The sequence below is a fragment of the Apium graveolens genome, chromosome 6 (assembly GCF_009905375.1).
Source record: "Apium graveolens cultivar Ventura chromosome 6, ASM990537v1, whole genome shotgun sequence".
NCBI lineage: Eukaryota > Viridiplantae > Streptophyta > Magnoliopsida > Apiales > Apiaceae > Apium > Apium graveolens.
In genome coordinates this window covers 196,976,825-197,048,913 of record NC_133652.1, presented here as the reverse complement: position 1 = coordinate 197,048,913, position 72,089 = coordinate 196,976,825, and the positions used below count along the sequence as shown (strand labels likewise).

Genomic DNA, 72,089 nt, shown 5'->3' with positions numbered 1-72,089 from the left:
GAATGCCTCTTACCAGTTCTTTCTTTACTAGTTCATTCATGGTCTTGAAGTTTAGATGGGATAGCTTCTTATGCCATAACCAACTTTCATCATGACTTGCTTTGCTGAGAAAACAAGTAACAAATTCTGCATTTGATGAGTTGAAGTTATCTAGGTACACATTTCCTTTTCTCACACCAATGAGAACCACTTTGTTGCTCCTCTTGTTAGTCATAACACAGGCTTCTGAGTTGAAGGTTACTGAATTGCCTTTATCACAAAGTTGGCTGATACTCAACAAATTGTGCTTGAGACCATCCACCAAGGTAACCTCTTCACTGATGCTCCAAAAGTAATACTTGGGCCAGCTCTCTCCTTGAACTCTGTGAGCAGGGTAGAATCACCAGTCATGTGTCTTGAACAGCCACTATCCAAGTACCATAGATTTTTTCTGTTTCCCTGCACACATCAAAATCAAATCAAGTTAATTTTGGTACCCAAGTTTCCTTGGGTCCTTCCTTAGCTTTCTTTTTCTGTTTCTTAGGTTTTATCTCATTTGACTTGGGGATATCAGATTCATCCTTAGTCATTTGATTTGGACCTTTGAAACCATTCATTATAGCAGAATTATCATGCATATTTTGACTAGCAGGGAATGGCATGCTATTAGTAAACATGTTATTCCAGTAAGACATGCTAAATGGCATTTATGGCATACTAAATAAAGCATAATAAGGATTAGGTGCAAATGACATATTATCAAACTGTGCATTCATATTCTGTGTAGACATAGCATTCATAGGCATAGAAGGCACGACATTTATGTTGGGAAAATGAGGTGGCACAGATATGGAGGTAGGCATGGCAGTTTTGCAATTAACAGACAAATGATTTACACTACCACACTTGACACGGATTTTTCTAGGAGCATATTTATCAGGTGTGTAGTTGTTATGCTTGTTAATTCCTACTTTACCATTTCTATTATTTTTCTTTTTAACCTCTGTTTTAACCTCAATTTTTTCCAGTCTGTCACTCAATTGCTTGACAATCATATGACCAACATTAGCCTTTTTCTCTTTCTTCACTTGACTGGATTCTCCTAGAACAAAATTCTTGGAAACTGATCCATATTTCTCATTTAACTTGACAATTTTGGCTTTACTCACAGGCTTGCTCACAGTCGACGGATGAGGATTTACATCACTCGACGGATAACCCTTTTTGTTATCCGACGGATAACCCTCATCATCCGTTGAGTATACATCTGTTAGCAATCCTTCAACCAAATTGGATTCCAGCTTCTCCTTATCTTTCTTCCAGGATGCATCACAAAAGGACTCAATCCCTTGAACTTTGGTGATTTGAGCATGAACATCTCTAGATGTTTTCCATGCCTTAATCACCTCCTATTCTCGTTCAAGCTGCTTCTTCAGGATCTCTTCTTTCTTCAAGGACTCAGTTAATTCATCCTTAGCAATTTTACACTCAATTCTCAATTTTTCAAATTCAATGAACTGGGACTCTAGCACATTATTCCTCTCACTTAAAAACAAATTATTTTCTTTGATTTTAGCATTTTCCTTAGTAAGAGACTTAAGTGTAACACGCAAATGATATAACTCTGTAGACATGTCATTTATTGCATCATTACACTCAGCTTTAGATAAATATGCAAGGTTGGTGGTGATTACCTGATTACTTGAAGAACTTGTCTCTGTTTCATCAGACTTGGCCATTAGGGCTAGATTGACATAGCTGACATCCTCATCCTCATCCAGACCATCTGCTGCCCAGTCATTTTCTTGTGTAATGAAAGCCCTTTCCTTTTGTTTGAGCAACTCAAAGTATTTCTGTTTATAGTCCACAGGCTCAAACTTCTTTTTGCTCGAATCTTACTTTCTACACTCACTGGCAAAGTGCCCTGCCAAGCCACATTTGAAACACTTGAATTTTGATTTATCCACCATGTTTCTATTTGGCTTAGCTGCTCCAAGGTTCTTCTTGAACTTGAGCTTGGAAAATCTTCTAGAAAGAAATGCTAGATGTCCATCAATATCTTCCATGTCATCTTGGCTCAAAGAATCTTCATTTTCTGCTACCAGCCCCTTGCCCTTATTTTCACAGACCTTTGAAGTTGATTCAACAGCTTCCATCTTCATCTCCTTCTCTTTCTCTAACTCAGAAACTAGTGCAATGGATCCTTCTTTCTTTTTTCCTCTCTTCATCCTCTCATCTTGCTCTATTTCAAGCTCATAAGTTTTCAGGATGCCATACAGTCTCTCCAAAGTAAACTCCTTGTAATCTTGAGAGTTTCTCAATGAGACTGTCATAGGTTTCCATTCCTTTGGAAGAGATCTAAGGAATTTAAGATTGGAGTCTTTTATCTGATAGACCCTTCCATGCAACTTCAGAGCATTTAGTAGTATTTGAAATCTACTAAAAATGTCAGAGAGAGACTCACTATCTTTACTATAAAAGTGCTCATATTGCTGAATTAGCAGCTGCATCTTATTTTCCCTGACTTGTTCAGTGCCATCATAAATAATATGTATTATATCCCAAACTTCCTTGGCAGTTTTGCAATTGATGATGTTGTCAAACATGTCACCATCAACTCCATTGAACAGAATATTCATGGCCTTCTTATCCGTCCTGACTTGTTTAATATCAGGATCTGACCATTCATACCTTGGCTTGGGAACTGATGGCTCATTCCCAGTTGCAGCTCTCATTGGCACATGAGGGCATCTCTCTATGCAATCTACATAGGCCTCATCTTGATAATGTAGGTGAAGATGCATTTTTACCTTCCAGTGATGGTAAATATCTTTATCCACAAAAGGAATCTTGAATCCAATATCTTTCTTGTTCATCTTGTTATTTTGTTTTGATCTTTAAACTCTTTGTTTATCAAGAGCTTTCTCTGATACCAATTGTTAGTCCCTAACAATACAACAAGAATTATAGAAGGGGGGTTGAATGGAATTTTTTAAACTTTTTCTTTATTTAAAAGTGTTCTAACTTAAAATATATATTTGTGTGAATTGATTTGTAAAGTTCGGAATAATAACTTGGAATGAATTAAAACACAAGTAATTAAAAACACAAGTCTTTAAAAAAAATTGGTGGATTTGAATGTATCCACCAGAGATATATATATTATATCAAGAGAACTCTGTGTAGCAAGATTTGCTCACAGCTGCTTACAAATATGAACAACTAAGTTTAAAGAGAAATACTAAGAATACAGCTTACAAATGTTTCTCTGAGAATTTTCTTGCTTAGTGTTCTTGTAGTTCTATTTGCTACTTCTTGGTTTATATATCACCAAGATTACAAAGTAATAAGAGGAGATAATAAAACAAAACCTATCAAGTCTAAAACTATGCTGCTTCATTACTCTATTCCAGCATCTTTGAATATCTTCATAATAGCATGGAAATGGCAATGCTTCTTTGTTCTCTAAAACCCAGTTGAATAGGCTTCCACATTCCTTTTGCATACACTCGATGCTTGTGACTGTGTTGTCACTGTCAACTGATGTTTGAATTGATTATCCGTCGGGTACATGATCATCCGTCGGGTTACCTAGTTGATCATCCGTCGAGTGGCATTGTTGTTTATCCGTCGGGTAGCAATCTGGCACTTGACTTCATTTCATTTATACAGAATTTCAAGACATCATTTATGTAAAATTAATCAACCTATTCTGCATACCTAATTAAAGTCAACATGACTTGAGTGCTACTATAGAATCTAAACAAGGTGTATGCAGAAATGTGCTACAGTCTCATTATTACATAAGCTACTCATTCAATGGATAATTAGTTATCATCCGTCGGGACTATATTCCTTATCCGTCAAGTGCTACATTTTTCACTAAGTAAAATCTACTAATGTGTTTTGTTAATGAAATCATCAAGTTCACAACATATCCACAACAAAACTCTACCCATGTGTACCTTGAGTAGTCATCCACCATCACAAGTGCATATTTCTTTCTTGAAATTGATAAGACATTAACTGGTCCAAACAGGTCCATGTGAATAAGTTGCAGAGGTGCACTTATGAAATTCACAGTTTTTTTTTGTAACTAGACCTCTTCATTTTACCTTTTTGACCAGCCTCACAAACTTCATTTTGAGCAAACTCCGAATTTGGAATGTCTCTCACTAACTCCTTTTTCACCAAGGTATTGATTGCTTTGTAATTCATGTGAGAGAGCTTCTTGTACCACAGCTTTCTTTGCTCAACAGATGCCTTGGTGTAGAAGCAATATATTACATCCTTATTTGCTGAGTATAAATCAGCAACAAATAAGCTTCCCTTTCTTGCTCCTTCCAAAGCAACTTCACCAGTCTTTTTGCTGATAATTGAGCACTTTCTTTTTTCAAATGAAACCTTGAATCCTCTATCTGTGAATTGACTGACACTCAGGAGATTCACCTCAAGACCAGCTACTAGTGCTACATCTTCAATGACAATATTTCTAGAAACTAACTTTCCATATCCCATTGTGAATCCTCTGTTGTTGTCTCCAAAAGTCATTAATGGGTCAGCCATCTCCTCAAATTATGATAGCAAGGCTTTATCACCTGTCATATGCCTGGAGCATCCACTGTCTATGATCCATATGACTTTCTTCACTTTTCCATGCACACAATGAGGATTAAGTGTGTTTCGCTACCCAAGCAGTGTTGAGTAATTTCTTCTTGTTAACAGAATTTACAGAAGTGGAGTTTGATAATTCCGAAAGAACAGTATTCAAAGTTTGATTTGCAGTTTCCTTCATAGCTATAGACTCAAATTTTGTATCTTTAAGATTTACTCTCGGTCTATGACAGCTTGTCATTACTTTCATATTGCAAGGAATGCAATCAAATTTATCACGGAAGGAGTAGGGATCTTCAGCTTTTGCTTTATTGTATTTGCATGCTCCTATTTTTCGCTCACTAACACGACTTGTAGAGCCACACTTTTGACATTATTTCCTTGGAGCATCTGCAATAAATGCAAAGTTATTGCTCTTGTTTACTCCAATCTTCTCATTCCTGTTCTTCTTTTTCTTCCCTGCATTCTCAGTCTTGATTTCATTGATTGGTGTCTTAGAACCTTGGTTGACCATGGACTTCTTCTTAGTCTCAATAGTAGGAGTGGTTTCTTCATTTTTCTTTTCAGTATTTTCATCTGCAAGTTCTTTCTTGATGACCAACTCTTCTTCACTGAAATTGACTTCATATGCCTTGAACAAAGGTGCATCAACTTTTCTCAGCATGACTGGGACATCTTGATTTGAAATTATTTTTCCTTTGTCACCTTCATTCATCTTATTACTATTCAAGGCATCATAGTCCAAACCAATAGCTATATTAGCACATGGTTTGTTTTTCTCATGGTATTGTCCAACCAACTGAGATGTATTTCTGAAAGACTTCAGTTTCACCTCATTCTTCTCCAACTTTTCCCACACACAGCTTCTATTTCACTTGCACACTTGAGCTTGTTCTTCAAATATTTATTTTCTTACTTGATAGTATCAAGCTCAACAAGCTGTAGTTCCAAATATTGCTTCTCAATCTCAAGCTTCTCATTTAAGTTTGATATCCTACTCACTTCCTCAATAGCTGCCACCATGCTTGTGTGGATATGAAACATCTCTACACTCATCTTTTCAACAGTTTCTTTATATTGGCTTGTATTTTAATCAATGGTAATTAGAGTTGGTACCTCTGATTTTGATGAGAATGATTCTCCTTGCTTAAGAGCCATAAGTGCATAGTTTCCAAACTCTTCATTATCATTTTAATCATCAGTATCATCCCAACTCTTTCCTTCAACTATGTAAGCCTTTCCTTGCTGTTTCTTTAAGGGAGCTTCATACTGCCTCCAATTCTAAATAGGCTTTATCCTCCTTCACTTTCTTTGGCTTTCTCCACTCAGTAGCAAAGTGACCCAAGTCATCACAGTTGACACACCTTATCTTTGATTTATCAACAGATCCAGTTTTGTAGCCACCTTTGCTAGCTGAATTATGCTGAGCTTTTGGTTTTCAATTGTTTTTGTTGGAAGTCTGTCCCTTTTTCTTGAAAAACCTTGGCTTTTGACCCTTATGTTAGAAATCTTTTAGCCAAGTAAGTCATGGATTGGTCCATTTCATGTAGCTCATCAAGGGTGTAGAATTCATCTTCCTCTAGCTCCAAAACAACTTGTTTCTGAGGTCCTTTGTTCTTTTGCTCCACAGAATGAATGATTGGAGCTTGAGCATCTTGTTCATCTTCACTTGTTTCACTGTCATTAACAACTAAGGCACTGGAACCATCAACCATATGAACTTTATTTTCCTTTAATGACTTTATTTCTAATATTTCAAGTTCATAAGTTTCAAGATCCCATACAACACTTCTAGTGTCATTCTGCCCAAGCATCTTCCTTCTCTAATAGCTAATATTTTATGTTCTAGGTGGTCAGGAAGAGCTAGCAAGAACTTTAGGTTAACCTCCTCAGCTTCATAATATTTATCATGAAGTTGCAAGTCATTTATCAATTTGTTAAACCTTTCAAAAACTTCAGTAATTCCATCTTTAGGATTTTCCATGAAACTGTCATACTGAGACACCAGTATCCTCCATTAATTTGATCTAACTACCTTTGTACCCTCACACAAAATCTCAATCTTCCCCTAGATCTGTTTGGCTATGTCACAGTTGACAATATTATTGTACATGTTATTATCAAGTGACTTTATTAGAATTATTTGCAGGCTACTATCCAGAGAGACTTTTTCCTTATTCAGTTTTAGTGTATTTTGAGGGGTCTTTAGGAGCATTATAAGTTGGGATGACCATATCTCCATCAGTAGATTCCTCAACCCTTTCCATGGGAGTAAAAAGGCCATTCTTGAGAATCTGGATATACAGTGGGTTGGCCATCCTTATGAACATCATCATCTTCTTTTTCCAAAGTGTATAGTTGATTTTATCAAAGGCTGGAATCTTGATATTGCTTATCTTTTGTGCACTAATACTTCCAAGATCTTTATCTGTTTACTTTCAGATTTTGCTCTGATACCACTTGTTAGCTATTGAGTATAACACAGAGGGGGGAAGGTGAATGTGTTTTCTAGATTTTTAGCCTTTTTAAGTTTATTTGGATATTAGGTGAACAAAGCAGTTTTTAACTTGTAGAGATATTGTGTTAGAAGAATTAAAACAACAAGCACAATATTTCAAAACTCACTTAATTTGTATTAATTAAGTTTTTCTGTCTATAAATTATGTGTTCTTAAAAATATAAGAAATCAGCTTCTTCCTTAAGAGAATGCAAGAAAATATGAATCTGTTTGTTACTCCTAAACTAAGGACCAGTGCATGATTTATACACTAGCAGTACGGGTTTACAAAACTTGCACTAAAATGCACTAATCTCTTTTCTAAAGCAACCTTTTCCTATTTCCATTTCTATCTTAGTAAATCTGTGCATAATCTTGCAGGTCTATGTCCATCCTTTGTCCGGTTAATCTTGGCCCTTGATCTTGTATTCTCTCCAGCTACTTTGTAGACTTTTCAATCTAGTTAATATATCATTTGTTGACTGATAAACTTGAATCTTGAATTGTTTGCATTCTGTATTTTTGAGGCATATCGAGATCTCAAGTTTGTTTAATAGAGAAGTGACATCTCGATAAGTATAATGACTTATCGAGATCTTTGAGTTCTCTATAGGTATATTTGACTTGTCGAGGTTTCTTGATCTTTACATATGAAATGACTTGTCGAGATATCTGAGATCTCTACATGTACAATTGACTTTTTGAGGTCTCTAATATCTCTATATACATTTTGACTTATCGATATCTCTGAGATCTCTAATTAGAAATTGACTTGTCGATATCTCCAATTCTTCATATCTTTATTCGACTTGTCGATATCTCTAAGTTCTCTACACGTAGAAATGACTTGTTGATACCTCCAATAATCACATCTTCATTTGACTTGTTGATATCTCTGAGACTTCTCTAAAAGCCATTTTGGACTTCTCGATAAGTCATTCTGGACTTCTGGAGTGACTTCTCGATATTGCTTGATCTGTAACTTGTTGATATCTTGACTTAGATCATTTTTCCTAAAATAATTCTATTCAACTCCAAGATTCTTTACTTTTCTCTGAGGCATGATCATGGCTTGATATTCTTCTAGAGTTTATTCCTTGGCTTGAATCTGTTTACAGAAAAATACTCCAGTCTAATCTTCTAACCTTTATACAGACTCAAGAAAATACAATACAAAATTCAGGATTGATTATCAAATAACTAAATCTCAGTGTTGTCAATGTGACTTAGTCTTGTTATCATGTTGTTGGGAACCACGGACTTAGGGTGTTACTATGTTTTACGATAAAGATTACGAAAAGAGGATTACCTTGTTAATGGTTGATTCCACACTCTTCTATTGAATTCCCAAACTCCCTTGAGCGAAGTGTGGCCTCCGTCTTCTCAAGTTATCCTCTCTTCTTGCTCCTTGGTGGCTACAATATGTTTTCACACAATTCCAAGCAAGAAGAGAATAAGAATATATATAGGCTACAATAGGGACCATGGATAATTAGGTTGGGCCTTCTAATTACATCTTGAGCCTAGCCCAATGTAATTAAATATTAATTCAATCCACTAAAGAATTAATATTTGCACTACCTTTCCTAATACCGTAATTTAATTAATTCGGTTCCAATATTATTTGCTTATTAAATTCCCCATGTTTAAAATATCATATGTCCATTAATTAAATAAATTACTGATAATTTATTTAATTAATATCTTTTATCCTTGATCATCCACTCAACCTTTATTTAATTATGCCAGAATAAATTCCACCTACAGGGTTTCACATAATTAAATCTTTTTGAGCTTTCAAGGGGACATCATTAACCCGAATATTATCAGGACATGGATTCCTTCAATAAATAATATCCACCATGTATATAATTCCATCACCCAAAATATAATGATATAATTCTAAAGAATTATTTCATATATAAATCAAAGCATGTAAATAATATACACGTGTCAATTACTATTTCCGGATTAAGAACCTAAGCATTAATAAAAACATAGAATCTTAGTTCTCCTTCTTAATCAGTATTAAGGGAACAATTCTAAATTTGATCCTATTCAATATACACAAAGTATACTAGTATTATTTATTAGTCAATATAAACTAATCTAAATAATACTATAGCCATACCAGTGGATTGTCCAACACCACCTGTGTTGTGAACCTTATTATATTATATAACCGTATTTAACAATCTAATATTCTGTATCCCATTTGATACTAGATTGTTCACAATATATAATATTAGACAACATGTAAACATTCAAATGATTTTCAAATAAACTGGCCAGAAATAAATGTACATACTTCAAATAAATATTTTCAGTATACACTAACACATGCATGCATCTATTGCACAACAATTGACCTTATTTTTGTTCCAAAAGAAAAACATTTAGCTGACATTTTCACTAAACCTTTGGATGAAGCAACTTTCACTAGACTTGTTGGTGAAATTGAAATGTTAAATTCTTCATCTTAAAGGAAAGAACTCAGCTAATATGTTGCAGCAGATTAATTTCTAGTGGATCAAAATTAATTCTCTGTATAGTTATTTTTCAAAATTCAAATTTCATCTTGGAATTTCTCAAATTCTAAGAGAAACTGTCTAAATGTTAATTTATGTTTTTTATATGTGAACTTAATATAAGACGGAATCAAAAAGAAAAAAAGTATATAGAGAACTGATTTCTCGATAAGTCTAACTGACTTCTCGACAAGTCATTTGGAGACTTCTCGATAGAGTTCTCGATAAGTATTTTTCCTAGACTTCTCGAAGGACTTCTCGACAAGCCTCATTATGACTTCTCGATAAGTCTTGTAGAGATCTCAACATATGTTAATTCATAGAGTTCTCTACAAGTATCAATTTTAGACTTCTTGATAACTTAGAACTAGAATAATTTAATTTAATAAATTATTTTAGTAAAATACTTTTGATATAAAATCCTTCTACTTTTATTTTGATTCATTCAAGTAATAATTGGAAAAATTCAGTCCATTCAGGACAAACTGGGTATTTATTTGACATCTCGATAAGTCATTATCCACTTCTTGATAAGAGTCAGGAAAGTGGCATATGATATGTATCTATTCTCTCATGTGACTTCTCGATAAGCAAATCTGAAATATTCATTCTTACTTCTCGACAAGTCATTTACCTTTTCCTAAAAATACCCAGACATCTTGACATAGCCTCTTTTTACGCTTTCGAGATCTCAAGTGACCTAGTTTTTGCAAATCTTAACCGTTCTCTCTCATTTCGAACTCTTTCTCTTTCAAATCTCTTATCCACTCAAATTTAAACACCTACAATGGCATCAAACATTGTTAGAGCTTTCGTCCAAAGGAGGGCACCAACTATCTAGCTTTTATAGATGCTAATCATGCTCCTGACAGCTTCAAGAGCTTTGTTATGTTTTTGTCTGAAACATACTTTGCAAGTGCCTTAACTACTAATCCCATTCTATACATGGATTTTCTCAATGAATTCTGGAATTTAGTTGTGGTTAGGATAGTTGTGCATGAATCTCAAGTTGTATCTCTAGTGGTGAACTGCTCAATCCAAGGCCAACATGTAGAGTTTAATGAGGCTGAAGTCAACAAGGCCCTGGGAATCCCTACTGATATCATGGTAGAGGTGCCTACTCAGCAAGAGCTAGCTGAATTTATGGACTTCATAAATTACAATGAAAGGATCAACCTGGCTAACTTGAAAAAGAAGCATCTGAGAAGGGAATGGTCATTCATGTTTGATTCAAAAATGAGAGCCTTCACCTGCAGAAAACCTGGGTATGACAACATATCAAGTGTGGTTCAGAAGCTGGTGTTCTCCATGGCTCACAACAGGCACATTAATGTGGGGCTCATGATCCTAGAAGAACTCAGCACAAGGCTCACAATACCTTTGGCCATTAGAGGTATGGAAATTTTCTTTCCTAGGTTTATTATATCTACTTTAAATCATAAAGTTCAAGACATACATTTACTTAATGGTATTGATAGAACCAAAATTGGCAACTGTAAACAAGTGTCCAAAATTTTATTTGGCTCACTAATTACAAAGAATAAGGTACTTGTAAGTCTGAGAATTACTACCTTTATGTTAGAAAGATTCATGACTTACCCTTACCTTATGCCTGACATGAGGTCAAATGTAACATCTAGTACAATTATGGCTCATATGCCTATGTGGAAGTACAAATACAGGAACACCAACAGGGTACTTCCATAACTGAGTGGAGTGTAGAATTCTACCATTAGAAGCTAGGAAACCAACCACTTCATCCTCTCAACCGGGTGGAGTGAGTAAAAAGAAGCGAAAGCAGGCATCCTTAACTTTTGTGAATGAGAATGGTGAGGGACCAAATAAAACTAGAGTTTATCTTGGTCAAAAAGCCAAAGAAGTAAAGAAAACTGAGTTGACCACTCAATTAGCTACCTCTGTATCCTCCCAAAAGGATGCAGTTGTAAAAGAGGGATCTAAACAGACTCTAAAGGCATCCTCTCAATAGGGTGGCTCTATTGAACAAAGCATTCTCCCTAGTGCACTTTATAAAGAGTTTGCACCACAAACTGAGCACACTCAAGTTTATGAAAGAAGAAATAAGGATGGCACAGACATTGAAAGCATATAATTTGAAGCTCCCTCATCTGTTCAAAGGGAGCTTCTAACACTGAATCATCTCCAATTAAATTGGAGGTTCCTCATGTAGGGACAACTCCCCTCAAAACCCTGGCTGAAATTGCTTTGTCAATTGAAACTAGGAGTCCAATTGTCAATGATCCAACTATTGGGGAGACAAGTCAAGGACATTCAAGTTCCCGTTCTTTGCAAGAAGGATAAGGGTTTGAGGCCATAGTACATGACAGTAACCTGGTCAAATCCCCTCCAGTTAAAATGGAGGTTCCTATTAATGGTGAACAACACATTGTCAAAACCACAATTTCTACTGTGAGTTCAACTGTGATTCCAATCACAGGGTTACCTACCACCTCTCAACCCTCCACCTCAAACTAAATAAACATCCCATCTACCTCTAACCCCACTCAACAACCTTCTCACCTCATCTCTCAGTGGTTGCAGGATGCTCAATCTCAGCCAATTAAAATTAATGATCTTCTTGTAGACCAATTAGTTGGCCTTGCAAACATTACCCAACAGTTACTCACAACTGACATGTCTAATCAGGATTATCAGACTATCTTGCTATCATATAAAGAAGATATTGAAAAACAGCATCACAAGGTTGTTAATGAAGCTGAGCAGGATGGAATTGTGGATGCTTGGCTATCTAAGGATTTCAGTTTAAAAATGGATGAGGTCTTGTCTAGATTCAGAGAAGAATATGTCACCATCCTAGGAAGCAATACCAAGGCTCTCGGTCCACAGGATGTATATGATGCTATTACAGAGGTCTATAAGGAACGGCTCAAAGCTTTCCACCTCATTGGTAAAGCATTGGAACAAACAGGGAATAGTCATCAAGACAAAATCTGGAGTTTGGTGCAAGATAAGCTTGATCAACTTGTGCCATCTCAGGTAGAGATCAAAAATAATTCATCAAATTTGCTAAGTAAATGGCCAGGTTTGATGTGACTGGTATGGAGCAAAGCATCAAAAATTTAAAGCAGACATTTATGGTTCTTCATGATGTTGTCCAAAATCAAATCACTAGCAACAATGACATAAGAGTCAATTTGGACCAACTTCACCAAGTCAGATATGAACCCTCAGCCTTATTAATGTAGGGAATCAAAGAATCTGTTCAAGCCACCTTTGATGCTCCTCTCTCATCCAGCTCACAACAACCAATCTCCACCTCAACCAATCTACATATCCAATCTCTATAGCAACAAGTCTCCACTCTTCAAGCCTCTACTGATTCATTTACAGCACAGGTCATTGCTCTCACTACCTTAGTGCAGAGTCAACAAAATGACATCAGGTCCCTAGTAGACTCCCACAAATATCTCCAAATGCAGAATTCTGTCTCTTTGGGAGCTATTATGGGTGCCTTGAAGATTCCTCTACCTGCATTTCCTGAAGCTGTTAGGCCAGAAATTCCAAGTCCTCTACTCTTGCCTACTGCCAAGACTAAAGGGGAGATAGAAGCTAGAAATCAACAATCAAAAGAAGCTGGATTGCAATCAAAAGAAGCTAGAAAATCAACATCAAACTATGGCCAAAACTCTACTAAAGTAAAAATCTCTCAAAATGTTAGTAAAGACAGACTCCAAAAAGCTGCAGAAGGACCATGTCAATATAAGGAGTTCAATGACATACTAATTTTGCTAAGAGTCTCTCTTCAGAATAACTACATCACCTACAAAAGAGCTTTGGTCAACAACATCAACTTTTTGAGAGTGGTGATTGTAAAGAGTGGAAACTTCTTGGAGAAAAGGATAGTTGCCAATGTCAATGATTGTGGTTTAGACATGTGTCTACAGGCATCTCTCTCAAATCTTCAATCTATGAGAGCATCTAAGATGGATGTCATAATTGATAGAGTTAATCTAGTAATTCCAGAGGACACTCAATTGCTTAATGAACTCAAAAAGGCTCAGATAGCTTCTTTTCCTGAAGCCTATCTTATCTAAGCAAGGGGTGGCCTACATCAGTCCTCAAACCAGAAAGTGCAAAAACTTCACAATCCCCAAAAATTGTGTTAGGGGTAATCTCAGATTAATCATGACATTGGAAACTGATATCAAGTCAAAGAAGAAGAAGAAAGATAAAGATGAGAAAGTGATAAGGATTTTGGGAAGGTACTTATAGAATGTTGAAACGATGTTGCCAAATACTCAATTCAACACCAAAGATGACTTGGATGATGATGAACAGAAGAATGATGAGAAAAAACCTTATGGCTCAAATCCAAGTCAATCTACCAAGGCAACTGGCAGTAAGAAGAAGAATTGGAAGATGAAGGATGATGGAAAGAAGGGATATGAAAGCAGGAAAAAGAAAAGGGGATGAGGAGAAGAAGGTTCCAGGAAAAATGTCCAACAAATCCAAATCTTACAAACTCAAACCATCAAACCTAGCCAAACACCATCTCAACCAAACCTAACTCAAAAACTTAAATTCTTGTATAAATAAACTACAAACACCCTACTCAAAATACTAATCAGATCCAGCCATGTTACACTAAAGAAATTCACAAACCTACCTTCATCAAGCCTCCAACCATAACTCACTTCAAGTTTGTTGGAAGAAAAACTAAGAAAATGCAAGCTAATATTGGTGTCATCTGGAACTGTTTCAATCAAAATGACTTTCTATCTCTAAATACGTGCATCACAGATGATGACTTTTTCCAACAATTAGCTAAAGAAATTGTCAAAGTTTGGTTTGTATCTTTAATAGAATTCAGAATCTACTATTTGGATGGCTCCTTCATTTTTCTTAGTAGGGGAGTAATGGAAACATTTTCAACCACAGAATTGAAGAGGGTGATTAGCTTGATGAAGGAAGAGGACACAAGTACAAGAATATGGAAGGCTATGATGTCTGAAAGGTTGAGGGAAAGGAATGAAAGACATGCAAGATTGAAGGCTGAAAAGGAGGAAAGGGATAGAAAGTATTCCAAGGAGATAGAGATGTTTGAACAGAGGTCAAATGAGCTCAAGGAAAGGGGGTTTAGTAGAATATCAAAAGATGGACATTTTCTGAACATTCAAGTAGGAAGATTTTCAAGATTTAGAGTTGGTTATCTCAATGGTTAGTCATTAGATGAATGGCTTAAGCTGGTAAAAGCCTTAAGAGGGACAAAAATAATTAAAGAAGCACAAGTACTAGTAAACCTCAAGGACCTCATTAGGAAAGAACCAGGCTATGAGAAATTCACTTGATGGTTGTAATTGTTAAACTTATGTAATCATCAAATGTATAAAAGTTTGTATTTGTTAATATGTCAATTTTTATGTACTTGATTGTAACTTAGGGTTAGTCTTGTTATCAAGCATGAATTTGTGTTAAGCAATCTTCTCACAAATTGGGGGGAAATTGTTGTGCAAGACATGCCTATACAATAACAAGAATAAGTCACATTGACAACCCCGAGATTTAGTTGTTTGATAGTCAATTTTGTATTCTGTATTGTATTTCTTGAGTCTGTAAAAAGGTTAGAAGATTAGACTGAAGTATTTTTCCGTAAACAAATTCAAGATAAGGAATAAATTATGGAAGAATATCAAGCCACGATCATGCCTCGGAGAAAAGTAAAGAATCTTGGAGTTGAATAAAACTGTTTTAGGAAAAATGTTCTAAGTTAAGATATCGATAAGTCACAGATCAAGCAATATCGAGAAGTCATTCGAGAAGTCCAGAATGACTTATCGGGAAGTCCAAAATGGCTTATAGAGAATTCTTAGAAATATCGACAAGTCAAATGAAGATGTGAAGATTGGAGATATCGACTAGTCATTTCTGCATGTAGAGAACTCAGATATATCGACAAGTCAAATGAAGATGTGGAGATTGGAGATATTGACAATTCAATTTCTCATTAGAGATCTCAGAGATATCGACAAGTCAAAATATTTATATAGAGATCGCAGAGATATCGACAAGTCATTTCTACATGTAAAGATCTCGGACATATCGACAAGTCATTTCACATGCAAAGATCAAGAGACCTAGAAAAGTCAAATATACCTATAGCGAACTCAGAGATCTCGATAAGTCATTATGCTCATTGAGATGTCACTTATCTTTAAAAATAAACTGGAGATCTCGATATGCCTCTCAAGTACAGAATGCAAACAAGTTAAATATCCAGGATTATCAGTCAACAAATGATCTATCAGCTAGATTGAAAAGTCTACAAAGTAGCTGGGAGAATACAAGATCAAGGGCCAAGATTAACTGGACAAAGGATGGTCACGGACCTGCAATATTCTGCACAGATTTGCTAAGCTAGAAATGGAAATAGAAAAAGGTTGCTTTAGAAAGTAGTTTAGTACATTTTAGTGCAAGTCTTGTAAACCCGTGCTGCTAGTATATAAAGTATGCACTGGTCCTTAGTTGAGTAGTAACAAACAGATTCATATTTTCTTGTATTCTCTCAAGTAAGAAGATGAGTTATTATATTTTTAAGAACATGGAATTTGTAGCAAGACAAACTTAATTAATACAAATTAAGTGAGTTTTGAAACATTGTGCTTGTTGTTTTATTTCAGTTAAACACAATCTCTGCAAATTATAAACTTCCTTGTTCACCTAATATCCAAACTGTTTAAAAATACTAAAAATCCAAAGAAACACATTCACCCCTATATTGTACTCAATATTTAGCAAGGATTACATAAGTTGTATCTAAGGATCAAGCCTATCTATTCTGAAGCAGAGACTCTTCAGGATTCAGTTCAAGAGGTGGTTACAAGACTGAGATGGTGACTTAAACAAGATTTGATAGCTACAGTTTTGACAAGAAATAAGTGTCAAGTAACTATCAAGGGTTTTGCTACAATAAAATAAGCACCTTGACAAACAAGGATGAATAGGGACTCAGTTGACGAGAAGCAACAAAGGTGGAAATTTGTTTTTAAGGAAGCAGCCAGACAGAACTTATAGTGCTTAAGGAAAGAGTTGTGATGGATTAGATGATGAGATGGAAGATAATGAATATCTTGCTTTCATAGCAATCTTTGAAGATGATTCATCTCACATATATTTAATGCATCTTAAGATCTTAGTATTTAAATGCTTAACACACGCACAAGCATGATAACATCACATATAGATAATGTTGAACTAGTTTTCTACAATATTATTCTGGTAATCAGGATTGATGATTAACTTGTGCATGTTGCTGTATAAGATCTTGAATATATGTGTTTGAATATTTACTAAACATGATTAATTGTATTAGTGAGATATAAGCTCTCCTAGAAAATAACTCTTAATATTTAGGGGTTATGTTTCCAGCGTATAAGACCTTTGTTAAAGCTTATATTCTTTATCCTTTTATAATGCTATTTTATCATTTTATCTTAATTATTTGTTGAGGTTTATAAGTTTAATAGATGGATTCATTACCTATGTTGTCAGTAGTATGTATAGTAGACAAAATTTTCTGTTAAACTGACTCAGTTAATAGAGACATTAAGATGACATAGAATAACAGGACTGGACTAGATAGAATTAGTGATTTATTTGTTAAGTCTTTTTATTCCATATCATGCATGTCTTGCTTAGTTCTTATGTGTAATGTTTCTAAATGAATGTCATGTATTCTAAATGCAATGATTACTAATTTCAATGCCATGAATGCATCTCTTAGTACTTGCATAAAATTGTAGAAAAGGCATATTTAAGGATTACAATAGGGCCATTTTTCTCCAAGCCTTGAGATAAATTTGGCAAGGGTATCAAAATGGAGAAATGATCAGTCAAAGATTAGAATAAGCATGTTAAAGGTTAAGCTGTTGTTATCACTGTTAAAAGTAAAATCTCTAATCCATCTAGACCCAAACAAATAACTTGGGTACCAAGAACTTTCAATCCATTTGTGAGTGCATGACATAACAGGTTAATTGATTCATATGTATTTTTGGTAATTGATACTCAAGGCATATTATCCAATAAAGAGCCTCACAATCAAATGTGATTCACGAAAGATATTCCATCAATAATCTTTCGAGATGACAGCAAAGGTTTTCATTTTGGGACAAGGCTATGCAGAAAAAAGAATGTCATCATGGATTCAACAATAGGTATCACTGATAATAACTATTCATTAGTGTCACTGATAACAATTGGAAGCATCATAGAGAATCAAGGAACAAATCTTCTTATCAGACAGTTCTACAACAAAGGAAAACATGTCAATTCAATGAAGGAGTAGCTCCTCATCTCAAGCAGGAAGGTTGAGAAGCTTGCTCTAGTCAGAGTAAGGAAAGAACATGCATGTATATGACCTGAAATCTCATGCAAAGGTGAAGTCAAATGTTTTGGCTATAAAGCTTCATTAAACAAAAGTTTAGCTATGGCACTAGAAGCTTTCACCCTTGTACATCAACACAAGGAACTCTTTTCAATAAAAGGGAATAGTGAGAGGATTGCCTCATCTGGAATTCAAGAAGTATGAAATATATTAGGCATGTCAAAAAGAGAAGTCAATGATAGCATCACCACAGAAGTAAAAACATGGTTAGCATTATTGAGCCGCTTCAGATGGTACAGATAAATTTCTACGGACCAGTCAATGTCATAACTTCATCAAAGTATAGATGTACCTTAGTGATGATTGATGACTACTCTTAACATAAAGTTGTTATTCTGCGTTCTAATGACAAGATATCATAGATGGTTATTGATCATATCAAAGAAGATCAAGTGCAACTATAACTAAATTGATTTTATGGTCAAATAATGAGACTGAATTCAAGAAGCAGTTCTGAATAATATTTGCACAAACAAGAATATCTTTAAGACAATATTCAGCACTAGGAACTCTGTGTCAGAATGGAGTGGTACAAAGAAAAACCGGAACTTGATTAAAGCTACAACGAAAATGTCAAGCAAATCAAGACTTCCCAAGTACCAAAGGGCTGGAGCAGTCAATATAGTTTTCTACAAGTGAGATCGGGCCTTGATCAGGAAGTATACATGAAGACCACTAATGAATAATGGCCAATAGAAGCAAACACTGAATAACTTTTTAGTGTTTGGAAGAGAATATTTTTCATAAGCAAATAATGAAATGTTTCATTTGTTTGAGAATCTTGGCGATTGAAGCTAAGGCTCGTGAGAATATTTTCCATTACTACTCAGTGGAGTCTATAAACTACATGGCATTTGTGGTTGATCAACAGAAGGTGATAGACAGTCTAAGTGCATAGTTAACAACATCACGTTCCAAGCTGTTAAATGTGAAAATAATGGCAATGATGATTCATATCCAAGCAGTGGAATGGTAGTGTAACTACACAACGTAGTACTTCGACGAAGCCACTCAAAAAGGATAAGGATTTTCAGGAAATCCCAGAAACAGCTTAGGGGGAGAAAAAGAAGGATCAACTAGGTAGATACAACACCATATTATAAATCAAGAGGACACTATAAGAATGTATCTTCTAAGATAAAGGGTTTGATGTAAAGACCATTCCTAGAGTCTAGTTCTTAAAGTGATCCAGATGGTGGAGTAATGATTAGCAGGGCTACCGAACATGAATGATTATTTCTCTAGTTTTTTGAAAAAGAAACTAAGAAAGTTAAAGAATCTCTGATAGATCCGGATTGGGTGGTTACAAAGCAAGATAAACTCAATCGGTCAGAAAGCATATTGTAGGGAAGCATGTATCCAAACCAAATGACAATATTGTAATTGGTACAAGGATAACCAGAAGTCAAACTGGATGACAATGGCATTGTTACGAGGGACAAGGCCATCCTGGATTCTAGTTTATTATCTGGAAGAAGTATCTAACAGAAAGCACCAGTGATGAGACTTGAGGATATTATGAAATTTATTACACCTGAATAACATTCAAACTTCAATATCTATAAGGTGAATGTGAACAAGTGCACTCCTGGTTGATGAGTCATAAGAGAAAGTCAATGTACAATAGTTCATGGACTTTGCAGTTGCAGATCAATTAGACTATATATGTCTCTTCTTCACAAGCTCACTACAGTCTGGTATAACTGGTATCTTACTCGATCAATCATCAAGGACATGTTATGGTACTCTAACTAAATTTATAATTGAACACGAGCCAGTAGAGATGTCGTACAATTATTTCTCAGTATCACTAGACACAAACATAATGTTATATATGTGCAGTGATATCATGATAATATTATATGTTGGTCTAGTAATAAAAGAACTTGTGCAAGTTATTTGTTAAGAAATTGTAGAGTATGTATGGATGAGCGTGTTGGAAAAGTTTCAATTCTTTTTTGAATTATTTCAAGCGAGCCATTAGAATAATTCTTTTAGGAGATCAAACAAGCCAAGAGAATAATTCTTTTAGGAGCACAAATAAATAAAAAGAATGATGTCAATACAAGTAAGTCAAGGATCTTTTGAAGATGTAAAATTTGGAAGATTCTGAACATGCCAATACTGCATACCTAGAAACCACTAAAGCTTGATCAGTGCAAATCAGGTATAATGAAAAGCTTTTGAGGCATGACTAGCTCACTCTTTTACTCAAATGAAAAGAGACAACATGTATTGTTCTCAAGATGCCAATGTGCAAGGTTCCAAGTGGATCCTAGAGAATCCGGTCTTATATCTATTAACAAGATTTTTAGACATCTTGAGGAACTACCAACTTTTGGAGTATTGTACCCTAAAGATAATGTGCTTAACATATTTGTCTATATAAATATAAGTTACGCAGGTTGTAAGAAAGATAGGAGAAACACCTCTCAAAAATGTCAACTTGAGTGACAGGAGAAGCATATCATGAAGTTGTCATCGTGGAAGAAGATTGATTTCTTGTTATGACAAGGAAACAACTTCAACTCCAACAACTCCGCGGAACACTCTACGACAATGCACCTTGACACCGGGTATCATTTCCTTCGAGAGCATGTCTTTAAGTCAAAGAGTTACTTGCAAAAACGTTTACTAAATCACTTGATAAAATAAATTTTTCAAGACTAGTTTGTACATTTGGGATACTACTTATTTTATATTATTTTTCAAGACCAAGATTGTATTCACAAAAAGCCTGGTTTTGATAATTATCTTAAAACCGGTACCGAATTGGATCAGTTTTGTTAATACTTAACAATTAAGTATTCTATTTTTATATCTGATATGATCCAACAGGGTACCAATATTTCATAAATATAAATAGCCCTTACTGTATCCTGTTTTATACAGATAAACACAATTATACAGTAGAATTTCATAATTATCCAGAGAAACGAACTGTCTTCTTCGTGTTCTTCGTAATCAAATAAAGATTTGAAGACGTTATTGAAATCCGTTGGAGGCATATGAATAGTCAAATCGAAGATCTCGATGAGACGATCATATCCGTATCAAAATCTTGGAATAAGGTTATTTATTTTTTAATTTCATATTTCATATTTTATTTTTTATTTTCTTATTTATTTAACTTTAAATTCGGTTTTTGAGTTTGAAGGATTGTTTGATGGTTTCATTGCTTGATTATGATCCTTGGGTTCACAGGGGTCAATTTTATATATAAATATATTGATTTTGGTCAAGATTTGAGTAAACACGAGTTCTTGGGTTTTGTCAAATTTTCTATTCGATTTTTTGTGTTACTGGTTGATTAGCTGATGATTGTAATGATGTGAATAGATTATGTGTTTAATAATCTTCATTTTGGTATATAAACCATCCATTAGGAGATCGATTTTTCACCGTAAAATTTGGCTGGAGATGTTGGTTTTAGTCGGAATCACCGTTTAAGCGAGTGTTTGCAGTTGTTGTTGGACCAATTGGATTTCTGGGAGTACAAGGATCATGTAGGGTCGAAAACGGTTGGATTTGGAGGTGTTTCGGGTGGTTACCGACTCGCTGAAGGTCCACCGGAACTCGGCCGGAATCTGGTATATTTCTAGAAACCGGCATGTCGCCGGTCACTTTCCTCGCGAAGTCCGGCCAGCCCTCACCCCCTATAACCACCGTTTGATCCTAATTTCCCAACTCCCTTCCCTAAAATCTATTTCTACATTTTTATTGAGAAATGTATTATTTAATTTCTAAAAAAAATCATTTTTAATTCTAAAATACTTTTTAATGGTTTAAAAATTCAAAAATAAATCTGAATTATTTAATTAATTAATATTAATAATTAATTATTTAATTGTCCAATTAATTTGAATAGTAATTGATTAATTAATTTAATTATTTATTAATTAACTTTATTTGATTATTTAATTGGATTTAAATATTTCTTTTAATTTAAAAACCCCAAAAAATAGTTTCAAGCTTTAAAATATTTTTCTAAATTATGTTCAAGGCTCGATAATTATTATTAAATAATTTTAAAATCAGATTCGGGTATTTGAAGCCTATTATTTATTTATATGATAATTATGGTACCTATTTTAATTCTGAAAAATGTCCAAAAATTCATATTAAATACCAGAAAAATCATTTTGACCCTGAATCTTCTTTGAAAAATTCTTTTTATCGAATACCTTGCATGCTATGTGCTATGTGCTATCTGGTTAATGTGTTATATGGATGTGTTTTTATTTTTTGACTGTTTTAATCATAACTTTCAATCCGTTAATCGAATTTGGGTGAAACGAAGGGTAGATAGAAGCTGGTAACGTCTATGTGACGATTAGAATAAATGAGATTGAGTATTGATAGATAGTTGTGATGCCTAGCAGAGTAAATGAGGCATAGAAAAAGAAAGCAGGTGATCAGAAAACAGAACCGATGCTTAGGAAAGAAAGCAAATGATAATAGAAGTGAGGCATAGGAAAAGTAGACAAGTGGTTGTTGAATAAAATCCTTGGACGAGTGAAAATGAAGTTGGAATCATTTGTGATAAGGCAAGTACTTCTAAACCTTTCTCAAAATATATTACAAATATTTCTAAAGTTTATCGTGACATGTTGCTAGTATTCAAAATAGTTATGTTTTATATTATAACTGCTTTGAATCATTCAACCTTGAACTTTGATCATAATATTTGATTTTTGAGCTGTAAGCCTTATTCTTTGTAAGCCACCGACTGTTGATTTCCCAGATATTAAACCATGCAAATACAATACTACTCCACAAATACATATACACCATATACCAAACACTAAAACAGAATTACTTAAGCATACAGAAACTTATATACCTTATAATACCATGAGATATCAAAGATCTACACCTTGTATAATCATTGAACCATTGTTATCTGATACCTGATTCTTCACTAGGCTTGAAGTTGTTCTTCATATATATACCTTGATATACCCTGGTGATACTAATGATTTGCTTTATACTCTGAGATAAATATTTTATCAATGTTAATCATGATTTTGTTTTATTAAATTACAATGTTTATCATATTAAATTATTTTAGAATTGGATTATTTTCTTTACGGGAACCAGATTCGTGGTTAGTCAAGATTCGTGGTCGTATTAGGCTAATGTGTGCCTTGGATCCAGTTTATAGAGCAGAGCTGTGTGCCTTGCTCGGGGTTAGTGCGTGACTGATTAGCAGTCTAACCTTGATTTTAAAATTTAAAATGAATATCCAATTCTAATGATTGTTTGACAAGAAACTTGATTCCTCTGAATCATTTCAATTGATCTTTGTTTAACCTCAGTTATTATTATTATGACTTGCTGAGCTAGTTAGCTCACTCTTGCGAATCTCTTTATGTATTCTATAGTTAAAAAGGAAATGGTTGATATCGAGGATTTCCTTTCCAGTCCAGTGTGCGAGTTAGGCTTCCAGGTTGAGTTGGATCGAGCTAGCAGGAGCTTTATATTATAGTTGAGTTATGCAAAATTATAAGAATAATGTCATTATCAGTTGTAAGTTAAACTAGTCGGGATTTGGTACGATATAATAAAAGTTAAGATTGTGGCTTGTTTTTATACTTTAACCTGTTGCGATCCGTTATTGTGTAAGTTAAGGTCATTGTATATATGTTATTTTATAAACAGGTTTATATATTACGTGTGTGTGTGTGTTGTGAACCCCAAACTTCTGACCCGGGTTTGGAGGGCGTCACAAGTATATTAAGTGTGAAAATTATTTTAAGTACAATTATGGTTAATATGGTTGATGTTTTATTAGAAATAACATATGTTGTCTACTTAAAATAATTTTTATACTTATTTGCAAATTCCTATATACTTTGATAATGGATGCAAAACTCAAAGGATCAAAGTATATGGAACTTAGAATATTGTTCTAAGATTGCAAACAAGACAATCTTTTTTAATGATGCTTTATTTATTGAACCAATAATGTTTGAGAACTTGCAATTGTTAGGAGTTAACAATTCTACGGTGTATGAAATTGAATGCTAATATCTTTATCTGATAGATAATTAGTGTTCAATTCAATGATATCTTATTTTAATATATTTAAATTATGATATTAGACAATTCCATGTCAAATCAGCTTCAGCTTCATAATTTAAAATTATATTAAAATAGGGTTCAACATAATTATTGATATATAAAGTACTTGAAAAGTATCAGTTAATGATATATTGTTAATATTTTATTGCAAATAATTATGAGATTTTGAGTTCTGGTGATTTATATGTGTTGCTATATTTGACAGATTCACTATAATTTAAAATCACCAGCATAGTCATTCTTATTAAGATTATTTATCAATAAACAATTTAATTGATACTAATTTTATAAAGATAGATTATGGAGCTTTTAAAATGAATGAGAATTGCTTAGCCTTTACCCTAAAGTGATCAATGACTTTTTAAGAACTCATTCATATTAAAAGATAAAACCTTTCTTTCTCTTCTGAATACTGCTAGGTCATGAGTCTTTGTCTTTTTTATATTAAAAGACATGAACATTTATCTCTTTATGCATAAAAACATATTGCGAACTCGAACAGTTTTAAGAGAAAAATTAAACTTCTTTTTATAGTGGTGATTACTTATTTCATGAAAATATTTTTGAAATTACTATTGTACATCATTTCTCTTAAAAGATAATGCATGATTTTCATTCATACAAAACTTTATAGATTAAAATGCATTGTATCTGTATATTGTCATATTTTTTGTGATGCGGGTTCAACCTCCAATGGTCGTCTTTTATTTGATAGTCATGAGGTTGAAAACCCACAACTTCTATCCCAGACTATATAGAAAAACACAAAAACAGAACCAACCAACACTCTCTTACCCCTAAAATGAAGTATGAACGAGCGTGGTGGAGAAAGTGCCTTAGTGCACCATATAAGGAAGGTTCTGATGTCAACCCAGCAGTTATGTCTCCTACAAAGTCGAGTAATATTAAAATGTAGGCAACTTCTAGCCCCCATACATCTTCTCCAAAAGATGTAATGGGTGAAAAGGCACAAAAACAGTTACTAGATTCATCTTCTTAACATGGTGCATCTATTGAAATTCAGTAGTCAGCTAGAGCATCCAAAGTAGTGACACCACCTCGAAAATAAACAAATCTTGATGCACTAGGTGAATTTATACACACATGGAAGAGTTGATGGAAACAAGATTTTCGACCATTTTAAGGTCAAATTCAATTGTTCAAGGTTCTTTAATGGACCAATTGCCTTTACAGGTGTTAAGAGATTATTGATCCAATAGCCATATGTCAGTCGTCAGTGTCTACCTCACCGGGCTTAAATCCCCTGGATGCATCTACGGATAGTGGATCCATAGGCGCAGATCGATAACTTGTTGACAATGATTCAAATTTACATGATGAGTCACGAGAAAATGTCTTCATGGACATTAGAAGGAAATTTTGATTTTTGTGCTGTATTCTTTGGATCATTATTTACCTTCCCAGAGTTCAAATTTATAACCTTCAACGGGAAACAAGCAACTTGTAGATTATGACTTAGATTTATCTGACGAGCGAGCCTAACAAGAATGGGAATTTGCGAACCCATTGCACCACATATGACCTCCTTAAGGATGGCTAAGGTGATTTTCCTTGCAGCTACAGCTGGATTGTAGAGCTATGAGAGGAGTGATATGATAAGTGGATTTTATATCTACTTGGAATGCTTCATTACAAGCTTAAGTTGATGTTTTGGACTCAAGTTGTTGGTATTTTGATGTGTTTTTGTGTTTTGCATCTCAGGAACTAGTTGGAGGGAGAATGGAGCTTTTCTTGAATATATGTTGAAAAGAGTCAAGAATCTGAAGTGAAGGCCATTACCAAATTATAGAGGATCTTGAGAGCTTCGCGTGGACTACTTATTCATCAAATTCTGACGAGTGGATCAAAAGTTATAGCAAAAAGAAGAAAATTCAGAATTCCAACAACAATAGCACGGCGCACCCGCGCTGGTATGCAGGGAGGCCATGCCAGACTTTCGGAAATAGTACGCGCCCGCGCTGGTATAATGGGCGGCCGTGCTGGTCCGTTCAGCCAGATTCCTGATTCGAGTCCGTTTTGGAGATTTTGAAGCCCAATTCGATCCTGAAGCGTATATATACCCTAAATAAGACATTTTTAACAAGAGGGAGCAAAGAGAGAGCAATAAGAAAACCTAGAGAGCATGAGACGGCTACGGAGAAGAAGACTTTTATATTCATCATTATAGTTGTACTTCGGATGCTTGTTTTCAATTTTTCTTTGAACCCTAATACTCTTATATTATTTATTATCATGTTTTCATTGGAACCCATGGTAACGATGAGTTCAGTTATGAACTAATCATTATCGTGGGGTTCTAACGGATTTACTTATGGATTTCTATAGTTAATTTGTTCAATATCTTGGTGTGTGGTGATTGATTGATGTCCTAGTATTGGTTGTGCTTATTCGTTTTATGTGCGTAGCTAACATATAAAATAGATTGTTAATCTCTATTGAAGCGAAAGTGAATATAGAGATTTAGAACTTTCCACGCTAACATAGGTTCATGCATTTGTTATGCATGATTTGCAGGTAATTTTAACCATCTTACTTGCCCTATGTAATCATGATAGATAACTTGTTCATTAAATCTTTATGTTGTCAAATTCTATAGACATATAGGGTCTCAACATAATTGGTGTCTATTCAGCTTCTATCTCTTTTGTGGATGTCTGGTAGTAGGGTATTTGTACAACGAAAGTTGGCATTTACTAGTTTCGTGTAATCTAATTAGTTGTCATCACAATCACATGCTAAGGTTAAGAACAATGACTTTGAATGAAGTAGTAATGAAGTTAGAATCCCATGTTTGTCTCATATAGTTAATTCAATCACTTTTAATCTCTTAGTTAATTGCATGTTAGTTTAATCTTAATTATAAACATCTCAACTTGTTATTATCTTAGCATTGAACGATAGCCATGCCATTGTTGCATAGGTGCATAATCTTAAGTTAACTAAAAAGAGTCTCTGTGGGAACGAATCTGATTTATATCTTATACTACTTGTGAACGCGTATACTTGCGTGTAATTTTAGCGCGGTTTTTGCCCTAACAAGTTTTTGGCGCCGTTGTCGGGGACTCGAAGTTAATTTTAGTTTATGTGCTTGACATCAGTGATCGTTAAAGTTCACTGAATCATAATTTTTTACTTTCACAGTTTCCTTGTTTATGTTTCAGGTACTCACTACAATGCGAGATCCAGCAGCACCAACGAAAGCGTTGGTGGATTTTTCTTAACCCAAGATCAATGACATTCAATCTAGCATAGTCAGGCCAACGATCGCATCTAATACCTTTGAAATCAAGCCTGGCACGATTTAGATGGTACAGTATTCAATCCAGTTTGGGGGTTCTCCAACGGAAGATCCTAATATGCATATTAGGGATTTCATCGAGATCTGTGACACCTTCAAGTTCAATAATGTTTTTGAAGATGCTGTGAAGCTGAGACCTTTCCCTTTTTCTCTGAGGGATAAAGCTAAATGTTGGTTACACTCTCTACCAGCAAGGTCTTTCATTACTTGGGAGGATCTCACTCAGAAAATTCTTAATAAATTCTTCCTTATGGTGAAGACAGCTGCAATAAGGAATGCTCTTACTCAATTTGCGCAGCAATCGGGAGAATCTCTATGTGAAGCTTGGAAGCGCAGCAAGGAGATGCTTAGGTAGTGTCCTCATCATGGAATGCCTGATTGGATGATCATCAATTGCTTCTATAACGGTTTGGGAGCACAGTCAAGACCCATACTCGATGCAGCATCAGGTGGAGCATTATGGGCAAAGAGCTATGAGGAAGCTTATGATCTAATTGAACTGATGGCTGCTAATGAATATCAGTATCCAACTCAGAGATTGCCACAGGGCAAGGTAGCAGGAGTTCTGGAAGTGGATACAGCTACGGCTATCACTGCTCAACTAAAGGCGTTGTCTATGAAGATCGATTCTCTGGCTAACTTTGGTGTTAATCAGATAACCAGTGTTTTTTTAGCTGTGTAGGTTCACATGCGACTGAACAATGCGCTATATCTAGTGAACCGGCTCAGTTTGTGAGAAACTTTTAGAGATCGCAGCAACTAGTTCTAGCCACTTATCATCCTGACAAGTGGAATCATCCTAACTTCAGATGGAACAACAATCAGGAAGCGATGCAACAGCCGTTCCAGCAGTTTGGAGCAAAGCAATTCAACCATCCTGGTTTTCAACAACCGCAATATGCATCAAGTCAACAACTCCAACTTCAACAACAAACTCATGGAGGTGCAGCTCTATCTTCGAATGAAAAATCTGAATTGGAGGAGTTGTGGCTTATGTGCAAAAACCAGGCTCTTATACACCAAAACCAGGCTGTTCCAATCAAGACTCTGGAGAACCAAATAGGGCAAATTGCTAACACCTTATTAAATCGACCATCAGGAACGCTTCCTAGTGATACAGAAGCCAATCCAGGCAAGAGGGAAGTTGACGAACTGGTGAATGCCATCACCTTGAGGTCCGAAAAGGTCACAAGCCCCCAATTTTAGCAAGACGAAGAGTCTAAAAACTCTGTCCAGAATGCAGGTGCATCTGCACCTTTGCCAAATCCAGAAAATGAGATTGTAGCTAAAAAAGTGGTGCAAGAGGATGCCGAGGTGGAATTAAGGAAGAAAACTGTGGAACACACTTCTCCTGAGGGTAATACATGAGAGAAATAGGTCTATCCTCTACCTCATTTTCCTAAGAGGCTGCAGAAGCAAAAGTTGGATTAGCAATTTGCTAAGTTTCTGGAGGTGTTCAAGAAACTTCATATCAATATACCTTTCGATGAAGCTCTTGAACAGATGCCTAGCTATGCGAAGTTTATGACAGGTATTCTCTCTCGGAAAGTGAAGCTCGATGACTTAGAGACCGTTGCTCTTACGAAGGAATGCAGTGCAATTCTGCAATAGAAATTGCCTCTGAAGCTTAAGGATCCTGGAAGTTTCACGATAGCTTGCACCGTTGGCAATCTGTCGTTCGACAAGTGTTTGTGTGACTTGGGAGCTAGAGGAATGAAATAAAGATGAGACTACTTGAAGATTAGTACAGTGCTAGAGGAATAAGCATCTTTCATCTCAATTAATCTAGAAATCTGGAAATGCAAAATGTGATCCAAAAAACCAGTAGCATTATTTATAAGTCTCGGTACTTTACTTTTTCTAGTTGTTAGTTGAGTTATAATCTCTATTAACTTGTTTGTTAGATTTAACAATCCAATAGGGGGAGATTGTTGGTGAGACTGTGAAGCTATATGAACAGTAGACGTGATAACTCAATACTAGAACAAGATAGGTAAATAGTATTACGTCTACACAAGAAATCAGGAAGAAATGAAGACAAGAAAAATATAAAAAATTAAAATTTTAAAAGAATTGTTGAAGTCTTTTTACTGATCACTAAAAGAAGTTCATTAATATGTTTATGCTTCAGTGAAGAATAAAGTTTAAACACTTTCAGAATTTCAGAAGTGTTGAAGACTCAGTGTAAAAGTGCCATCGGAAGATTTCAGTTTATCAGCACTGATTGAAGATAGACAGTGTTCGAAGTATATGAATCTGAAGAATTGAAGACATGGTATAGACAAAGATTAAAGAAGGTAACTATAGTTTTAAAGTTATACTCCCTGAAAGGAGTTCATTTATATGTTCAAGCATCAGTGAAAAATAGTGAATGAAGTATTCAAGATTGTAGTAACAATGAAGATATTGTATGAATACCAAGAAAATATTTTAGTAAAAGTACATTTGTTTATTGACAGTCAGTGTTCAAAGCGATAAAGTTGCTGTAAGCTTAACAATGTAATCAAGGATATAATACAAAGACTTGATCGAAGTCAGTCATCTATGAACCAGACCAGTTGCATTACGCATCAGCGGTTTGTGAAAAGAATATGAGAATTATCAATAGAAGAATTGTTAAGTTAGGATTCATATCTAAAGATGAAGATTATATGATTTATACGAAGACTCAGAAAGAAGACGGAAAGACGGGACAATTTAAGAGTTAAAGCGCTCTACATAATCTAAGTCAAAATGATCAATACCTTGTAATAGGAGTCACCAAGGCTACTCTAGTACCTAGAAGGAGCAAGTATGTTATAATATGGCTCAAAAACTAAGTTTTATAAGTGGTATCGACCTAGTAGGAGAAACAAGAAAGAAATGGGAGCAAAAACTAACTCAGAAGTGCTTGTTGTTCACTTTAGGCGCAACTGGAGTTTCCCTATCCCCTTATAGGCAACTAGCCTTAAAAAATAAGGCAAATCTCCCTCTACGCCCTAGTAGGCGCAAGTGGAGCTCCATGGTATCCTAGGAGGCACAAGTGAGCTTGAAAACCTAAGTAAGAAAGCTCCTTGTCCCCTCTTGGAACAAGTAGACCTTGCTAGCTCCAGATTCTAAGGCTAAATCCTCTCTTAGCATAAGTAGACTTCCTTGTACACCTAGTTGGTGCAAGTTACATAGAAATTACTATTTTTAAGTATGGATATATACTCTTGGCGCAACCATTGTCTCAGTAAGCAACATTTATTGATTCTATCAATTAGTTTACTTGGTTAACATTTGGCCACATATTTAATTGATATAAAAGACTACATTTGAAGCAGAAGAAAATTAATAAACTTGGTTTTTGTTCTGTTCATCATTTCCTTCACGAGAGCTGGTGTAACGCCCTCCAGACCCGGGGTATAAGTCTGGGGGTTACTAGCTAATCACTAAACATGTACAATCTGAATAATAAATAATAAAGAAATATATCTAAACCCCTTTAACACTAACCATGATTTTTTTAGGTTGAAGTATGAAAACAAGAACCACTAACTACTTTATTACAAACCAGATTCAAAAACTTACAAACTCTCTTTATTACAAACCATTGTCTAACCAGTTTTAAACTAACTTCCTCTTTTATTCAAACACACACACTAACTATCTTCACTCCACCTGTTCGGGCAACTCAAAGCTTTCTTCCTGGATTGGGATCAACACCTTGGGTATGAGAGGATCCCAATGCTTGACCCGCTTCTTTACCACTCGAGCCCTGATAGGTTTCATATTCCTTCTTAATTAAAAACAATAAGGTTAATAACAACAAAAAGGGGTGAGCCGAAAATTGCTCAACAAGTCCACAAATTATAAACAGTGATAAAGCGGTTTAAATGCATCGGTAACCTGGGTATATCTGCAAAGATATAACCCCGCGAGAATAGAAAAAAGGCCACTGCTGGCGAGTACTAATAAACTAAACTGGATACAAGTTCGCATCTATATCCTGCTGATCAGCTAGAAAACAGTGCAAATCTATATCCCACTATATAGATCCAGTCGGGCACCCAGGCACTACGGCTCATCTCAAGGATCCGGTTATGTCCCGGTCCTTAGGATTAAGTAAACTTAATCCCCAAAAATATCATTATCCGGTCCATAGAATAACAACCAGAATAATCCATATGCTTTGATATATTCTAATCACCATAATATATCAATATATGTGAGTAACAATTGGAATATGAATAAGAAATTCAAAGAAAAGGAGAAATCAAGAATCGAAATGAATATGAACAAGAATCAAAAGAGTGCAAGTGTGATAAGAATATGAAGAATTATCACTATTCTGAAATTAGAATAGGAGAAAAACTTGCCTTCTGCGCGACTCACTTCAATTAAATCACTTTCGTCTATTACTGGCTCAACCTGCCTTGCTGTCTTAGCTTCTGTTACAGAAATAGACTGGTTTAGTCATTTCGTACTTCAATTGCGTCTTGAACCGACTTCACATCGTTACTATTGTCTACCCATGCGCTTATAATTGACTCGTATATGATATATTAGCAAGCAAGACTCGATTAACCACATAATATACATAAGCATATAAGCCACATAATCATTTTTCATAGTCAAAATAATTTTTTTAGAATCAAAATCGACTCGTTTATCGCTTAACTGATCATTATCTGACTCGTTTCCTATTTTTCGGAATTTTTTGGAATTTTTCGGACTCATCTTGGCACGCAATTCGGATTATAATCAAATAAATAACAATTTCAACTAATTTCTAGAAGAAATTAGGTTTTAATATTATTTTTAATGAAATTATTTCATTTTTCTGAGTCAAAGGGCTTTCGTTTCGCTCGAATCGGACTAACGATCTATTTAATATAAATTAAACACAGATAATTCAATTTATTATTCAATATAAATAATTATTACAAATTTTTAAACCCTCAAATAATTTTTAAATAATTATTTAAGAAAAATCTGAACTAAAAATGATTTCTCTATAATTTTTAGAATTAAAATGAATTTATTATGAATTATTGAAAATTATTTGATTAATTATCAAAATAATTAACCATTTTTAAATAATTAATAAATAAAAAATAAAAAATAATTGAAAAAATAATTAAGAAAATAATTGAAACTGATTTTTAGAAAATAATTCAGAATTATTTATAATATAAATCAATTAATTAAATAATTAATTAATTAATTTATAAAATAAATAAAACTGATTTTTATAATCTGACAATTTTGGATCAAAATCGGGTTAACCAAACGGGTCAACCGGGTTGGATTCCAGGTCAGTGAAGAATACCACCGGAATCTGGTTGAAACCCAGAATCCGGCGACTTCACCGGACTCCGGCGAGTCTGATTTGGGGTCAAAAACGTATCGTTTGGAATCATTTTTGGTCCCAAATCACTGCAAATCACTTCACCAATCTATTTCAGGCGAAAATCAACCAAAAACATCCCTGAATAACAATCTCCGATCTAAACCGACATTAACTCTGGCCCAAAATACCAACTTTTGATTCTGTACATGAAACTCGATGATTTATAGTGCAAATTAAAGCTAAAGAACAGTATAATCAAACCCCTAACATTACACATACCAAATATTCACAGAAATTACAGAGTTTGTGATTTGAAAATCGAACATAAACCCTAATAATCGAACTTTGATATCCATATATCGTTTATTCATTTAAACACCATGAATCGATTGCAAATAACATCAGGAAGTTATATCAATCATCAAAACATCATAATAACCCTAGAATCAAAAAGCTCTAATTCGAACATAAACCCTAGAAATCAAAAATCAAAAACTACGAATTAAAACATGAAATTGATTCTAGAAATAGAAAGAACAGATGAAAACCTTCGATTTGGATACACGAACTGCTTGATTTGGTACAGAAATCAGATCAAAATCAATGATTGAATCCTCGACGCGAATTTGTTCTACCCGACCCGGCTGCAGAGAATTTTCTGATTTTTGCAGATTTTTAATGATTAATTAATTATTCGGCTATTTACAGTAGTAAAATTAATACTCCTAATTAAAATTAAGGCCCTAATTCTACATCTTTTAAAATTAATAAGCCCCTAATTTTATAATTTTTTAGTATTAAAATTTAATTTATAAATATTTTATATATACAATATTTATTTCAAAATTTCCCAAAAATTGTGAATAATGCAAAAATACAAAGAAATGGTATAAATGAAAGTCCTATAATTTTATAAAAATAAAAATGTAATTTTTGTGTGGTTTTTAACACCCAATGGGGCCCAGAAAAATCGTTTTTCGCGAAACAAGAAAATTTGTAAAATACCTAGATGTTCAGAATAATGTGATGGTAAAAGCCGTTTGATAGAAAATAAGGCCCATTGTTTTATTTGAAATACCTGCTTTAAAATCATGATTCAGGTCGTATAACTTTTGAAATGAAAGCTATAAATACAAAAATAAAGTATCTGAAAAATATCTTTAAAATACCGGGACGACACAGAATGCACGAAACACATAGCAATTAGGGTTTGACAGTTAATTACACGTAAATGACATATTAACACACATAATTTACTATAAATATGATATAATATAGACGTAAATTTCCCAGACGTTACAGCTGGTGAAATAAGAAACAAAGAAAGGCAGAGAAACTCAAGCACATTGTGTATCCGTTGAACTTCTCACCAGAGAAACGTTATAATGACCGGTTTAAATCTTATATATTCATAAGGGCATTATAATTGTTATACGGTAATTAAATCCTTGGTTATATAATTGTAGATTTTGTATAAAATTTAATTTATTGATTTTTGTAGAAGCAATAAAATTGTTGTTATTGGATTGTAACCGATTAATTTATTTGTCGGAGTGTAGTAACACCCTCGCGGATTTATATATGAATATATAGTTCCCCGAATATCTTGTATTCCTCGTTTTAATATCCTAAATACTATTCATCTCAAGAACATGAAACCAACTAACTGAACACTAAATTATATATCCACAAAAAATTTAAAAGAATTTTTTAATTTAGTGAATATCATATTCAACCCCACCTTCTAGATATTTCGGGACCTAACACTAATGCAATATGAATATAAAATAAAGAAATATTAAAGCAAGGAATGTAAGAGTTATACTTCAATATGTGGCCTAATTTGGTGGCAACAATCCGTTTAAGAATAAATTTCAGTGACCGATTTCTTACTGATTATGTTAGGATAATCATACTGTCGTTATATATCTCAGTTTTTATCTTTTAAGCTTATATAAGGAGTTGATCCTCAAATGATAGAATATATTTTCTTTGTCATGTCTTGTTTTCATATACTTTTCATTTGTTTCTCTATAAACCATAAACAATCTCGAACTCAATAACATTTTCAGTTAATGAGCTCGCCGGATCATCACTTCATTTACTTGTTTCATTGATATCCATGCACTACCGTGATTGGTTATGCAAACCAAATGATTTTTTCGCTAAACTTCTGAATAGTCTTTTCTTGTGATAAAATAGTCTGCAACACGTAACGAAAATATACTATTAATCTTTACTCAAAATATATATATTTAACTTTTAAGTTGAAATTAGAACTCCTAAGTTAACAATTGAAAATTTTAAGTTTATAACTAGTTTATCAGGGAAAATATACTCACTTAAAATTAGACGTGGCAAATTATTAATATTGTATATTTTCGTGTTTTGTATAGTTCATGGGTAGAACCGGAAACGACACGATTTCTATTCGTGTACCGAATCAACAGACTTGAAAATGAAACGATTGTAAAACTGGTAGACACGACACGAAAATCGATCATATATACTAAGGAGCACAAGATTCAAAATAAGGAACTAAACATATCGGAAGAACTAATTCGAAACAAAATCTAACTAGATGACTGGTAATAGGAAAAATTACCAAATCATTTGAATTTGGATGTTCATCTTCGTCTTGATTCACAAAGTTAGCGGCTACGGCTCTAACCCTAAAATTTCTTATGATTGTGTAAGTCTTTAGTCTTCTGTTTTTTATTTTATGTTTGACTGTGTGTAAGTATGTAGTCGGTACTCGTCTATTCAGAAAAACAAGGTCCAACAACACCCCAAGTCCTCACCCCAGCCCATAAATTATATTGCGAAAATGATTTATATTAGTGTGAAAATAATTATATTGTGAAAATAATAATTGTATTTTGTGTATAAAATATATGATCGGAAATAAATTTAAAAGTATATTAATATATTATTTATTTATTTATTTATGTCATGTACCTCGTGTCGTGTATCCGAGGGGTAAACACAAAACCAACACGAAATATTTGTATGTATACTCTTGTGTTCGTATATTTTCGTGTCCTATACCTAAAATTCAAATCCAAACACGAAATTTTAGTATTGTTTCGTGTCGTATTTTCGTGTTGTGTGAAAAATTACCGAGTCTACTTAGAATCTAGAATATGTATAGAGAGAATTTGCTTATTACAACTTGAACTTACAATTTTATGCAATATATTTAAGGGTTAACTGCACTTTGTACCCTCCTATTTTATTTCAAAAACAAATTTGTTTCAGAATTTTGGTAAAAACTGAGTTTTTACGTACTTCAATTTGGGGATTCATTATGCACCCCTTTTTAGAATTTTGTGGAATTGGACAGGGAAAACCAGAAATTTAGTAATATACATTATCAAAATAAATTTTATCTTTTTCAAATACTATTAAAATTGATTTTTTTCTTTATACCAACTGTAAAATAATAAAATTTCAAAATTTCAAATAATGCTATTAATTTCAGTTTTGATTTTCCTTTTTATAATATTAATTTTAAAATTTTACAACTCGACTACAATTAGATTTAAGTATATAATCAAAACTAATTATTAAAATTATTTGTAGTAGAATTATAAAATATTAATATTAACATTAATATTGTAGAATGAAAATTAAAACTGAAATTTCTAGTATTATTTGAAAATTTATATTTTTATATCAATATTTAATTTTTAATATTATTTGAAAGATGTAAAATTTAATTTACTTAATTTTTTGCTAAATTTCCGATTTTGCCTCTATTTAATTCAATGAAATCATAAAAAGGGGTGCATAATGAATGTCAAAATATAAGTTACATGCAATCTACTTTTCCGAAACTTCTAATACATATTTATTTTTTCATCAAAATTGAAGGGTGCAAAATATAAATAACTCTAAATTTAAAATCAAACTTTTTTTCAAATATGCCTTGTCATATTAGCAAGTAGCAAGTAAGGCGTAATTTCACTTATAAAATGGTGATTGATCACATGTTTGATGGTCAATTCAGGGTAAATCAATAGTAATGCATTCTGACCTCGGTACTAGGCAAGGTGGACACTTCGCTGATAATAATGTTGGGGTTGCTGACATACTGGATGACATCGCATAATTATTGATAACAATAAGGACATGATCAGTTAGTTATTGTAACAGATTCTCACACACCAATGCACACAGTTAGATCAGTAGTTGCCTCCCTTGTGTATATAAGACAGATAGGACATATAGTTTCTTCTTCTTCTTCAAGCTTTGTAACAAACTCAACTTAGATTAATACAAGATATACATTTTCTTACTTTCTGTTGTTAAGTTCATATCAGTTTCACATGGTATCAGAGCACGCAACGATCATGTTGATGATGATTACGTAGAATAGATCGATCAGTAGCGGTTCTTCAATCGATCGACATTGTTCTTCGATTGATTCGCATTGGTTTAGTTAATTCTTTGATCATTTGTTGTTCAGATCTCTGCTGTTGTACATCGATCTTCAATTTCTTGAAGATTATCCAGCTGATCTATTTCTATCTGCAATTTCTTAAAGATTATCCAGTTTGCTTCATAAAACGATACCAAATCACCTTCATATCTCTCGATTTGTACTCGATCTTATATTTTCAAAATCCTTATCTGTGTTTCAGTTTTCATCTCTGATTTTTTACGATCGATTGCGATAATCTATATTTTTTTAACGATTTTCATCAATTTAGTTCTAGATCATTTCTTCCTATAGCTACAAGTTTAGTTCTCAATCTCGTTGATTTCATAGTTTCTGGAGAACTTAGAATTGATTTATGATCAAAAAATCATCTATTTGCTTATCGTTTACCTCCTCATAAATGGCTGAATCTTCACGAACTCGATCCGATCATCATGATAATAATGACAATTATGAAAATCCTGATACATCTCACGCACAATTCAATCAAGACAATCCTTTACATCTTCAATCGTCTGATAGTCCTGGAATGAAATTAGTAAGTGAGGCTTTTGATGGAACTGATTTTAGCAATTGGAAACGGTCCATGACAATTGCTCTCTCAGCAAGAAATAAGCTAGGTTTTGTGGATGGAACCATTCCTAGGCCTGTTACTACATCTCCTTCATTTAAGAGCTGGTCTAGATGCAATGACATGGTAATTTCATGGATTCTCGGCGCTTTATCGAAAACAATTGGTTGAAGTGTTATATATTCGAACTCTGCTCATGAAATATGGTTGGAATTGGAGGAACGATATGGTGTATCTAGTGGTGCTCAATTGTTTGGGCTTCATAAAGAACTTGCTGAAGTGAATCAGGGAAACAGTAATATTGCAGATTACTTTACTAAAATGAAGATGTTGTGGGATGATATTGACGCATTATGTTTAATTCCAGTTTGTTCATGTGGTTGTTCTTGTGGAGCTTCACAGAAGCTGTCTAAATTTCAACAAGATCAACGTATTATCCAGTTTCTTATGGGTCTTAATGAGACCTATAATGTCATCAAGGGCTCAATTTTGATGCGCTCTCCTCTTCCATCAATTGGTCAAGTCTATAGTTTGTTGCTTCAGGAAGAAACTCAGCGTGAGATACATACCACTGGACAATTTGTACCAGATTCTGCTTCTTTGAATGTGTCTCAACCATACGGAAATAATGTTTATATTTCAGGAGGAAATAATGGAAAGAGGCCACAATTTGACACAAAGAAAGTTTTCTGCAATTATTGAATTTACAAAGCCCAGAAGGATGGCTGCAAATGTGGAAATTTCTAATCAAGGCTCACAATCTGGAAATACTCTAATCAGTAATGGTTCTAACACCATTGGATCTGCTTCTGCAAATTCAGGAATCACTCCTGAACTCTGTTCATAACTTATGCAATTCTTGAAGACTGCACAAGTCTCTACTGATTCTGCAATCTCTTCTGCAAACTTTGCTGGTACTATTTCTACAATACACTATGTAGCATGTTTTTCTGACTCTTCATCTGCTAATTGGATTTTAGATAGTGGCGTAAGTGATCATATGTGCTTCCAGAAACATTTATTTTCAGAACTAACTACTTTACCTCATCCTATAACTATCTCTATGCCAAATGGGCAAATCTTGACTATTACTCATAGTGGTAGCATTCCTATTACTCCCGAAATTATACTTCCTGATGTCTTGTTTGTGCCACATTTTAAGTACAATCTACTTTCTATTCATAAGCTGATTAAACTTCTGGATTGTACTGTCACTTTCACTCATAATAATTGCTATTTGCAGGTCCATTCTCTGAGGAAGCCACTGGCAATTGGTGATTCTCAGAGGGGCCTTTATATGCTGCAATCTGATACTCCGTCTATTCCAGCTGTCACTCATTCTTCTTCTAATGCTTCTTTCATCAAGAATTCTGCAATTCTTTGGCATACAAGACTAGGACATTTACCTGTGTCCAAGTTGAAAACAATTTGTAATATAGATTCTAATAGCATTTATGTAATCTCTGCTTGTGACATATGTGCTAAAGTACGGTAACATAAATTACCGTTTCCTCATAGTGCTATACATTATGTTACTAAGTTTGAACTCATTCATGTGGATCTTTGGGTTCCATATGCAACTCCCACTTATAATAAGAATCGATATTTCATTACGATTATTGATGATTTTACACGTACTACCTGGATACATTTGTTGAGTTGCAAGGGCAATGCTTTTGAACTTATTAAGCAATTCATAGCTTTGGTTTTCACTCAGTTTCACTGTAATGTTCAAAAGATTAAAACATATAATGCTTTTGAGTTGGGTCTAAGTAATGATGCCACTAAATTCTTTCTGTCCAAAGGTATTCTCCATCAGACTACTTGCTCACATACACCACAACAAAATGGTGTTGTGGAACGCAAACATAAACATCTACTTGAAACTTCTCGTGCTTTGTTATTCCAGTCTAATCTTCCTAAACATTTCTGGGGGGATTGCGTATTAACAGCCACGCATTTGATTAATAGATTTCCATCTAAAGTACTAAATGGTGTTTCCCCTTATGAAAAGTTATTTGGCCTTTCACCATCCTATTCTAACCTAAAACCATTTGGTTGTTTGAGTTATGTTTCCACCACTAAGACAAATAGAGATAAATTATCTCCTAGAGCAGTTCTATGTGTTTTTCTTGGCTATCCGTATGGCAAAAAGGCATATAAGTTTCTAACTTTGGATACAAAAACCATTGTTATCTCTCGAGATGCTATTTTTCATGAAACAGTTTTTCCTTTTGTTACTCCCCTAACTACACAATTTTTTCCTTTACCAGTCCCTGATCTTTCTGCTTCACCATCTGCTATCATGACTCCTGATCCTTGTGAGAATATATCTTCTCATTCTATTCCAGCTGTATCTCCTTCCATTTCTGACACATCTTTATCTCATACTTCTGTTATACCTGTCCCAGTTCGCAAATCTACTCGACCAGTCAAATTACCTTCTTACTTGACTGATTATATTCATTTCATTGCTCCTCCATGTAGTACTGCATGTTTTTGTACCATCACTTCTTTATGCACTTCTACATCTGTTATTACACAGTCTAGCTGTTTTTCCACTACTGTTATGCCTTCCTATATTCTTCCACCATCAGAACCTTCTTCTTACAAAGAGGCTGTCAAGTATCCTGAGTGGAGAAAGGCTATTGAAGCTGAGTTCTCAGCTTTAGAGGCTAACAACACCTGGTCCCTTGTTAAGTTACCTCCAGGAAAGAAGCCTGTTTCATCAAAGTGGGTGTTTAAAGTCAAACAAAACTCAGATGGCACGATTGAACGTTATAAAGCTAGGCTGGTTGTACGTGGTTACACTCAGAAAGAGGGCATTGATTATACAGAAACATTCTCTCCTGTTGTTAAAATGACAACCATTCGTTGTCTTGTTGCTACTGCTGTTAAGAAAGGATGGGATATGTTTCATTTAGATGTGAATAACGCATTTTTACACGGAGACCTTTACGAGGATGTGTACATGGCTCCTCCTCCTGGTTTAATTCTTTCTGATCCCTTGTTAGTTTGTAAACTTAACAAATCGTTATATGGTCTCAAGCAGGCATCTCGACAATGACATACTAAACTGAGAGCTATTCTTCTTGCCAAAGGCTATACTATTTCGGAAAATGATTCTTCTTTGTTCTATAAAAGGACAGGTGATTTGGTTCTTTATCTTGCCGTTTACGTTGATGATATCTTAGTAGATGCAAATGATGCTGCGGAAATTGGTTTTATTAAACATTACTTGGATTCTGTGTTTAAAATCAAAGATCTGGGGAAATTGCATTATTTTTTAGGTTTAGAGTTTACAGAAGTGCCCAATGGCATGATTATTTCTCAACAGAAGTTTACGATGGATCTCCTTTCAGAATTTAACTGCACAGCTTCAAGTCCTGTCATCACTCCATTGGATCTCACAGTTAAATTACTTCCAGATCATGGGGATTTGTTGCAAGATTCTTCTGAATACAAAAGACTGATTGGAAAATTAAATTTCCTCACTAATACTCGTCATGACTTGGCTTTTTGTGTTCAACATTTAAGCCAGTTTATGTCTAAACCTAGACAACCTCATTGGGATGCTGCCATCCATGTTTTAAGGTATCTTTCTCACCACCCTGGTCAAGGTCTTTTGTACACCAAAGACACCTCATTTCATCTGGAAGCCTTCTGTGATGCTGATTGGGCGGCTTGTTCTAATTCTCGCAAGTCTGTAAGTGGTTTTGTTGTGTTGCTGGGGGGAGTTTGATTTTCTGGAAATCTAAGAAGCAACATACAGTGTCCTTGTCCTCCGCTGAGGCAGAATACAGGTCACTTCGTCGATTAACTTCTGAGCTTGCCTGGTTGTCTCGCCTTGTGCATGAACTTAATGTCCCGGATACTACTCCCATATCTGTCAAGTGCGATAATCAAGCAGCTATATACATTGCTCGTAATCCTGTTTATCACGAGAGAACAAAACACATCGAGCTAGATTGTCATTTTGTCCGGACCAAACTTTCTTCTGGCTTAATTTCTCTGTCTTATACTCCTTCCAAAACGCAACTGGCTGATGTACTCACGAAACCTTTGACAGCTCTGCAACATCATCACTTACTTGGCAAGTTGGGTGTGTCTCATTCGACCTCCAACTTGAGGGGGGTGCTGGGGTTGCTGACATACTGGATGACATCACATAATTATTGATAACAATAAGGACATTATCAGTTAGTTATTGTAACAGATTCTCACACACCAATGCACACAGTTAGATCAGTAGCTGCCTCCCTTGTGTATATAAGATAGATAGGACATAGAGTTTCTTCTTCTTCTTCAAGCTTTGTAACAAACTCAACTTAGATTAATACAAGATATACATTTTCTTACTTTCTATTGTTAAGTTCATATCAGTTTCACAAATAATCCTTTTTTGTTCGCAAGAGCACTTGACTAATGAGCTAAACGTGACGTGTACCTGATACTCATTGAATTTTATTTTCCATTACAAATATAAGGTTGAAATTCTTTTGGTAAAGATGATCAATTTCAAAAATAATATTCGATAGTTACATCTTTACTTTTCCCCGCTTAAAAAGAAAATTTTAAGTATAATTTATATGAGAAAAAAATTGGCATAGTAGTTGTATTATTATGGTATAACGAGAGAGTATGAATAATAAGATCTTGACTGAGAATCACATATTACATATTTACCCTGCTCGGAACTTCGATGAGGGGTATAGAGAAAAGCATACTGTATATCGGAAATCGATCTTACCATTATTTAGTTTAAAGATAATATTCAGATAGAAATAGTATTTTCATTTCTATTTGAAAGCAAAATTATAAACAAAGAACAACAAACCTAAAAGGCAAAAGCTACAAAAGGAAAAAAGATCTGGACACAATCATTTAGTCTAATATTGATATCCAACATGTAACCTAACTTCGACATATCCATTATCCACAAAATCTCCACCTTGATGATCTCGGGGAAGGGTCATGCAGTTTCTGAAAAAAGTGACAAACTAATTTTTTTTGGACATGCCGACAAAAATATTTATTTTTAATATTTTGATCATTTTTATTTAATACCGGATAATTCAAAAAGTTTTTATTTTATTTTCTTGTGTAAATTTGAATATTTCAAAAAAAATCAACAAAAAATGATTAATACCCGATCAGATAATGGATATTCCGTCAAATATCTGATTTAAACAAATGTTTCTTATATACCAGGTATTAGAAAACGTATTTCAACTTTAGAAAAAAGTAAAAATTAGGTTAAATATCAAGTCTCACGTGACGTATTCCAAATATTTACTGTATTCCGGTGATATTTTGGCACCATATCTCAAATTTGGTACTTAGGACATCAATTTCAAAAAAAGGTGATATTTTGTCGGTTACCCAGTTTCTAATATTCAATAACTAATCAATTTTCATAGTCTGCTGGCGTCTTTCCTCATTGATTCTCAAAAAGATAAGTAGGAAGCTGAAAGCTACTAGCCGAAGAACCGGCCTGGAACACTTTCGGTACGTGGCTACGTGCAGCCTGTTGGTCTCTTCAGAGGGCTGGCCTCACGGTGGCACCAGTCACTTACTATCTCAATATTCGAAAAGCACATGCATATAAAATAGTATTTGTATACATAAATTATTCACCGCCGACTTGTGTCTAAATACTAGCCACCATATTTTATTGTGACTGCGGTAATATTTTATTACATTATTTGAGTTGTGTACTTCATCCGATGATGGCCGGGAATAAGTTTTCTTTGATAAATTATTATATAAACCTTCAACGAAGTTGAGCAGGAACTTTTTCTCTACAAGTGCTTGGAGCATTAAAAAGAAGTAGCTATAATCATTAGCTAAAATTATATAAAATAGATATTATCTAAAATTTATTGAACCTCTAATAAATTTTGCTTTAATGGTATTAGATATAATGGTTAGCTATATTTGAAAAAATAATTTTGATTTGCTAATTTTAAATTTCAACACTAATATTTTTAATGGCTACCTTTTGATAAAAAAGAATTGTGAATGAAATATTAATATAACATTGATTATTTTTTATTTAATACAAGTGAAAATAAATTATACAATTCATAAAAACATATTTAATGATATTATTGTAATATTTAAACATATTAAAAAATTAGTTAAAACATTGATTTTATATTTCAAAACATTTACTAACTTTTTATTATATTAGTTTATTAGTAAATTTTATATAAGTAATATAAATTTAGTTAACACTAAAAGAAAACTTATATTTTTTCCTCTAAAATATTTTAATATGTACACTTGACATTATATTATATAATTATATATATAATTATATATATACTATAAATATCAAATTATAAATGTTAATATATATGTACACGTGCTAGGGTTAAAGCGGGAGAGTGCATCATATTTATGTTTTGGAGGGAATTAATGTGGATTTGATATAGATAATGCCTTTCATTAAAAATTGATATTAGATATAATTTCAAAAAAAATCTTGTCATATAGATATTATAACTAACAGGTGCATCCCGAGCAGTTGTGATATCTAATTCATTAGATAAAACATTTCGTTTCATTTTCGCTCTAGGAAGTATGATGAATGCTGATTATTTTCATTGTTGGAGATATTCTTTCTTGTTGCAGATATTCTCTATAGGTATCATAATCTCCTCTTTTGTTGATACGAACATGAAACATTGCCCAGCAATGTCTCATAATCTCTTTGCCAATGCCTTTTCTAATTTTCTAAAAGCAACTCTGTGACGGACAGGTCCTCAACTTTGACCAATCATCAATGAAAATCTCCCAACAGACCTCCAATAGTTAAAAAAATGTCATCTCCAAGCTGGTCATTCAAGATATTACAAAATTCTGCAAGGCTGAACAAAGCAAATTTTCGATGTTCATCATAAAAGAACCCAGAAAAATGCAAGATTGGTTACTCAGACACTGGTTCATGAATCTGAAAAGAAATGAGAGAAAACTAAGTAGAGAATCATTTCACAACCAAAGAATAACAGTGGTCTTAGCTTTATAGTCTGCATGCTTTGAATCTACTTCTCTTGAGCAAACAAGTTTGCATTTGGATAATGGTAAAAAAAAACCGCACTTCTTTTTAGGCTCATATCATTAGAGGGAGACATCTCCTGAATCCTGATACTTTTTTCTTGACAGTTGATGTCTGAACACTTCTTGTCTTACCAACAGGTAATGTTGATTACCAATTACCCATCCTACTGTCTTAATTTATGTTACAAATTCTCTACGGGTATATTACAAGATGTAATGTTGATTACCAAATGTCGGTTACCAGATACTCACACATAGCTGGAATACAATATTTTGAAACCTATGATATCTTAAAGTTTGGCCCCAAATAAGTAGATTACAAGCTGAAATCCAGCATAACAAATGAAAAATTATTATGATGGAAGAAAATTCTTACTACTGTAATCTTGTCTCGCATCATCTCAGGGCATCTACCTTATGAGCATTCTAATAGCAAGAGGGGCTCCGAAACATACAGACATAAACTTTTCTTTATACATATATTCAGCTCAGAGACAAATATAATATGACATTAACAGGTGACTGTCAAGTAGTCAGGGTATACTAAAGCTTGAATCTAGTCCTCCAGGGCTTGTTGATTCTCGAACTCAATGACATTTTCAGTTAAAGAGCTTGCCAGATCATTACTTGTTTCATTGCTATCTCTGCAGTGCCGTAATTGGTTACGCAGACTCCTCACAATTTCATTAAGGCTCTGAATCGTCTTCTCTTGTGATAATATAATCTGCAACATATAACGAAGTATACATGACTAAAATATACTAGAAATCTTTTTCCGAATTACATAATTAACAGATATATAAATATATATTGAGAAGTTGACTAAGATATCACACATCTATAGCACCATCATAAAAATCGGTCCAGTTTTTACACCTGCCAGACTTATACACACGTGTTAGTGTTATCAGGGTGAATCCGAATGAGAAGTTCTTGACAAAGGAGGATTGGGAAAAAAAATCTACCGAGTTCTAAGATTTTCTAGAGAGAAATTAACCAACTCAAAGCTTGATTTAAAGAGAAACATATATTTATCAAATATTCAAATGTCATATGATAATTAATTAACATGTCTTGTGTTGATTATATAAAAATTGAAAAAATGATAGTAATGTGAAAAAGTGATTCTTGGTATCAAGAATTTCAAAATGTGTTTCTAACTATGGCAGAACTTGTATGCGTTTCAAAAACGCTGTGTAATGCATGCCTCACATGCGTGATGCAAATGCTATTTTAGGCAGAGCTGGTACTTTAAGCATTCTAACTTCAAGTTGTGCCAAAAAGGCCAACAACACTAGTTTATATGTATAACCATTCGTCAGTAGCTACATAGCACAGGTGCGGCTCCAAGGTGCCGCATCCCACACTGGATGCGGTTCAGGTGTGGCGGTGCGGCCAGGTGCGGCTGGGTGCGTATCGGGTGCGCCACCCGGCGTATCCCAGTATTTGATAGTTGGGATGCGTCGGTGATACGGGAGGGGTATATTTTGTAATTTTTCACTCAGACAAAAACAAATTTTAAACCCCCAAATCAGTTGGAACCCTAATTACAAAACACAAACTTACAAAGACATCGAGGAGAGGTGTTCCAGCAACGTCGCTCCCTTCGTCTCCCGTATATTAGCAATGATTCGTTTAACTATGTATCCATTTGTGTTTCTTATTTCTTCTCTTTCTTTGTTGATGTGTGTATAGTTATTCTTGTATGTATATATAGATGAATTGACGATGTCGTGTTGTACGTGTAATAAGAGGCCCATTGTTCTTGTATTATATTAGGCCCAATTCACATGTTTGCCTATTCTGTTGACACTTTTTTTACAATTGGCTTCTGATTTTTCATTTTTTTTAGCTGAAAGAGACTCTATCTCATTTAAAATATTTCATCATGACCAAGCCAGAATCTTACTTTTAACCTATGGACTTTGCTCGAGTCTTTAATTATTATCTCTCTCGGGAACAGTTAGGTTTGCAGTTACCAGGAAGCTCTAAAATCTGGCTACCAATTTGGGCTGTTAAGTAGTGACCCTCGATCACAGAAGGACTCCCTAATAGAGGTATTCCATTCATAATCAGATTATTTTCGAAAACGAACAAGGAAATAGTCAAAAACAGTAAAAATAGTCAAAAACAGTAAAAATAGTCAAAAACAGCCCTAAAACCCATACTTTTTTAAGCCTATAGTGTTTAGAAATTCATGTTATCAATAATAACAAAAGTGAAGATATATCCTTACATAGACATGAATATTCTACTTCTTTTCTACTCAGTAAAGCAGTGTGTGTATTATGTATATATATAGTTTAAATAAATAAATAAATATATATATATATTGGGTGTGTATACAAATATATATATATAGTGTATATTCTTACAGCTGCAGTGTTATACATACTAATATATCATGTATTTACTTGTTCTTTTGTGTTTCCGGCTACATACTAATATATATGTATGAATTTACACCGTAAAGGAGCAATGGCTACCGAAAAAAGTGATAGTAAAAAAATTAATCCAACATGGAAGTTCCTATAAGTTTCATATACCTATTTGTGGTGTTTTTGCATAATTCTATTATAAATAATTTGTTTTCTAAATAAATTCTTTTCACTTCGATAAGGCGCGCACCTCACCTCGCGCCTCATCGCTTAGGCTCCAAGGGACCCTAGCGCCTCGGTGAACATCTCGCCTTTAATAACATTGGCCAAGTTTCACCTATTTAACGGGATCTTGCAGCTCGTGGAGAGATTGCATTTTTTGTTTGAGAGGTCAATCCCACTACCCACTTTTTTCTACCAAAATCTTGATCATAATACTATACAAAATTAGACCATCAGGCGACAAAGTGTTACCTCACAAAGAGAAGCTTTAGATGTTAGGAGGAGGATTAACCATAATCGCGCACAAAAAATTCAAGATGACAACTCATTAAATTAACACAAAAGACTTTACTACAAAATTACCTTTTCTTTTACAGCTTCCTCCCTCCTTGAAATTTGAAGCTGCTTTTGCGATATTGCTGGATGTGTATCCACGTCACTTACGAGTTGCTGCCTCCATTCAAATTGAGATGTAATTACGAGTACAATCAATAGAAAAACAAGTATTACCGGTCTCTGCATCTTTAAATTTTGCTGCAAAAACAAAGGCATAAGTAGAATAATAGGCAACAGACTCTCATTTACCTAACGGACAGGATCAACATTAATATAAAACATATTTTCAACACGTAGATTCAAATGTCAATTTAGTTAATTTCCTCACTTACAAATCTAAATTTTAGTTAAGTCCAAGTATTAGTAGTATTAATTAAATTTAACAACTCTCATATTTTGTAGTAATCAATTACCTGCTTTTAAACACACAAAACAGAGAAATTTACCTTCTAGAGTCAAACCATTTGTTTATACAAAAAACAGAAACAAATCAAGACCCCGAACCTCGTATCGTATTGAGTAGTGATGTACCGATGTGTATTAGACTTTGTTATCAAGACCTGCACAATACACTCAAAATTATAGCGCATTAATAAAGGACACAAACCATTGGTTGACTTGAAACAACAACAAATACATATAAACACATTCATGCTATTAGTCATCATAGTTATACTGCAAATCACCTGGTCTGTAGGCCAAATTTCCTCTCTCTCTCTCTCTCTCTCCCCCCCTCTCTCTCTCCCTCTCCCTCTCTCTCCCTCTCTATAGGTCTATCTCTCTCTTTCTCTCTCTCCCTCTCCCTCTCTATAGGTCTATCTCTCTCTCCTTCGCCCCCCTCTCACTCCCTCTCTCTCCCTCCCTCTCCCTCATCCTCTCTATAGGTCTATCTCTCTCTCTCTCCTACGCCCCCTCTCTCTTCCTCCCTCCCTCCCTCTCCCTCTCTCTCTCTCTCACACACACACACAAATATCAGTAGCTAGCCTCCAAATGAAGTTGCATATCTACTACAATCAATTTGAATAGAAACACTAATTAAATTCAAATTCAAACACAGAACCCGAAAATGAAACAATTTCAACAAATTTAAGACAAATTACAGGAGTGGAAAATAAGTAGTCGTAGGAGTAGTAATACTTACAGGAGTATAAGATAAGTAGTTGGGATCCACTAGCATCGGGATCCGTGACTTAACGGACGTCGGTGAGTCGGACTGTCGGAGGGTCTTCGGTACCCGGCCGTTTGTTTTAATTTCCTAAATTCCTTTCCTCGATACAAATTAGCTTACAAACAACCCGTGTAATGTTACTATATAATTTTTTTATATTTTTTTAAATTGAAATTTTTATGATAATAAATTTGTTTATCTAAAATTTTTAAATGAAGTGATTTGATATTACTTATATGTACACGTGTATGTTCTTAATATTTTTATTTAGAAATATTTAAGTTTTTTTCAAAAGTAATATTACCAATCGAAAGACAAAGCCTTATTAATATTTATACATGTATTTACGAAAGACTAGTGATAAGCCTGTAAATCTTTGTGGATATTCATTCATTTAGAATTGGGTCAGGTCTGAGTGGGGACTCCTCCAGCTTAAGAAAGAGTATTATGTCCAGGTTCTCGATTCCGGCCAAGTTATAGAAAGAGAAAATTGGAGGGAAGGTAGAGCTTACTATCTTTGATTTTTTTTGAACCTCTTTTTCTCTTTTTCTCTTGCTTCGATGGGTATGTATAGGAGTTGAGGACATGTGAGCGGCACATGCACGTGGGGGGAATGTGCAGGAGCTTTCACGCCTGTTGACATCGGCGGCGATGCCATCACTTGTGCAATGTTGACGGCTGATGGTGTTTCAGAAGTCCCACGTAAGTGTACTAGTCTATTATGTGGGGTGTCAGTTGGGTTTATCGGCTAATATCCGGCTTTGTCATTTGTGTGAGTCAGCTATGGGTTGAATTGGGCCCGTTTGTTAGGCCTAACGTCATGCTTGGGCCTTGTGACGGCCTCAACCCCGGGGTCAGAAGTTGACGTCATCAACAACCACAATAACAGACAAAATATAATCAATTCAATGATAGAAAATAAATACGACCCCTTTTTCCAAGATCTTTCCCAAGTTGAAGTGTGATTTAGGCTACACAACTATCACAACCCAATTTACCTTATACAATCATGACCACTAACTTAATACAGAATGTTAGGTCACACAACACTGTAGAAGGGGGTTGAATACAGTGTTTATACAATCAAATCGATTTGAATACAAGTATGTAACAAAGATCAAGTATATTCAATAAAATCTGTTATAATATGAACTGTTGTTCTCTCTCAGTGATGAACAAATATCACTAAGAGCTGCTAGGTTACAATATATAATCTTCTCGATAATGATAACACATATAGTGTAAACCTTAAGTCTGTGTTTATATAGTACACAGTTACAAGATATATTCTAATTGATATAGAATACAAGTCTGTCTCCTAAAATATATCAATCAGATATCTTCTACAAGTCTTCTAGTCTTCTAACTCTTTCCATGCATATCTTCTATTATTTTAGTCTCGATCTTCTCCTGTAAATCAGCTTCATTCCTTAACTGAAAGTCTTCCCGCACTTTAGTTCTGATATGACCTTAAGTTCTGATATTAAGTTCTGACTTCAGTAAGTCCTGATTTCAGAAAGTCCTGATAAGTCCTGTTGTTAAGTTCTGAAAACTAAACACAAATCATATTAGACATGAAATCTCAAATATATCTAACAATCTCCCCCAACTTGTAAATTATGCAAAATATACAAGTTAATAGATTTGATGATGTCAAAAACATTATAAGTACAAATGCAATAAGAGTTTAACTAGATAACTAACTACAACTTACAGTCCTTGTAGCTTTTACCAATCTCACTGATTCAATCTGAATCCATTGTGATTCTTGACAAAGTTTGATATTAGTTTTTCTTCTTTATTCCTCAGGATTTTAGCTATTGTAGTCTTGACTTGCTTCATCTCTTCATCCTGACTTCCAATCTGGTAGATTACAGTCCTTAAAGCAGAGATATGGTTTCTTTCTAAACCATCATCCAGTCTTATAACCTTTGGATGAGAAGAATCTTCATTGTAGCATAGACATTTCTCTTTCAGTATCACTTCAAGTTTAGCAGAATCCTTCTTCATTGGAATTTCACTTCCATCATCTTCAACAATATTAGGAATGAATTTCGTAACCCTTGAACCAGAAATTCTAGCTTTATCTCTTATGGTCTTCATTATGAACTTTGACCATTTCCTGGTAATATCAGACTTTACCTCTAAAAGGTAATGAAAGAATTGAAGTTCTTTCAGTGATTTTTTTAGCACATCTGATTTTGACATTTGATATGTCCTTCCATCTTCAAGAAATAGAATCAGATTTTCTTTGACATTGTGCTTGTCTATAGCATCCAGTACCACTTGAACAGATATAACCTTATCAAGGTGTTTCTGTGTATAATCTTCAAGAGGTTTGTCACTTAACAAAAATGGGTCTCTAGTAGCAACTTCAACTCCTGTCTTGATCTTAGCTTCATCAGAACCTAGTCCAGCCCTGTCTCTTGGTTCTCCAGCACTTAACCCAATAGTCATGAAATCAGACAACAATTGGCTTTTCTTTGGATCTGATGGTTTGACATTTTTCCATAGAAGTTTCTTTTTGTCAGCTACTTTCATCTTATCTAAATCAACTTGAGCTATGTCAGAGGTTGATGTCTTGATGACTTTATCAGAACTTGTTGTTTCTGTTGTAGCTTGCAGTCCTTCACTCTGAACAACTTGAGCACTGTCAGAGGTTGTCTTTGATTCTTCAGAAATCTTCCTTCTTTTCAGATTTTGAACAGTTTCATCTTCAGCAAGAGTATCATCAGTAACTTGAACCATTTTGCACACAGGTTTTATCAGAATTTGAGGAATTTTCATCTCCTGTGGCTTTATTGGTTCATCAACTTTTCCCTTTCCTTTATCTTTGGGATCAATCTCAGTTTATGATCTTGTTTTGGGCTTTGATGCCTCAGTATTTGACTTCTCCTTGATCAAAATGTCTTTTTCCTTAGGCCTTGGAGGTTTCTTTGCAACAGAAGCTTTTGGCTTTAAATTTGTCTTCTCAGCTTTAAATCTAGCTTCTTCCTCCTTGAGATTTTCTAAATCCATTCCAGGATTATGCTTCAGAAATAATCTTCTAGCAATCTCTTCATCAAGTGTCTGAATCTTGGGATCTTTGTAGTAGACAGTTGTCTGCTTTCCCTTGAGCTTCAGAGTTTGCAGAAACTTCTGAGAGTCTTGACTTCCACCTTGAATCAGAACATCAGGCTTTGTCATCAGACTTTGCTCATCAGAACTTGATATCAGATTTTGATTATTAGTGTAATATCCGGGATATGACGTGTAAATATTTTTGTTAATAAATAAATATCATGTGATTATTATATGAATTTTTGGTGAATTATCTGTGAAGTGGTATCTGTGTTTGAATATGTAAATATGATATAATTTGAGTATTTTAATTTTTATAAGCCCAAAATAAAGTATAGATAATTGTGATATTTTTCTATCAATTTTTATGTTGTTATATGATTTTATAAATGATTTATGGATTTAATAAATTATTTTTCCGAGTTTTTATAAACTATTTTGTATAATCGGGAACCAGCCGACCTCACCCGTTTTTACGTTTTTATAACCCGAAACTCTTCCGAGAACTCCTTTCTAACCTAATTGCAATATTTCGAGCATTTTCCATGTTTTGATTTTTTCGATCCGGCGTACGGTTTTTCCCGTGCGGGTCCCGGCGTAATATTTTCGATACAAAATTTGTTGAGGTAAATCAATAAAACTCTTATTTTCGATAAACGGGATCTTTTTATTAAACTGTTATAATTATCACCTCGTAATACGTGTAACCAAAGCGTTGAGACCAAGATCGCAGTACAAATTGTACAGATTTGGATAATTATCCTAAAATCGGTACCGTTTTGGATCTGCTTTCTCAAATAAATATATTATTTTATATCCGGAATGATCCAACGGGGTCATGATTTCTCGTAAATATAAATAGTTGAATTTCTATTTTATATCTCATAATTATCCACAAATATTCATAAAAATCAGATAATTACAAAATAAGATAAGGGTGATTTGAATGGATTGATTTGTTCATAATCTTCAAACAGCGATATCTAGTGATCGGAAGATCCGTTGTTGACCTTACTGTATCCGATTCGAAGCTTGTTCCATGCTCTACAATCTCATACCTATATCATCGAATAAGGTAGGTGTTTTGAAAAAAATGATTTTTCATCATTATTCATGAATTTGGATTTCTGGGTTTTGTTGATTCTTGATTGTATATGATGATATACCAAGCTTTATCATGCTTATTAGAGTTGATTTGAGTATAAACTCATATTATTTGGTTCCCGAACTATCTAAGACGAGTTTTGGTTTTACTTCATTTCTATTTTTGATTTCTCTGAATTAATCATGTCATAGTTATTGATTTTGACTGTGTGGTTGAGTTTGTATGAATCCCAGCTTTAATTTCGTATATTAAGCACCGAATTTCATCAAGTATTCTGTGAAATCGAAGTTTTCGGATTAGTCATCAAAAAATTCATGAGTTGTGATCGGAGATTGCATTTTGAAATGGTTTTGGTGATGTTATGGCCTGAATCGTGTTTCTGGATTGTTTGGATATCAAAAACGCAGCAGAAATCATGCTAATCGAAGTTCGTTGGGGCTGCTAGGGTCTTGCCGGAGTTTCCAAGGTAGCCGGAATTCACGCCGGTTTCTGGGTTTTCCTGAAATCCGGTGGTTGTTCTTGGCAACCCGGATTCTCCTGGAAACCCGAAACCCGACCCGTTTCTCTGAATATCCAACCCGGTTTCAATCCATTTCATTTGTATTTTAATCTATAAAAACTGTTTTCTGGAATTCTCTAATTAAAAATAATTCAAAAATCCATTATTTAATTTCTAAAATTCATTTTTAATTCCTGAAATCATTATTTTAATTCCAAAATTCATTTTCAATACAAAAATAAATCTGATTTATTTTATTAATTAATTTTAGTTAGTTTTTAATTATTTTAATTAATCAATTAACTTAATATTAATTGTTTAATTAACTTAATTAGTTATTAATTAATTTTAATTGATTTAATAAATAGATTTAATTATTTATAAATGATTTAAAAATTCCGAGAAGTAGTTTCGAGCTTTAAAATAATATTTTAAATTATTTTCAAGACTCGATAATTATTATAAAATTTATTTTAAAGCCAGATTTGGCTAACCGAACCCTGTTTATTGCTTTAAAATTGATCCAACAACCCGATTTGACTCCGAAAAATGTTTTAAAAATCATATTAAATACCCGAAAGACTATTGATGACCCGAGACTTCTTTATAAATAAAATTTCATTGATTGTTTGACGTGTTATGTGTTATATGTGACTTATTTGTTTGGCGGTCGGTCTATGTGATCAGTGTTTACTTGTTTTAGCATACTTTTAATCCGTAAATCGGATTTGGGTAAAATGAAGGGTAGATGAAACCTTATGACGTCCATGTGATGATTAGAATAATGTGAGATGAATATTGATAGATACTTATGATGCCTAGTAGAGTAAGCAAGGCATCGGAAAGGGAAACAGGTGATCATAAAATGGAATCGACATGTAGAAAATACAACAAGTGATCAGAAAATAGAATCGAGGCATAGGAAAAGTAGACGAGTGGTTGTTGAAGAGAGTCATTTGACGAGTACAAATAAAATTGGAATCGATTGTGATAAGGCAAGTACTTCTAAACCTTTTTCGAGATATAATGCAAATATTTCTAAATTTTCCCGTAACATATTGTTAAGTATTCGAAATAGCTCTGTTTTATATTGTAAATATTTTGAATACTTCAGCCTTGAACCTGAGCCACATCATTTGATCTTTGAGCCGTAAGCCTTATTCTTTGTGAACCATTTCTTGTTGGTTTACCAGATACTAAACCACACAAATCTGATACTACTCCACAAATATATACCCATCATATACCAAACACTGGAACAGAATTGTTTAAACTTACATAAACTTTGATACTCGACCATACCTTGTGACATCAAAGAACTAAACCTTATAAAATCAATCTTCCTCCAATAACCGATTCCCCCCAGGTTGAAGGCCATTTCTTTTATATACTTTAATATACCCTCATGGTACCCAGAAATTTTCACCATGCTCTTATACAAATGTTTTATTACTGTTAATTATGTTCTTATTTTATTGAGTTATATTGTTTATCATATTGAACTGCTTTAGAATTGGATAGTAACTGCTTTAGAATTGGATAGTTTTCTTTATGTGGACTAGATTCGTGGTCAGACCAGATTCGTGGTCGAATTAGGCCAATGTGTGACTTGGATCCAGTTCGTAGAGCAGAGTTGTGTGCCTTGCTCGGGGTTAGTGCGTGACTGATCAGCAGCCTAACCTTGGTTTTAAAATTTAAAATGAATATCCAATTCTAATAATTGTTTAACAAGAATCTTAATTCCTCTGAATCATCTCGTTTGATCATTGATTAACCTCAGTTATTATTATTGTGACTTGCTGAGCTAGTTAGCTCACCCTTGCGAATCTTTTTATGTATTCTACAGTTAAGAAGGATACGGTTGATAGCGAGGTTTCCCAGTTCAATGCACGAGCTAGGATTCCAGATTGAGTTGGAACCGAGCTAGCAGGAGCTTACTACGGTAGTGAGATAGTAAGATTGTAAGAAGAATTTCATTATCAGTTGTAAGTTAAATTAGTTGGGATTTGGTACGTTGTAACAAAAGCTAAGGTTGTGGCTTGTTTTCATACTTTAACCTGTTGCAATCCGTGGTTATGTAAAGCAGGGTCATTGCAAATAATATTTCATATACAGGTTTATATACTGTATATGTGTTGTGGACTCCAAACTTCTGACCTGGATTTGGAGGGCACCACAATTAGCACTTGCTATCAGATTTTGAGTTTGAGCAGCTTCAAAACTTGTCTTCTTTTGAATAGAAGATTTGCTTGCATCAATAATTAGTTTCCTAGAAGAAACCTTACTTCTTTGCCCTTGACCTTGATCTTTTCTGACCTCTACTCTTATCATAGTTTCCTTGGTCATCACCTTTGCCATCCTTCTTCTTCAGTATTAGAGTAGGTGAGCATTTGGACTTACTTACCTTCTTCCTCTTTTTGGCATCATCAGGTAGTAGGAGAGAGAGAGAGAGAGAAGAAGTTCAACTGAAGATTGGATTTCATCCAATTGAGCTTTTTGAGAGGCTTGATTCTGTAGGACCTCAGAAATTTGGGCCTGCTACTGTTCTTAAATCTTCTCAATGGCTTCAACTTTCTCAGAAATAGGTCTGATAAACCTCTTTTTATCAAGCTTAGTCTCCATATCCAGCTTTTCAGACTTTTCAAGGAGTTTGTCAACCTTTTCATGAGTAGCAGAGTATTGACCTTGAAAATTTTTGGTAGACAGAGCTGTGACTTTGAGTTGTGTCTTGAAATCAGAATTTGTGAGCAACTCATCAGCTTTTCCAATTTGGTCTGTCAGTACTTTGGAGCTTGGAATGAAATCAGTTTCATTCCACTTCTTGGTCCACTCCACACCTCTGTGAGTATCTTCCCAAGGAATAGGAGCAGCTTGCTCAACAAACTTCTCAATAAGTGCCTTATTTCCTAGAATGGGAGCTGGAGTATCAACAGAAACACTATCTTCAGAACTGGAAGAAGACTCATTATCCTTTGACAGTACAAGAGTATGTGAGGCAACTGGAGATTCTGGAACAACTTCATCTAAATTCCGATCATCAGAATTTATCTCCAAAATAGGAGTTGTTGGTATCTCAGCGTGTAGAATAGGAGAATTGACTGTAGATGGCTGAGCTGGTATGGTTGGAGCTTCCAGAAATAAAATAGTAGGAATATTCAGATTGTGAATATCTATTTCAGAAATTGTTTCTTGTTCTTCAGCGTTATCTGTAGCTTTGAGGGGAGAGACAGGAGGTGTGATCACTGTATCTGTAACAGTGTCTTTTGGTTCTGGAAGGGCTTCAATGATAATTGGTTCTTTTGAGATCAGAGATTCCTGATCCCCTTCCTCAGCTTCTTCAGTATCCTCTGATGGAGGTTGAGCCATGTGCCTTCCTGCCCTTTGTTTCTTAGATATCCTAGATGGTATCGGAGTTGCCTAATCTGCATCAGAACTTACAGTTCTCTTTCTCTTCAAAGTATCAGAACCTTCAGCTTCAGTATTTATCTGAGAAGTTTCCTTTTCAGCTGCTATTTCTTTCTGAAAATTGACATTTTCAGCTTTCACGGTCACAGGTTCTGATGCATGAACCTGTGCTTCTTCATCATCTGATTCATCCCTTAGAATCATCCTTCTTCTCCTTTCTGGAGATTTAGGAACATCTTTTGCTCTTTTAGGCCTAGAGGATGAAGGTCTGATGGTGGTGCTGATGGTTGTAGTTGTTGGGATTGAGTTGGTTGGAAGTATGTTCTGATGGTAGGTTGAGTTGGTTGAGGTTGAGAGGTGGTTGGTTGTGTAGGTGCTGATGGAGGTTGGGATGGTTGGACATCAGGATATATGGAGGTATAGGTGTTTGGGTCAGAGTTTACCAAAAACTGTTTGACTGATTGTGGAATTTGGAGGGGTCTTAGAACAGTTTTCTTATTATCAGTAGATAATAAGTCAGTAAAAGCTTTTTTAGCAAGTTTAAATGGTGAAATCAACTCACTTGCTAATTAGGGTGCATCAGAGTTACAAAAGTTGTAAAGTTGACAGAATCTAGCAAAATATACAATATTTCTATCTTCTGTCATCCTATCCCCTATGAATCCTAGTACAACAGTAGCATAATCAAAATGAGATTGAGTAATCAGAGCATACCCAATTTGCTGACTTAGGATTGGAATAGTATTAAAGTTTGAGAACTTGTTGGCAAAGGCTCTTGTGATGCAGTCAAAGAAGAAACTCCATTCCCTCCTGATGTGGGGTCTCTTTAGTTGTCCAAGTTTTTCCAAAGTTTTCTCATAGCCGATATTGGCCATTAGCTATTGAAAAGTTGGCTCCTCAACTATTGAATAAGTGCAGTTTTCTAGCAATTATAGTGCTTGGCGAATTGTAGCCACATTCACCACATATTCATCCTCCCCTGTTGTGAAGATAATACTAGGGGACCCATGTGCACCACCATCATCATACACACCACTCCTCTAGAATTCCAGCACTTGAGTTCCTGAGATTGCTTCTGGTTGGGTCAGTGCATAGCCTATTTCACTTCGAGAAAAAAAGTCTTGGATGAAGTGAAGTTCTGATGGGGCCTCATCCTTGCTGAGTATAGCCAAGTAGTTGTTAGGAACAAACTTGGCTCCATTGAAAATGATGTCTTTTGGTGCCATTTATGTGAAAAAGAAGTGAGAAAATAGAGTTTACACAAGGTGTTTGATAAAAGTCCTGTAAGAAAATAGCTTCAGAGAATATTAGTGAGAGAGAGATAAGAGAGATTAGAGAAAGAAAAGTAGGTAAAAGATTATAAAATCTTTTAACTCCCATATATATACTCTATTTTTGACAACTGTTATGATTGAAGCAGAACAGACTTTAGACACCTGGCAGCATATCATTAGTCAAAACATTATTAGTGGGCACGGGTAATAAGCAGTAATAAATGTGTACATGCAGTGTTTCAAAGAAAACACGCTTCCCACTTACTAAATGATTATGACTGTTTTTATCTCACCTAATTATATTCTGATAAAATTTGACCGTTATAGTATTTACCACAAATAAGTCAAGTAAATAAATAATTCCACGTAAGCATCAGAGTTTGCATCAGAACTTGACTATTATCAGATTTTAACGGTCATCAGAACATGGCTTCTGTACTCAAAAAGTGAACGTTTGTATCTGTGATTCTTTATACACTTACTGACTTGTTTCTTCAGAGTTGAATCATCAGAACTTCCATCAGAACTTGTCCTCAGAATTTATGCATATGACACTTAACTGTTTGTCTAAAATAACTTAATCACCATAGTAATTTTCATCATTCATATGGAGTGATAGTGTGTGTATTAGCTAAATATCAGATAAAGATTAAAGTCTGATAAACTTCAGTACATCTTATAAATAAGGCATAACTAAGAAAAGTGCTTAAAATTAGTCATTAATAATGAAGTCTACCATAGAATAAATTTATGCAAGAATCCACCTTAACTATTTGTGCTCATTTTATGCATCTTTTAACATTCTTTTTACAGTGGTTTCTCAGTGTAAGTGAGTCACAACTACTATCAGAATTTATGCTATTATCATAGTATTTCTCCAGTAATCAGAGAATGTGAAAAGTCACCAAGAAAAATTTATTTGCTTTTTTAATGCATATAACTTAATACCAGCGATGCACTTAGGTCTTCCCTTCCACATATTTACTCTAGATCTCAAAGGAGTACCTGACTTCAATTTTCTTTTATTTTCTTTTCTTCAGATAAGTATGGCTTATCAAGCATGTGGTTCATCCTTAAGATTTACTGACATCAGAATTTGACAGATAAGAAGCAAGAATCTAGTTTGTGACTTAGTAATAAGATACACAAAGTAAATTTGACTAAGCTCAACATCAGAATTTGCTTGTGTTAATGAATTTCCACATAAACAACTAATTCAAACATGGGATTTCTAGTATGTTAAAGACTACTAGGTCAGTATCTAGCACAGTTATCCTCATTGGATTAGATAGTCACAGAACATTCAAAACACTATCAGAGTATATAGAATCACACCAGACAACAATCAGTATTTAATGTATTAAAATTTAAGCACAAATTACATGTAGATAAGATAATCTGTAAATACTGATAAAAAAGTCCGATGCAAGAGAACAAAAACTAAGAAGATTTTGAGAATGAACCTGAAACCATTCCAAGTTCATTAAGCAGTCTTGTAAAAGTAGCTTCACATAGTGGTTTTGTGAAGATATCTGCTAGTTGTTGATCTGTTGGAACAAATTGCAATTCCACTGTACCTTCCATCACATGTTCCCTTATGAAATGGTACCTAATGCTGATGTGTTTTGTCAATGAGTGTTGAACTGGATTACATGTCATAGCAATAACACTTTGATTATCATAGTAAATAGGTATTTTAGAAAATTCTAACCCATAGTCCAGTAACTGATTCTTCATCCAAAGAATCTGTGCACAACAGCTTCCTGCAGCAATATATTCTGCTTTTGCAGTTGATGTGGAAATTGATTTCTGTTTCTTGCTAAACCAAGAAACCAATCTGCCACCAAGAAATTGGCAGCTTCCACTAGTGCTTTTCTTGTCTATTTTGCATCCTTCAAAATTTGCATCTGAGTAACCTATTAGCTTAAAATATGATTCTCTAGGATACCACAATCCTAGATCAGCTGTACCCTTGAGGTACTTGAAAATTCTTTTCACAGCTATTAGATGAGGTTCTCTTGGATCAACTCGAAATCTTGCACAAAGACAGGTAGCATACATGATATCAGGTAAACTTGCAGTTAAATAAATTAAAGAGCCAATCATACCTCTGTAGTTAGTAATATCTACTGATGAACCAGTATCTTTATCTAACTTGGTTGCAGTGGCCATGGGAGTGGATGCAGTTGAACTGTCTTGCATTCCAAATTTCTTGAGTAAATTTCTGGTGTACTTGGATTGATTTATGAAAGTACCTTCTTCATTTTGCTTGACTTGAAGTCCCAGAAAATAACTAAGTTCTCCCATCATACTCATTTGATATCTTGACTGCATTAGCTTTGCAAACCTTTCACAGAGTTTGGCATTTGTAGAACCAAATATGATATCATCAACATATATCTGTACCAAAAGTAAGTCCTTTTCATGGTTGAGGTAGAACATTACTTTATCAATTGTGCCTCTATTAAATCCACTTTCCAGAAGGAATTGAGCTAAAGTCTCATACCATGCTCTTGGAGCTTGCTTAAGGCCATAAAGTGCTTTGTCAAGTCTGTAGACATGATTAGGAAATTTTGGATCTACAAATCCTGGAGGTTGTTCAACGTATACCTCTTCTTCCAATTCTACATTGAGAAAAGCACTTTTCACATCCATTTGAAAGACTTTAAACTTTTTGTGAGCAGCATAAGCCAAAAAGATTCTTATGGCCTCCAATCTAGCAACTGGTGCAAATATTTCATCATAATCAATACCCTCCTATTGAGAGTAGCCTTTAGCAACCAGCCTTGCTTTGTTTCTTGTAATTATGTCATTACTGTCAGTTTTATTTCTGAACACCCATTTTGTGTAAACAATTGATCTGTTCTTTGGTCTTGGCACTAGGGTCCAGATTTTATTTCTTTCAAATTCATTTAACTCTTCCTGCATTGCTTGCACCTAATCAGCATCTTGAAGAGCTTCTTCCACTTTCTTTGGTTCAGTCTGAGATAGAAAGGACTGATAGAGACATTCATTTGATGTTGCAGTTCTAGTTTTGACACCTGCTTCAGGATCTCCAAATATTAAGTCAGGTGTATGTGATTTGGTCCACTTCCTTGCAGATGGAAGTTGTTCTCTAGAACTGGATCCTCCCCCATGATCCATGCTGTCTCCATCAGCATTTTCTAATGCTCCCCCTGTAGTTATGCTCTCTGAGACTTCAGAATTTGAGTTGGATCCTTCAGGATTTGAAGTATCAGAGTTTCCAGAATTATCAGAATTTGGCTCATCAGAACTTGATAAATCAGAACTTGAAGAGCCAGTGATAGGTTCTGATGCTTCTTGAGAGTTTTGAGTTGTGGTAGGATCTTCAGCTTGCTCCCCCTGAACAGATGCATTTTCCCTTGGAGTAGTTACCACAGTTTCAATGACATCATAACTTAACCCGTCAGAACTTACAGGATCAGGATTTAAGCCATCAGAATTTGCAGAATCAGAATTTAAATCTTCATTTTCAAATCTCAGCTGATCATGATCATTAAAATCTTCAAGTCCAGTAATCTTTTTATCATCAAAAGATACATTGCTAGATTCCATGACAACCCTTGTTCTTAAATTGTAGACTCTGAAGGCTTTTGTGGAAAGTGGATATCCAACAAAAATTCCTTCATCAGCTTTTATATCAAATTTTGGCAGCTGTTCAGGATGAGTCTTAAGAAAAAAACACTTACATCCAAATACATGAAAGTATTTCAGATTTGGCTTCTTTTTCTTCACCATCTTATATGGTGTTTTTCCATGCTTGTTTATTAGTGTTGCATTCTGTGTGAAACAAGCAGTCTGCATAGCTTCAGCCCAAAAGTAGGTTGGTAGCTTTGCTTCATCAAGCATAGTTCGTGTAGCTTCAATGAGAGTCATGTTCCAGGTGTAGAAAATTCCTGCTTAATTCCATTCTCTTTGCAAGACTCTTCCATTATTGAATTCTTGAACTCAGTGCCATTATCACTTCTTATAATTTTGACAGAATCTTTGACCAATTTATCTAGCTGTTTGACATGATCAGTTAGAGTAGATGCAATCTCATTCTTCTTGTGCAAGAAATACACCCAAGTGTACCTTGTAAACTTATCCACTATAACCATAACATATTTCTTCTTTGCAATAGACATGACATTGACTGGACCAAATAGATCAACATGCAGTAGGTGATAAGGCTCAAAAATTAAAGATTCAGTTTTGTTCTTGAATGAAGATTTTCTTTGTTTTGTCTTTTGACATGAATCACAAAGGCCATCAGGAGCAAATACTGATTTTGGTAGTCCTCTCACAAGATCTTTCTTTACTAGCTCATTTATGTTGTTGAAATTTAAATGAGAGAGTCTTTTATGCCAATTCCAGCTTTCTTCAATTGATGCTCTACTCAATAGACAGATTGCAGAACCATCAAAACTTGTTAAAAGTCCGGCTTCATAAATGTTACCATGCCTGTAACCTTTCAGAACCACTTTGCCTGTAGAATTGCTTATAACTTCACAGTGTTCTTCAAAGAAATACACATGATAACCTCTGTCACAGATTTGACTCACACTTAGCAGATTGTGTATAAGTCCTGAGACAAGAGCTACTGATTCAACGATGACATTCCCAAGATTGATATTGCCATATCCCAGAGTTTTTCCCATGTTGCCATCTCCATAAGAAACTCCTGGGCCAGCTTTCTCCACAAAGTCTGATAGCAGGGCTTTATTTCCAGTCATATGTCCTGAACATCCACTGTCTAGAACTAGGATGTTTTTCCTGTTGCCCTGCAATCACAAAGACAACTATTGGTTAGTTTTAAGGACCCAGACTTGCTTGGATCCTTTGGCCTTTTTAAGTTTTTTCGCATTTGCAGCAGATTTAATTTCAGAGTTCATGCTAACATGCTGTTCATCAGACTTTATATCTGACTTTGCATCAGACTTTACACTAAAAGGAACAATACTAACTTTCTTCAAAGAAGGTTTTGTTTGATAATAATCATAGTACAAACTATGATATTCCTTACAAGTATAAATGGAATGCCATAAACTACCACAATGAAAACAAGAATTTTGTGGCTTAAACCTAACAGACTGACTCTTAACTCCTGATTTAGGAGGTAAAGAGTTTATATCTTAATTTTTCCTGCAAAAAGAAGCAAGATGGTTAGAGTTTCCACAGTTATAACATTTCTTTCTATGAGCATTAGGAACAGGCATATAATTATTTCTATTATTCACACCTTCCTTTCCATTCCTATTTTTCCTGGCTTCCTTTACCTTGTACACATTTCTAATCTCTTTCAGCTTATGCTTAAGCTGCTTCTTTGTCATTAAGCCTATGTTTACTTCAGCTGGTTTATCCTGTTTGTCAGAAGTTGACTTTTCTTTAACTTCTGTCCTAGACTTTTTCTTCTTTTCAGAATCAGACTTTACAGTTTTTGCTACAAACTTAAAAGGATTTACCTTTGGATTAGCAGTCTGTTTAACAACAATTGGCTCAATTTGCACAGTTCCTTTCTGTTAGGTCCCAATGTGTTTGTAGATGGGGGGGTTGAATACAAACAGTACTGAATAATCGAATAAATGCGGAATAAAAAATGTGAAACAAAATTCAAGTTAAATAAGAATATTATTAAACTTGAAAGGTGTTACAACAACTGTATCAATTACAAGGAATTAATCTCAAATCAATTATCACAAATTTAGAATAAATTCGACATGAACTTTTTCTATTTTTGCAATAATTAGAATCAAATGCTAAACGCGATTTGAGATTAAGTTCTAGGGATTTTGATCCGCTAGATTGTTACACAAGAACAAGATAAAGATTTCTAGTTGATTGGATTTAACTTTACAATCTAGAAATTGATCATGAAGTTTGCAGATGAGATGAAATATTTTTCTGCTTCTTTTTCTTTTGTTCTCGGGTTCTATTTTTGTTGGATGATTGATTGTGTTCTGCTTCTGCTTCTTTTAATCAAACAACAGAATAGAATGAATTGCAATGACAATCGGTGAGACAATCCAATTGTACTAGCAAGACAATCTGTTGAACTGGAGAGACTTTCGGTATGACAATTGTTTGTACTAGCAAGACAATCTGATTGAACTAGCAAGACAATTCTCTTCCAGTGTAACTTTCGGCAAGACAATTGTTTGTACTAGCATGACTTTCGGTATAACTATTGATTGTCATACCGATTGTCATACTAGTACAATCAGTTTGACTTGCTGAATTTAAATGAATTTTAATCCAATTTAAATTCTGAAAAACCTTAATATTAATTCTGAATTAATTAATCAATTAATTTAATTAATCAAATAAATTAATCTTTGCAGATATAATTTATTTTCTTAATTAAATTATATGACTTAATTAATTAATAGAGAATTAATACTAACCCTGAGCAGCAACCAATCTTCTGAATATCTTCTGAAAATCATTGAGAATTATGAATCAATTCCACCACTTCAACGTTGACACTCGATGTACTATCTGGTTCATGAGTGACTAACTTCCGTGACGTTTCTTCATGTCTTGACTTTGATAATTGATTTTTTTCAGATTAAATCCTTGTAATTATCTGATACCCTGACGAGATCTCTGTCACTTGATTAAATCCACACTCTTGATTTATATCACTGAGGCATGATCAATTTCTTGAACTTCTTCCAGTGAGTTAATTCCTCAAGTCTGTAGATGAACCTTGTTTCTGAATCCTTTGACAGATATTACTCTGTGAGATCTCTTTTGACGGTAGATCCACTATTTACTTATTACATTCTTATTTGAGTTGAGTTGAATCCTCGAATATACAAATAGGCTATGACATATGACTATTTATTTTCTGAAAAACCTTAATATTAATTCTGAATTAATTAATCAATTAATTTAATTAATCAAATAAATTAATCTTTGCAGATATAATTTATTTTCTTAACTAAATTATATGACTTAATTAATTAATAGAGAATTAATACTAACCCTGAGCAGCAACCAATCTTCTGAATATCTTCTGAAAATCATTGAGAATTATGAATCAATTCCACCACTTCAACGTTGACACTCGATGTACTATCTGGTTCATGAGTGACTAACTTCCGTGATGTTTCTTCATGTCTTGACTTTGATAATTGATTTTTTCCAGATTAAATCCTTGTAATTATCTGATACCCTGACGAGATCTCTGTCACTTGATTAAATCCACACTCTTGATTTATATCACTGAGGCATGATCAATTTCTTGAACTTCTTCCAGTGAGTTAATTCCTCAAGTCTGTAGATGAACCTTGTTTCTGAATCCTTTGACAGATATTACTCTGTGAGATCTCTTTTGACGGTAGATCCACTATTTACTTATTACATTCTTATTTGAGTTGAGTTGAATCCTCGAATATACAAATAGGCTATGACATATGACTTACAATCTCCCCCTATTTGTTTGTTAGACAATAATACACAAATACCTAGAGGATAACTCAACTAACAAATAAGAAAAAGATATAAATAGAAATGCAAAGTAAATAGTAGAAAAGTTCTGGACTAGATTTAACATTTTCCAGATTCCAAGTAGATGTTCCTCTAGACTGAACATATCTTCAAGTAGTTCCATCTTCATTTGTACAACCATATTTCCTGTTGAGAAGCCCATATCTCTCTTGCTTCTCCCCCTATGAGAATCAACTGATTAAAGAAGATCACCTTCATTTACCACCTCTCCCGTATAATAGGATCCGCAGATAAAAACCAATGGTACTCCCCTAACAGCTTCTTCCCTTACTAGAAAATCACCTTGTGTTTACCACCTCTCCCGTACAATAGGATCCGTAGTTACAAACAACAATGGTGTGGTGTAGTGTACATGTAGGATCTTTTTCTTCCTCCCTGCTATTTCTCCCCCTTAGTTGAGGAATCCTCCAAACTATTTCTTAAGCTTTTATCTCCCCCTTAAAGAAGGAATGTATGCCGTCGTCTGAAGGAGTTCTCATATTTCACTTGGTTGGAAAAGAAATAACAAGTAGTTTCTCTTTCTTCTTCACTGTGAGTGTGTGATCCTGTTTAGTGTACCTCACATGTGTTTCACTCTTCTCTCCACTCGTGTTTACACTCATTCTCAAAAGTGTATCACTCTTCTCTCATAGCTCCATAATCCAGCTGTACCTGCAAGGAAAATCACCTTAGCCATCCTTAAGGAGGTCACAGGTGGTGCAATGGGAGTTCACAAATCCCCATCCTTGTTAAACTCGTCAGATGAATCTGAGTCATAATTTACAAGTTGCTAGTTTCCCTTTTAGGGTTCCAGATTTGAATTCTGGGAAGGTAAACAATGATCCATCGAATTTAGCATAAAGATCAAAGTTCCCTTCTAATGTCTGTGAAGACATTTCCTTGTGACTCATCATGTAATATCTGAATCATTGTCAACAAGTTGCCGATCTGCGCCTATGTCAGATCCACTATCCGCAGATGCATCCAGGGGATTTAAGCCTGGGGAGGTAGACACTGACCACTGACATATGGCTTTTGGATCAGTATCCTCTCCTAACACCTGTAAAGGCAATTGGTCCATTAACGAACCTTAAACAATCGAATCTGACCTTAAAATGGTCGAAACTCTTGTTTCCGTCAACTCATCCTTTGTGTGTGTAACCTCTCCTTGTACATCAAGAATTGTTTATGTTTGAAGTAGTGACACTACATCGGATGCCTTGGCCGACAGGCAAAATTCAATAGACGCACCCTGTTGAGAGAATGAATCTAGTAACTGTTTTTGTGCCTTTTCAGTCATTACATCTTTTTGAGAAGATGTATGGAGGCTAGCAGTTGTCTCGGTTTAAATACTACTCATCTATATAGGAGACAGAGCTACTGGGTTGACTACATAACCTTCCTTATGTGGTGCACTAAGGCACTATCTCCCTCACGCTCATTCATACTACATTTAGTGGTAAGAGAGTGTTGGTTGGTTCTGTTTCTGTGTTTGTCTTTACAGTCTGGGATAGATGTTGTGGGTTTTCAACCTCATGACTGTCAATGAAAGAAAATCATTGGAGACTGAACCTGTAACACAGAATATATGGCACTATAGAGATAAAATGTATTTAAGATTTATAATGAATGAAAATTATACATTTAATCTTTTGAGAGAGATGATGTACAATAGTGATTTCAAAGGATTTTACTTGAAATAAGAAATCACTAATGTAGAAAGAAGTTTGATTTTGTATTTCAATATGAATGAGTTTTTTTTTGATAAAACATTGATCACTTAGGGTAAAGTCTAAGTAATTCTCATTCATATCAAAAGCTCACAAATATCTGCAACATAATGTTAACAAAATATCATTGACCGATACTTGTCAGGTACTTTATATACCAACTGTTATGTTTCATAAAATTTAAAATAAACTAAAAAAAATAAGAAATAATACAATACAAATAATAATAATAAAAATAAATATCAATGAATTAAATACCAAATATCTATCAAAAAGATATCAGCATTCAATTTCATATATCATACAATATTTACAATTAAAGAAAATACAAATAAAAACTTATATAAATATTGCAAAAATATAGAAACTATTTACAAGTTCAATGATAACATTACCAGCTTGCAAACAGCCATATCCCTCAGATAAACCATTGCTGTTATCTCCAAAGGTAACCATGGGGCCAGCTTTCTCAACCACATTTGATAGCAGGGCTCTATCTCCGGTCATATGTCTTGATGATCCACTGTCAAGAATCCACACTACCGGTTATACCTGTTTAATGCCCTGCACTACAAATGGATTAGACCTTCTTCGGAACCCAAACTTGGTTGGACCCGGCATACTTGTAGAATTGTCCTTTGTCAGGCAAAACAACATTTTTAATTTTAATTGTCTCAACTTTCTCAATGACTGAACATTTGACCTTGTAAACAGCCTTAACAAATTTCTAGTTAAGCTTAGGCACAAATGTCTCCTTTCTAGCCTTAGAAGGACTGGCAGTCTTAGACCTATCATGCTTCTTGTTATTCACATGCTGACGAAGAGTAGTCTTATCATTAGAAACATGCTTACCATTAAAATAAGCATACATCATATTAAAAGCACAAGACATACAATTAGAAACACCACATGCTTTATAAGAGTGATTAACAGCAGGCAATTTATGCATGGTAGACATGACATTTTTGTTATCCAACTCATGTGTGTCTGAGTTAGTCTCAGTTGCTTTCACAACTTTGACTGGAACTTTCGACACACTTGACTTGGAAACAACCTTCTCATTAGCAAGATCTTCAGCACGTATTTCTTCTTGAATAACAGAAGAGGTCGCATCAAATGGTTCAGCAATTGATGGTTTATAGAGGGGTTCATCAACACCCTTAAGCACATGTGGTACTTCCCTCCCTTTAGAACAGACACGAGGAGGGGAGTTTATGCCTAATTCTCCAATAGCAACATTGTAATCATAACCTATTCCAGATGTTTGATTAATAGATTGCTTACTGTAGAACTCTTTAGCCTTCGAACAAGAATTGAAGTAGGCTCTAACCTTAGTCTCAAGACTGGTGATCTTGTCTTTGAGAATAGTTTCGAGTTTTCTATAACAGCCAACTCTATTCTCTAGAAAAGATACTTGTTCTTTTAATTTGTCTTGATTAATGTGCACAAGTCTTAATTCATTGACCTCTTTCTCAAGGTCTGTGATCTGTAAACTTAACAGTTCATTATCACGACGTGCACAATCTAAGTTACCTCTTATATGATAAACCATTTCAGCATCAGAAAGTTTTACCTCTATTCTTGATGATGAAGCTTTTCCATCAATAGCCATAAGAGCAAGATTTCCTTCATCTTCATCTTCACTGTCAGTATCATCCCAGCTTCTTCCCTTTGCCAGATAAGCCCTTTCAGAGTTCTTTCTTACTTGTTTTGGCTTCCTACATTCTGTGGCAAAGTGTCCCAACTCATTACAGTTATAGCATCTAATGGTGCTCCGATCAACCATCCCTGTTTTGTATCCACCACTGCTGGTGTTAGAGGATGAAGATCCACCTTTCTGGAATTTGTTGTAGTTGGACTTGTACTTAAGCTTGGGATTCCTCTTGAATCTGACATGGGAGAATCTCTTGACAATTTGGGCCATTGACTCATCTTCCAATTGCTCCAGCTCTTCCAAGGAATAAAAATCATCACTTGATTGATTTGTAGTAGGAGGATCATATTCTGCTACTAACATATTTTCCTCAGCCTTGGAACACTGTACCATTCTCTCCAATTGTTGAGATTGCTGTTGTTGTTGACCTTCAACTACAAGTGCAGTAGATGTGCTGACCATTCTATCCTTCCCGTAGACTTCCTTCTATTGAATCTGCTCCAACTCATAGGTTTTTAACACTCCATAGAGCCTGTCCAAAGAAATCTCACTCAGATCTCTAGCTTCTCTAATGGCAGTGATTCTATGTTCAAGATGAGTTGGCAGTGTTAAAAGGAACTTTTTGTTGACCTCCCTGATTGAATAATATTTCCCATTTATGTTCAGGTTGTTGATCAACGCATTGTACCTCTTAAACACTTCAGTAATTCCTTCTCCTGGATTTGATTTAAAATATTCATACTCAAAGGTTAGGATCTCCAACTTGTTCTCCCTAACTTCCTCTGTGCTTTCATTGATCACCTCAATAGTTTCCCACATATGTTTGGAATTTTTACAGTTCATCACATGTCTGTTCATCAAGGGATCAAGGGAATCAATTAAAATTAACTGAAGGCTGGCATCCAAGGAGGCTTCATCTTTTTCAGCAGGAGAAAAATCCTCAGGATCTTTAGGATAGGTTCTGGATTTGGTGATCACAACATCATCTACTATCACCTCCGGTTCAATAACCATCGGAGTTCTTATCCCCTTCTTTAACGAGTTTGAATATTTGGAATTTGCCACTTGTAAAAATAAGAGCATCTTCTTTTTCCACATAATATAATTCTCTTTATCAAATTGTGGAATTTTAACGGTTCCAACTTTTTGTGAAGTCATTATGAATTTTTGAATGAATAAAAATTCAAGGAGTTGAAAAATCACAAAAGTCTAGGATCTTGATTTGTTCGTTAATCAGAAGGCTCTGATACCAATTGTTAGGTCCCAATGTGTTTGTAGAAGGGGGGGTTGAATACAAACAGGATCGAATAATCGAATAAATGCGGAATAAAAAATGTGAAACAAAATTCAAGTTAAATAAGAATATTATTAAACTTGAAAGGTGTTACAACAACTGTATCGATTACAAGGAATTAATCTCAAATCAATTATCATAAATTTAGAATAAATTCGACATGAACTTTTTCTATTTTTGCAATAATTAGAATCAAATGCTAAACGCGATTTGAGATTAAGTTCTAGGGATTTTGATCCGCTAGATTGTTACACAAGAACAAGATAAAGATTTCTAGTTGATTGGATTTAACTTTACAATCTAGAAATTGATCTTGAAGTTTGCAGATGAGATGAAATATTTTTCTGCTTCTTTTTCTTTTGTTCTCGGGTTCTGTTTTTGTTGGATGATTGATTGTGTTCTGCTTCTGCTTCTTTTAATCAAACAACAGAATAGAATGAACTGCAATGACAATCGGTGAGACAATCCAATTGTACTAGCAAGACAATCTGTTGAACTGGAGAGACTTTCGGTATGACAATTGTTTGTACTAGCAAGACAATCTGATTGAACTAGCAAGACAATTCTCTTCAAGTGTAACTTTCGGCAAGACAATTGTTTGTACTAGCATGACTTTCGGTATGACTATTGATTGTCATACCGATTGTCATACTAGTACAATCAGTTTGACTTGCTGAATTTAAATGAATTTTAATCCAATTTAAATTCTGAAAAACCTTAATATTAATTCTGAATTAATTAATCAATTAATTTAATTAATCAAATAAATTAATCTTTGGAGATATAATTTATTTTCTTAATTAAATTATATGACTTAATTAATTAATAGAGAATTAATACTAACCCTGAGCAGCAACCAATCTTCTGAATATCTTCTGAAAATCACTGAGAATTATGAATCAATTCCACCACTTCAACGTTGACACTCGATGTACTGTCTGGTTCATGAGTGACTAACTTCAGTGACGTTTCTTCATGTCTTGACTTTGATAATTGATTTTTTTGAGATTAAATCCTTGTAATTATCTGATACCCTGACGAGATCTCTGTCACTTGATTAAATCCACACTCTTGATTTATATCACTGAGGCATGATCAATTTCTTGAACTTCTTCCAGTGAGTTAATTCCTCAAGTCTGTAGATGAACCTTGTTTCTGAATCCTTTGACAGATATTACTCTGTGAGATCTCTTTTGACGGTAGATCCAGTATTTACTTATTACATTCTTATTTGAGTTGAGTTGAATCCTCGAATATACAAATAGGCTATGACATATGACTTACATTTTCTCACTTTTATCATCTCCATAACCTAAGCCCTCTTTCCAGTTTCCACTACTTAGTAAATTCTGAGTTGTTCTGCCAGAGTTAGTCCAAGTTCTGATAATCTCTTTTTCCTTTTCTAAGTCAGCTTTTAGAGATTCATTTAACTTTAACACTTTATCTCTAACATACAAAGCATCATCTCTTCTTTCTTAGTTTGATGAAGAAAAACTAACTCCTTTTCTAAATTGTCATTTCTCTTTTTAAAAGCAAGATTTTCAGATGTTAATCTTTCACATGTTAAAGTCTGATCTCTATAACTAATGAACATGGTTTTAAGATATAATCTCAACTCAGTAATATCATCAGTATGAAAAGC

General features: G+C 34.3%; 3 protein-coding genes and 1 non-coding gene across 9 annotated transcripts; 2 read left to right on the top strand and 2 right to left on the bottom strand.

Moving 5' to 3' along the window:
* Positions 1 to 27,708: 27,708 nt before the first annotated feature.
* Positions 27,709 to 27,815, bottom strand: LOC141669590 (small nucleolar RNA R71). Its single transcript, XR_012553860.1, has one exon. It is a non-coding gene; the product is annotated as a small nucleolar RNA R71 (small nucleolar RNA).
* A 9,783-nt stretch (positions 27,816 to 37,598) lies between these two features.
* On the top strand, positions 37,599 to 39,264 carry LOC141665669 (uncharacterized). Its single transcript, XM_074471655.1, has 3 exons — positions 37,599 to 37,895; positions 37,989 to 38,453; positions 39,013 to 39,264. Exons 1-3 carry the CDS (start codon positions 37,599 to 37,601, stop codon positions 39,262 to 39,264), a joined length of 1,014 nt encoding a protein of 337 aa, XP_074327756.1.
* Positions 39,265 to 41,115: 1,851 nt separating this feature from the next.
* Positions 41,116 to 41,511, top strand: LOC141665668 (putative mitochondrial protein AtMg00240). Its single transcript, XM_074471654.1, has one exon. The coding sequence runs from the start codon at positions 41,116 to 41,118 to the stop codon at positions 41,509 to 41,511; it is 396 nt and encodes a 131-aa protein (XP_074327755.1).
* Positions 41,512 to 45,160: 3,649 nt separating this feature from the next.
* On the bottom strand, positions 45,161 to 49,064 carry LOC141667925 (uncharacterized). 6 transcript variants are annotated; one of them, XM_074474570.1, is made up of 4 exons: positions 48,909 to 49,064; positions 48,214 to 48,327; positions 47,795 to 47,965; positions 45,161 to 45,555 (listed from the first exon to the last, which is right to left on the bottom strand). In XM_074474570.1, the coding sequence occupies exons 3-4, from the start codon at positions 47,951 to 47,953 to the stop codon at positions 45,388 to 45,390; spliced, it is 327 nt and encodes a 108-aa protein (XP_074330671.1). In that variant the 5' UTR covers positions 47,954 to 47,965; positions 48,214 to 48,327; positions 48,909 to 49,064; the 3' UTR covers positions 45,161 to 45,387. The 6 variants fall into 6 exon arrangements, with proteins under 6 accessions (XP_074330671.1, XP_074330670.1, XP_074330674.1 ...); XM_074474569.1 differs by having other exon boundaries at positions 48,272 to 48,327; XM_074474573.1 differs by lacking the exon at positions 48,909 to 49,064 and adding an exon at positions 48,454 to 48,572.
* Between the last annotated feature and the right edge of the window lie 23,025 nt (positions 49,065 to 72,089).

Excerpts from the sequence above, each read along its gene's own strand:
- LOC141665668 (XM_074471654.1), top strand. The coding sequence starts at position 41,116 with ATGGATCTCCTTTCAGAATTTAACTGCACAGCTTCAAGTCCTGTCATC.
- LOC141665669 (XM_074471655.1), top strand. The coding sequence starts at position 37,599 with ATGGCTGAATCTTCACGAACTCGATCCGATCATCATGATAATAATGAC. Across the intron at positions 37,896-37,988 it reads GGTCTAGATGCAATGACATG|GAACGATATGGTGTATCTAG; the intron begins GTAATTTCATGG and ends TTGGAATTGGAG. Across the intron at positions 38,454-39,012 it reads CACAATTTGACACAAAGAAA|GTCCATTCTCTGAGGAAGCC; the intron begins GTTTTCTGCAAT and ends TGCTATTTGCAG.
- LOC141667925 (XM_074474567.1), bottom strand. The coding sequence starts at position 47,983 with ATGCCTTTGTTTTTGCAGCAAAATTTAAAGATGCAGAGACCGGTAATA. Across the intron at positions 45,556-47,794 it reads AGGAAGCTGTAAAAGAAAAG|ATTATATTATCACAAGAGAA; the intron begins GTAATTTTGTAG and ends TATATGTTGCAG.